At 42.9% G+C, this 72089-nt stretch overlaps 2 protein-coding genes and 1 long non-coding RNA gene across 5 annotated transcripts in view; 1 reads left to right on the top strand and 2 right to left on the bottom strand.

The window, feature by feature from the left end:
• The window catches only part of PM20D1 (peptidase M20 domain containing 1), a 21514-nt gene extending 10834 nt beyond the window's left edge, over positions 1 to 10680 (bottom strand). The window contains exons 1-5 of one of the 2 annotated variants that reach the window (XM_083444458.1): positions 10072 to 10680; positions 4372 to 4458; positions 3275 to 3510; positions 2198 to 2284; positions 604 to 737 (exon numbers count right to left, since the gene is read on the bottom strand). In XM_083444458.1, the coding sequence (XP_083300584.1) occupies positions 604 to 737; positions 2198 to 2284; positions 3275 to 3510; positions 4372 to 4458; positions 10072 to 10354 (827 nt within the window). In that variant the 5' untranslated portion in view covers positions 10355 to 10680. The remainder of the gene's footprint in view (positions 1 to 603; positions 738 to 2197; positions 2285 to 3274; positions 3511 to 4371; positions 4459 to 10071) is intronic. The other variant, XM_083444457.1, reaches the window with a different exon arrangement.
• A 2789-nt stretch (positions 10681 to 13469) lies between these two features.
• SLC26A9 (solute carrier family 26 member 9) lies at positions 13470 to 70434 on the bottom strand. Of its 2 annotated transcripts, XM_083444324.1 has the most exons (21): positions 70318 to 70434; positions 47494 to 47635; positions 42525 to 42664; positions 41697 to 41807; positions 40656 to 40831; positions 39440 to 39604; positions 38418 to 38570; positions 36415 to 36497; positions 35371 to 35518; positions 33105 to 33218; positions 31283 to 31360; positions 29997 to 30092; positions 27246 to 27352; positions 25111 to 25180; positions 23811 to 23903; positions 22643 to 22762; positions 20378 to 20674; positions 19749 to 19803; positions 17968 to 18113; positions 15086 to 15163; positions 13470 to 14956 (listed from the first exon to the last, which is right to left on the bottom strand). In XM_083444324.1, exons 2-21 carry the CDS (start codon positions 47616 to 47618, stop codon positions 14909 to 14911), a joined length of 2403 nt encoding a protein of 800 aa, XP_083300450.1. In that variant the 5' UTR covers positions 47619 to 47635; positions 70318 to 70434; the 3' UTR covers positions 13470 to 14908. The 2 variants fall into 2 exon arrangements, with proteins under 2 accessions (XP_083300450.1, XP_083300449.1); XM_083444323.1 differs by lacking the exon at positions 70318 to 70434 and having other exon boundaries at positions 47494 to 47734.
• LOC310679437 lies at positions 33989 to 39189 on the top strand. The gene is made up of 3 exons (XR_014512261.1): positions 33989 to 34208; positions 35272 to 35329; positions 38992 to 39189. It is a non-coding gene; the product is annotated as an uncharacterized lncRNA (long non-coding RNA).
• Positions 70435 to 72089: the final 1655 nt, after the last annotated feature.

Here is a 72089-nt window from a genome sequence, read left to right as displayed (position 1 = left end):
CAGGCAGGTGGCGTGAGATCAATCGTGTCAAAGGTGCCACTGACCCCGCTGCTGCATAGCAGCTCAATACAATACGTAACAGAATATTTTGATGTAAGAGTTAATTTTGCGTGCACGGTGCCATTGAGAATGACAAGTGCTGTCATTGAGTTTGACGAGCGCCGCGGTTGTGAATGACAAGCGCCATTGAATCTGACAAGTGCCACTGCTGGCGCGGCGCATCTTTGGTAAATGAGTGCACACAGTCGAAAGTCCTTTAGTGAAACAGTAGGTATACATTTCGGTAATATCTAGGTATATATTATATGTATTTTGTTTTTCTAGCTTGATCAAAATTATTTATTATTTCATAGCTGGTAGATAATTAAAGCTTAGGCAGCTTCAGCGGTGGGCACCTGGTGCCCCCCAGAATTCAGCGCCCGGGTGCCCCGTACCCCTTGCACCCCCAGGTAAAGATGGCCCTGCTCAACAGCACGGATAGGCATAGATAGATTGTTGATTCCACACACTCCAAGTAGATCAGGAACAATGTTTGACTCCCAATTGTTTAACAAGAGCAGCAACTGCATTTATTGTGGAAAGTTCTCATCATTTCTTACTTACGAAGCTACTGGTTTCTCTACTCCAGTGACAATACCATCAAAGATGAAGCTTCCTTCATCAAGCACGAAAGAAAGTTGAATTCCTCTAGATTCCAATTCAGCCACAATCTTCATGGCTCCTTTTCCACCCCCCACCTGAAAAGCCCACAACAAAGTCATCTCACCAAATGTCATCTCATTCTGTCTCAGGCAGCAATAAGCATCCAGTGCTTATACAGCTATACAGGTTTTAAACACACACACACACACACACACACACACACACTTCTACTGGAGAGAGCAATTGATGTGTGGTGCTCCAAACCATTTAACCTTGCACCTAATGAACTAATTTCATTCCAATATATTACTTGCTGAATCTTGCTGTAGGTCTGCACTCAAGAGGTAAATTGTGGCACATAGTTCCTCAAGTGTAGCAGCCATTAGGCTAACACAAGGTTAGGGAACCTCCAGCTTCCAGGCCAATCATGGCTCACCAGGGTTGTTTCACCAAACAATGTCTACCCAGCCATTAGCTGACATTACTGGTGATGTCAACTGATGGGCGGAAGGCCAGGGTTTAATGCTGTATTGCCTGTGTGATCTTTTATCCAGCAGGGGAAATATTCTCTGTTAAAGATATTAAAGATGGGACTGAGTTCAGCACAGGACTGGGCATTTAAAAGAGAAGGAGAACTTGCAAGTCTTTTGCTAGTCTTCCCAGTCTCAAGCAAAGGCAGAGAACTGGAGTAATCCCCTCCTTTGCTTGCAAAACCCACCTCTTTTTCTGACAAGTGACAGGAAGGGGGGGGGGGAGAGAGAGGTATGTCTTGCAGGCAAAAACATCTTAAAGCACTTGGCAAAAGCACCCTCCAGGCTGCTTCCAAGGGCACTGTGCAAGTCTTCCCGTGTTTATCTTTTAAACCCTTGACACTAGGTTTAAAGGGGAAGCAAGGGAGACTTACAAAGCCTCAGGAGGGATTTTGACAGGCAAGTGGCCTTGCTCACCTGCCAATATGTGATGTCGTGCTATTGGACAGGTCAGCAACCCCACCCACCTGTCACATTTGGCATATGAAGCCAATCCTGATGAGGAATTGGCACCCAGAGTCAAAAAGGTTCCCCAGCCCGGGCTAGAACATACTCAATTTTATGCAATGCAAGTAGTACAAGTAACATAATCCAACAAACTCTAATAACAAATCCATATTTGTTTATGGATAGCTTCTATAATAGCTTCTATTATTACATCAAATTGTAAACGCAGTGAAGACAAGCTCCTAACCCTCAAAACTTTTTTCTTTTTAAATTGGGGGCAGTGTAGGGCTGGATACAGAATTGTAATGCTAAACAACACAAAAAATACACATTCTTCCGCCTATGCAAAGCAAAATCCATATTCCTATGCTGTCGACAGTTGACTAGTCAATAGGCACCTACCACTGCAGTGCATGGAAAACCTTTTATCAGGACAGCACAACACCGTTAAGGAGTCTCCATGTAAAAAGAGCAGCAGGCTGACGCACTCAAGTTCAGTATCTACTGTTTCAGCCTTTGGCATGAGCTATAAATCTAAAATAAATAAATACGGGGGAAATTAAAGACACATAGAATACCTCTTCATCATGCCCAAGGCCAATATAGAAAGACCTGTGAGGTCTGTAATTTCGTCTCAGTAAGAATTCTAGAGCATGCAGAATCCCCTGAGGAATAAAAAATAAAATGTTAAACACTGTCTATTTTGCACCTTGGTTACAGAACCTGTTCCATATTAACAGCAACTGTTGTGGGGAAGCATGAAGGACTGGTTTTGCCCCAGATTAGAGGGTGGGATTTGAGAATCCAATGGCATTGTACTAACCTCTGATTGAACCAAAACACCATTTAATTGTATGAAATTTAACTTTGTCAGTTGACTGGGACGGGATTATAGATCAAGGTGGGAAAGTCCAAATCACGGAGCTAAACAAATAAATAACGCTTTCAAAAAATTATATGTAGAAGCTTTGGAGCATCTATTTAGCCTGTTCTTTGGAAGAAAATGGAGGAAACTGTCTTGTGGAAATGCCTGTGCCTTGGAAAGTGGTTTACTGGATGAAAGTAGTGCACACTGAACTTTCTGTATGAGCTCTGGTAGTCAGTTCTTGCTTTGCTTGTTGACTTTCAGGCTGCAGCACTTTATCCAGCTGGCTGCTCCCTCTGGAACCAGTTGCCAGGTTCCTATCATCTTCTTGATTTCCAATTGTCAGGGGCAGCAGCCCACTGGCCTTCTGTGCCTCCTTCCTTCTCTCCCTACTTTCAGGACAACCTTTGGCCCAATGGTGTCCACAGAAATAGTATACTAAGTCATCAATTTAAAGCAAAGCAAAATATACTCATATGGCTAAAAGGTTCTTTTTAAAGTGCACTGATTTATGTTTAGCTTGCAAAATAATAATAATAATAATAATAATAATAATAGGAATAATGGGAATGCTTCTCCTCACACTGTGAACAGATAATAATAATAATTTATTATTTATACCCCGCCCATTTGGCTGAGTCTCCCCAGCCACTCTGGGCGGCTCCCAATCAAATGTTAAAAACAGTACAGCATTAAACCATCATTAATGTGGCATGCCAAACTTTGTGGGACAAACACTTTGCACCCCACCCACCCTGCAAAGGGAGGTACATTTACAAAATACATATACCATAACAGAGTTTTTGTTATCAAGTGTTCCTCTTCCATATATAAACCCATCACGTTCCTCAGCAGAGAAAGGGTCACTGACGTCCCACCCGTCTGGAGAAGCTGGAACAACATCTATATGTGCAAGCAGCATGTAGGGCTGCAGCTGAGCGTTAGACCCCTGGATGGTGAATAGGTGGCTATATTCCCCAATAACTTCATGTTTAATGAATGCTGCAGAAAACACTGCAGGGAAGGCTTCAGGGAAGAAAAACAGAAGGGAAAGAAAATTAGCAAGGGTTCCTCCAAAGTTTGAGGTTAAGGATTGGACAAATCAATGGGGACATATTAACCTTTGGTATTCAGTGCAACAGCTGGTATATTATAATGGCTGATATATTTCAGAAAATGGGTAACTGAAGGATGAGGAAAGGCATAGCACACATCTCTTGCTGGTCCCACCACCCTATGTGGTGGAGGAACAGAGTTTAAAGCAAACAAAAGGATAAACTAAATTATAACAACAACAACACTGTATTCAAATGGTTAAATAAAGAAACAAACAACAGAAACAATGAAAGCCACTCTTCATATAATTTCAATCTTTTCTGAGAACCCAGTAATTTTACCTGTTTGACTGGTATTGACCATGAAACGTATAAGGCCAAAATCATACTACATTAATCTACTCTTGCATAACAACTGTAGCTCCTGCATTTATTACCACACTAAGAGTATATGTCAAGTGCTCAAAGGTCTTCACATGGGGACAGAGGTCTTTCCCAGGCCTACACAGAGATACTAGGGTTTGTACTGGCATGTTCCGTAAGCAAAGCACACTCTGCCATTTAGATGCAATCCTTTTGTGTAATTTATCACAAAGATATAAATACTTTTTTTAAAAAAGGATTTATTTACAATTGTAGAAACCTGTATTTAAAAGTTCCACAGTTGCTTCGGTTCATTAACTTGCATTCTACTCAATAATAAATCACATTTTTGTCAGCTTAGTACTTTAGTTTTGTCGATAAAGGCTCTTCTTTTACGACACAAAGATTAGATACTCTATTAAGTTAATGCCCATTTGCTAGTTAAAAGAAGGAATTTAAGTTCAAATACCTTTACGAATATATGGCTCAAATTCTGCCAGGGCTGTTGTATTTTGATCATTTGCTGAGAAGGAAACTGTTTGCATTCTGATGGCACCTTACATAAAACATAAAAGAAGAGATTTCGTGACTTTCTCAGACAGGCAATTATTAAAACAACAGTGCAATGCGATAAACTCTCCTTCCCTGCAAAATAATGTAAAGGCTGTCAAGATGCCTATTCAAAGGATTAGAAGTGCCACTACCAGTCGGCTGACAGAGCCTGCAAATGTCATTCCCAGTTACAATATTTCTGAGAATATTGTGAATGGCAACTGGGTCTGGAGTCTGCTGCATTGCTGAATGAGTGCATTGCACACATTTAGATGTGCAAATGGTGCCCCTGATCAAGTGGCTGAGTGAGATCCCCAGACTCCATTAAGCAAGAAGATGTCTGTACCTCTTGTATCACATTTCATTTTCATATAGACAGTAATACGAATGAATGAAGTGGAGTCTGCACCCTATCCCCACCCCCAATCCACATGATTTCATTGGCAGGGTCCTGGATTATATGTAAGGTAAAGGTAAAGGTACCCCTGCCCGAACGGGCCAGTCTTGACAGACTCTAGGGTTGTGCGCCCATCTCACTCAAGAGGCCGGGGGCCAGCGCTGTCTGGAGACACTTCCGGGTCACGTGGCCAGCGTGACATCACTGCTCTGGCGAGCCAGAGCCGCACACGGAATGCCGTTTACCTTCCCGCTAATAAGCGGTCCCTATTTATCTACTTGCACCCGGGAGTGCTTTCGAACTGCTAGGTTGGCAGGTGCTGGGACTGAACAACGGGAGCTCACCCCGCCGCGGGGATTTGAACCGCCGACCTTTCGATCGGCAAGCCCTAGGCGCTGAGGCTTTTACCCACAGCGCCACCTGCGTCCCTATCATATGTACCTGGATCATATGTACCTATATATGATATCTACATGAAACCACTGAGTGGAGTTATCCAGAGTTTTGGAGTACGTTGTCACCTGTATGCCAATGACACAGTTTTACTTCTCATTTACATCTGCAGGTGAGGCAGTGGACATGATGAACTGATGTCTTGCCTTGGCAATGGACTGAACAAGAGCCAACAAACTGAAGTTCAATCCAGATAAACTAAGGCACAGTTAGTGAGTGGTTACTTAGACCAGATGGATGGGAGGCTGCTTGTCCTTGATGGGGTCACACTTCCTCTGAAGGAGTGGGTATGCAGCTTGCGGGTACTTCTGGATCCTTTGCTGTTGCTTGAGACTCAGGTGGCCTCAGTGGCACAGAGTATCTTCCATCAGTTTTGGCTGATGGCCCAGCTGCACCCCTATCTGGACAGGGATACCCTAACTTATGTTGTCTATGCTCTGGTATCCTCTAGGTTTGATTACTGCAATGTGTTATAAATGGGGCTGCCTCTGAAGAAGGTTCAGAAACTTCAGCTGGTGCAGAACTTAGCAGCCAGGTTGCTCACTGGGGCAAGATGGTTTGAGCATTTAATGCCAACTAATAGGCTACCTATAAAGCCCTAAACAGCTCAGAACTGCAATATCCCAAGGACCCCATGTGAACTGACTCATATGCAAGGTTTCCCCAGTGTGTAAATAAATTTGAAAGCCTTGCTTACTGGGAAAGGCAAGCTGAGTGTGCTGGCTCAAGAAGGCTGGAGATGTCTGTGGGTGGTTCCAAGGGATTGAGTAAACACGTTTTTGCGTATACGCAGAACTCTTGGAACCGAACCCCTGCATTAGATGCAATCGTACTGTAATTGGTTTTAATGTTTATATCTTGTTGTAAGTTGCTTTGGCTCACCTCTGTGAATAAAGTGACTGATAAATAATAACAACAACAATAAAGATACATTATATATTAACTGATTGATGCGAACAAAATTAATATGTTTTTGGTAGACATTCAAAGAGCAAATAAACGGAGAACAGCGCTGTATGACAGGCAGCCAGAAAAGTAGAAGCACCAAATTTCAGTGAGCAACAAAGAAAAAGGCTAAAGGCTAAAGTCACAAAATGCAGACAGGCTATAATTTTGCTCTCCAGAATTACCATCGGTGACTCTATGAAGAAGCCTGAGACAGAAACGTTTACTTTGAGGAAATGAATACCTTTTCCACCTGATTTCATCATTGCATTTGTGACTTCAGAAACTAACTTGTTTTCCCACAATTACATGGTATAAATTCTACATCAACGGCTCAACAAATCAACATTCTTCAAAGGTACTTAAATACAGGAAGATCAGGAACTATAAAATGCCATCTTATTATTTATTGTGTGTTTAAAATTCCACTGACTACTTCACAATAAATAAAATAGACAGAGAGCTGCCAGAAAGGTTTATAATCTAGTAGACATACTGACGCTGCACAAATTGAAGTCAGTTTGATGGAGAGAGAGAAAAGGCGGGACCTTTAATGCTTAAACAGCTGGGGGACAGAGTACCCAAAGAAATGATTTTTCTTATATGAAAATGCCCACATGAACTTGCCCAAATCTGCATTGGAGTCCAAGCTCCAGGTGCCTTCACATTCAGAAGCTAGTTAGATGGTGACTTGGAAAATGACTTTTCAGTGGCTGTATCATGTGTGTAGGACGCGGGTGGCGCTGTGGGTTAAAGCCTCAGCGCCTAGGGCTTGCTGATCGTAAGGTCGGCGGTTCGAATCCCCGTGGCGGGGTGCGCTCCCGCTGTTCGGTCCCAGCGCCTGCCAACCTAGCAGTTCGAAAGCACTCCCGGGTGCAAGTAGATAAATAGGGACCGCTTACCAGCGGGAAGGTAAACGGCGTTTCCGTGTGCGGCTCTGGCTCGCCAGAGCAGCGATGTCACGCTGGCCACATGACCCGGAAGTGTCTTCGGACAGCGCTGGCCCCCGGCCTCTTTGAGTGAGATGGGCGCACAACCCTAGAGTCTGTCAAGACTGGCCTGTACGGGCAGGGGTACCTTTACCTTTACCTTTTATCATGTGTGTAAGACATCCTTGTCATACAGATCCATGAGGCACCAACATCATCACCATCATTTAGATAGCACATTTGCAACTAAAAAAGCTCCAATGTTTTTAATATGCAATCTGTAGTTCTGACTTTTTGTCTGATTTTGATCTGATCTGTATTTCATTCTGCTTCTACCAACTGTGGTTGATTATTTAAATTGTACATATTTATTCTTTTAGCTAGTTGGATTTTTAGTACGTGACTCTGGATTTGCAAAATTCTTAAATAGCATATGAATATTCAAAATAAATAAAACCTCCAGAGTTCTGGTATATTCATAGCATAATGACCAGATTGAACTTATTGACATTGGCAGTAGATAATAAATGTACCTTGACTAAAAAGATAAGCTTATCATTAAGAACAAGATAACTAGAAATATCAAGGGTTGGCTAAACAGAAAAGACACACGTCCTCACTATCAGGCTCCTCCCACATGGCTATTTCCCGTACAGAAACCGTATGTACAGTATACTGCAAACAAGCCTCCTAAGTTGTTTTCTTGTAACCGTAAGATACAAGCATGGGTAGACTGAAGGATAACATATTGTTTACACAATCCAATGCCATTGCAACAAACTATATGTAGATAAAATCAAGCCTTTAAAAGAAACATATTGGGAAACAAAATAAATGCAAAACCACCTTGTCTTCAAGCAGCTCACTTCTCAGACATGAACCACAAATCTGTTGATTTTATGTTATAGACACTAGAAATACTCAATATGCCCAATGATCATGTACTGCTGTGCAAGAAAGCACAAAGGATGGTCCAACTAAGGATTCGTCCACAGTTCTGTGCCTAGAAAGCACAAGTCTGAGAAGTTTTCTGCTTGTCCAGTGTTTTCTACACACAAGTCCAAGCGGTTTTTAGTTTTCCCTATTTTCCCTGGGGAAACCTGCTGCTTAGCACTGGATTGGAACAAATGTCAATTTGCAGAAAAACCGATTGATGTTTGTTCCAATCCAGCAGTAAACAGTTTATTTTCCTGGGGGAAATGCCTTAAGTAGCATCCCACAACTGGGTATAATGGAATGCATTATTGCAGAAAGTGATGGATGCACAATTTTTACAGTTCACTGCACTGCACTGGCTTGTAGCTCATGATAATCCTACCCAGAGCAGTCTCACTGAAATTAAAAAACCTAAATTAGCCATGTCTATTAATTTCAATGGGTCTACTTTATACAACCCTATGATCTAATGGTGTATTTGGGGGGAATCTGTAAGAAATATGAGCATCCAGGTTTTTGCACTGTGGTGGTGCTGAAAACCACTGAGTCTGTGAATCCTATTGTTCACTCTGCAGAGTAGAATGCAAGCTGTGATTCCATAGTTTTGTGTGTAATACAGTGGTACCTCGGGTTACTTTGCTTCGTTCCGGAGGTCTGTTCTTAACCTGAAGCACCACTTTAGCTAATTGGGCCTCCCGCTGCTACTGCGCTGCCGGAGCACGATTTCTGTTCTCATCCTGAAGCAAAGTTCTTAACCCGAGGTAATATTTCTGGGTTAGTGGAGTCTGCAACCTGAAGCGTATGTAACCCGAGGTAGCACTGTATAAAGAACAGTAAATATTCAGCTACTATAATGTTAATATGGGGGCTGTTCCAGTACAGCAAATTGACGGCTGGCTGAAAAATCATGACCATGACCAAATCTTTTGATTCCCACATTAACTCGGAAACTATGGCAAGTCCATGCTCTGCCTTTTCACAAGTGCTTTGCTTTCTCACACACACTAGGTTGGTTGAAACTAGGGCAAATAAAGGATCTCAAAAGAAAGACATTGTAGATTACCCTACAATGGTATGCAAACCTTCGTATGTATATTCAGAAGTTTGTCCCACTGAGTTTAATGGGACTTACTCTCAGATAAGTGTATAGAATTGCAGGCATAGCTGAAGGTGGAGGGGGGAAGACTCACAGAACCGTAGAGCTGGAAGAGAAGTCATCTAGTCCAACCCCCTACAATGCAGTCATTATGAACTCCTACGAGTATAGCACGAGAGGGTAACCCGCCCCCCTCGAAATAACAATGAACACACACAAACCCTTCTTGGACCCTCTTAGTAACTTGAAGAAAAGGCTGTTTCCCCATAAACATGATAACCGAATCATAAACCGGAAGCTAAAACGAGGCTGCAATTCTAAACGTGCTTTACTTGGAAGGGTTACTCCCATCAAAACGAGCAAAGAGAAAATAAGTTGAGAATGAGGTGTCCATGTGAAACATGCCGTCATTCCTCTTTCAGAAATATCACAAAAACTTGCCCCACCCTGACACGCCGTTTTGGCTCCAGCGGTGCAACCGAGGTTCAGATCTGATAGGGAACAATGGGCCTGACCCACTGAACTCCAACTCCCAGCAGCCCCGGCCAGCGCGAAAAGCTGGTCAGCAATGATGGGAACCGCAGCGACCCCTGGAGCCCCAGGCTCCCATGTTTGACTTGTATTATGCACTTTACTTCAAAATGAGGCAGTGTGCAGCCCAGCTACGTTTGGCGACCCTTCTTCTTATTCTGCCGAACTGTGCCCCCAAGTCCTACCCAAACGGCAACGCTGCTTTGCCCCTCCTGCACCCTCTTCCTTGGGAGACCGTGCAACTTTTACTCTGAGGGAAGCAGCTCCCGCCGTCATCACTGCTGCGTCTTCGGCCCCTCGACCCATTTTATTGACTTGTGTTGAGTTTACCTTGCAGCGCCTCTTTGAGCTCCCGCCGCTCTTGGGGACTAAACGAGGGCTCCAGGCGCTGCTGCCGGCTCCTCCGCGCCCAGAGCTCCGGAGCCGGCGCGGGGCTTCGCGGGGCGTAGGTCCGGACCAGGACGACGGCCAGCAGGACCAGCACAGTCCCGCACAGCGCCAGTAAAGCCACCCAGAGAGCCCCTCGCGCCCGGCCGCTCAGCGCCGCCATCTTGGCGCCTTCTGGCCGCCGCTCGGGGTCCCTCGGAGATCGGCGCGTCCCCCTGCGAATCATTAATGGAGCTGGTTACTCATCACTAGACTCCCCGGCGGTGTGGGCTCGAAGCGTTTACCGAGTTCCTCGAGATTTCAATGGGACTCGGCTTCCTCCTAAAATAATAAAAAAAAATGGCTAGGCAACACAAGCGTGTGCCTGCGTAATATCGGCCGCGTTTGGGACTGCAGCAGCTCTTCTTGCTGTTAAAAACAAATGGGGAAGGAGAGCAGTATGTTGCAATCCTAAGGCTGCTGCCATTCACGGTTACCTGGGAATAAGTCCTATTGAACACATTGGGGCAGGGCAAGGCAGGGCCTCTCATGTGGGAAGGGAAGCTGACTGCGGGGAGGGGGGGAGAGACACGGGACGGGATGGACAGTATTGCCAGGAGGAGCAGATCCCAAGGAATGCATCACATGGAGATCTTCACTTGCTGCCTGCTCCTGATGTAGAGCTCAGTATTCCTCTTCCAGGCAGGGGACACATGACTATGGTTTGCATCAGGTGCCAAAATGTCTTGGGCTGGCCCTGCTGTGGTGCTTGCTTCTGAGTAAACGTGGCATGCATAGGATTGTGCTGCCCCCTAAAGAGTGAAAATAGCTGTGTGGGTCCTTGGGGGGGATTTCAAAGAAACAAAGTTGTTAATATCTTTATGAGGACCATCAAAAATACTAGAGAGTAGCAAACAAGATTTCTAGAACCCCAGAAGTTCTGGAACTAGGGGGTGGTTGTGGGGCGGAGGTGTTCCTGGAGATGAAAAACCAGGTCTGCACATTGTTTGGAATAGATGAGGTATTCAATATAGAAGCCAGTCTTTATCAGCAAGGTTGGAGATTATTTTCAGGCAATGCTGTAGGTAAAGAGCTGGTATTAACCTACTACTTGGAGGGATTGTATCCCTAATATTCAGAGTCCTACCTATGCCCAAATAATTGGGCAAAAGAGAAGTACAGTAAATTCAACTAGGGCTTACTTTCAAGAACCAACGCATACATCCAGACTACTGAGGTGCTAGCTGGGATAGAAGCAAGAATGTACATTTCAAGTGCAAATATTTCTTGTACCATGACAACAGATCGGGCTGTTAATGACTGCATAGATTGGGTAAACATTGTTTTCCCCTAAATGGATATGATCTAATATGGGGTGGGGACAGGTATGCTCCTAATGATTCCTAGCATGCAATTTGCCTTTTTAACAGCTGTTGCACACTGGGTTGACATCTTCATAAGCTATCCACTATGATTCCAAGGTCTTGTTCCTGGTCAGTCACTGCCAATTCAGATTCCATATGTGAAATTAAAATTTATTTATTTATTGTCCCAATGTGTTACACTTGTCCATACTGAACTGCATTTGCCATTCCCCCCCCCCCCCCATCATTTAGTTTGTATAGATACTTTTGGAGCTCTTCACAATCTATTTTAACCACCCTTAACAATTTGATAACATTCACTAACTTGGCTACCTTACTGCTCGCCCTGAACTCTAACCTATTTATGAATAAGTTAAAATGCCCATATCCCAATACTGACCCTTAGGGGCCTCCACTTTCTTCATTCCCAGCCACTCTGGGCAGCTTCCAACAAAATATTAAAAATACAAACATTAAAAACTTCCCTAAACAGGGCTGCCTTCAGATGTCTTCTAAAAGTCAGGAAGTTGTTTATTTCCTTGACATCTGATGGGATGGCGTTCCACAGGGTGGGTGCCACTATTGAGAAGGCCCTCTGCCTGGTTCTCTGCAACTTCGCTTCTCACAGTGAGGCAACCACCAGAAGGCCCTCGACACTGGATCTCAGTGTCCGGGCAGAACAATGGGGGTTGAGATGTTCCTTCAGGTATACAGGACTGAGGCTGTTTAGGGCTTTAAAGGTCAGCACCAACACTTTGAATTGTGCTCAGAAACTTACTGGGTGCCAATGTAGGTCTTTCAGGACCGGTGTTATGTGGTCTCAAACAGGATGCTGGACTAGATGGGCCGTTGACCTATCCCAGCAGACTTTTATGTTTTTATGTAGACAGTATTGCATCATTATTATCCTCTGCAGTACACTTTTGTTTCGTTGGTGGCACAACAGATGCAGGAGAGGAGCTTTCACTGTAGTTTGTTTTAAACTGGTTTAATGTGGCATGCATGCTGGGCCTTTGACTGGACCTGGCTTCAAAAAAACAACAAAAACAAACAAACCCCACCGCCTCTGTTTATACGTGGCTCTGGGGATGAGTTACGCAGAACGAAACTAAGGAAACTTGGATGTTGTAATCCAAGATATTTTTGCCCACAGTAGATGATTCATCTGTTTTCTTTGCAAGCTGGGCACCATTTATCTGGAAGCTATAATGCAGCTGCATTATCTTATTCAGATTACATCTCAATGTTTTTTTTTCTTATTGTTTAAGACAATTATAAGAATTAAACAAACACTTGGATGCAGCTTTAAAACAATATATTTTTAAAGTTCCAAAATCATCTACATTAAGCATGCATTTGAAATCTCTGTGATTTTCCACTAGTTAGAACAATGTAGATTTGGGGGGGGGGAGATAATTTTATTTCTGTTTCAAGTTATTTCCATTTCTTATTTTTTATTTTCTTTGGAAACTCCTAGAGTGGTTTGATTGCACCCCACCCCTCACCTGGTTCACATGTCACACTAAGCCAAACCACATCTCAGTGTGCATGCCCAAGTGTGTGTGTGGCCTTTGGAAGAGAAGACTGCAGCTGCTTTACTCCTCTCTTGTTGTTTTGCTGCTGTGCTGCGCTGAGTTAAGCCATAGTTTGACTTAGTGTATTGTCTTAAGCTGGGCTTGTGATTTAGCTATGGCAGACAAAACACAAGCAGTAAACCATAGGACAAGCTTTGAATGCAAATGATGGTTATTCTGGAGAGGGCTAAACTGTGAGTCTGGGTTCAGAAGACATGATGAACCAAACTATGGCTTATTTCCGCACAGTGCCGCATCAGAATGGCCAACCTTCTATTTGGTTTGTTTTTTCATGTTCTTTGGCTTGTGATGTATATTTTAGGCTTAGCATTTACTTTAGAACATTTAACCTTAAGTCATAGGCATTACATATTCAACACCTTGGGGCTGCAAGAAGGAATTACAACAGAAAACGAAAACATCATTTGCATTATTCACATTTTTATATAAAAATTAATTCGCATTTACAAAATAAAATTTTAAAAGACAACTTCTTCTAGGTTAACTAGTCAGGCAGTTCTGCCTGAGAGGTAGATTCTCCCCGTCTGTGACACACGTTAAAGAAAATCCACGAGAATGTTTGCATAGATTAAAACAGCTTGAGAGGGATCAAATAATAAACCAAACGCTGCCCTTGAACTTTGTCCTGTAAATCTAGTTAGAGTCCTCCAACCAAAATTGCATCTGAGGTGAAGTCTAAGCAGTGAGTAGACTGCAATCTGAGTATTTTCAATATAGTATTTAAGAGGTACAATTTATCTTTTTATCCCTTACAGAATATGTATGAGATTGGCAAACAGGTCCAGGAAAATTGGCCCCTTCAGAAGCTTTGTTTATTTCTCAATAAGAACGTAAGCTGGATGTTTTCTAAATGTTTAGTTATTGAGAACAGGAAACTAAAGCACCAAAATACTGTGCAAGTAGCTATTATCTTGCAATTTCTAGACACAAGGTAGAAGCAGCAGTCAAAAGACGGTTGCAGTTTTTGGATTCAAAGCACTCTGAAAGGTCTCTCTATGCATGTAGTTCCTATGGAAAGTAATTTACACACACACCAACACACACACACACCTACCCCTGAACAGAACTGTTCTTTAAAAATAGGGAGTTGTAATAGAGAATACAACATTACTTCTAGGCAGTAGTTTGATAAGGCTCAGTACCGCAGCAAATACAGCACATGTTTCAAGAAATGATGGATGGTCACTAAACATACTGGTGGTGCATTTAGACCATAGAAACAAAGAGTGCTGTATTAGGCTGTAGTGATGAAAGCAGAGGAATAATTGGGCAACATCTTCAGAGGCATGCTTAATTTTAGTGTGAACTCTATAAAATCAGTTTACACTTTGGAAGCAAATGTCCCCTTACAAACCCCAAATAACTACACCTCATGAGAGTTATGTCTGTTGATCAATCATATATTCTCTGTGTTTCCTCATATTTCTCTTAATAAAAACAAGGGTGATGACTGAGAGTTCCTGGGTATGTGTATATGCTAGATACACCCTTAAGGGTTCAGAAGAATTGCTTGAAGTGTGGGATGAGGCCTAGAGAGAAGTCATTATAGCCTTGCTATTCTTCTGCTTCTTCTAGATAGATGAAGAATAATCCCTGAGTTTCTCCGTCTGTTGCCCATGCCAACTGCTTCAAGAACTGCTTGCTCTGCATTTCAATAACCAGAGATGAATGGAGGCAGAAGAGATCATCAGGTCAGAAGCCTCTGGGATGCAAAAGCACCAATGGTCCCACTCCAAAAATGCACAAAGGCTATTTTCCTTGCTATTCAGACACAGGGACATCTCTTCATAAAGTAATGTCTTGGTCAAGAAGTTTGCCATCATATGAGTGTTTCTCATGAGCTCACAGTGCTGTCTGTGCATCCGAATGAAAAATGCTTCCAAACATTTCCTAGGAGAGAAAAAAAAGATTTGGGTTAGAGTAACTGATGCTGAGAATACTAGTAACAGGCCAGAAATGTACTAAGAAGAATGAGCGCTCAGACATTTCACTTATTACCATTTTTTTCTTTTAACTTACCTCTTCTAAGTTTTGAAATTCAGCGCTGCTGTCTTCCAATGATTCATCAGAGATGGAGACTTCTATCTGACTTGACCTCTGTATGGAAGCATGACAAATCACCAGTTATTGTTTGCAAGCTAAAAAACGTGATAATGTTGCTAGTCAGCCATTTATTTGTTTAAAACCAAAGGTCAGCACAAGACTCTAAAAGATTTAATTACCAATACAAATACTAGCAAGGGGACAGCTCAGTATATATTTATTTAAGATGATCTCCCCAATGTGATGCAGTAATAGACAGTATATACAGCAACTGATGTGTACTTTTTCAGCTGCTGCTGCAAACATTGTGGTCATGAGCATAAGAAGAGGCTGTGGATCAGGCCAATGACCCATCTAGTCCAGCATCCTGTTCTCACAGTGGTCAACCAGATGCCTGTGGGAAGCATGCAAGCAGGACCCAAGCTCAAGAGCTCTCTCCCTTCCTTGAGTTTCCAGTTGTACTCTCCCCTCTTTGCAATGGCCTATGGCTACAAGTAATAAATATTTATTGTATTGTAAAGAGGGGTAGAATTATTATTTGTAGGCACTGTAACATGTTTGTAGTGCTTTGTTACACTGTTCTGGCATGTACCTACATGTCAGCAAGCTCCACAACCATTTTCTAGATTGTATAAGGAACAGTTTATTCTATGCAAATTCATTAAACAGTGGCTGACATATACCACACATGTATTTCGTTGTGTTAATGTATTCATTCCCAAGTATTAAACGTCTTGTAAGAATGAGACAACAGTTCTGTGAATAGTTTGGTTTCAGTGGAGTTTGGATGATGTGATGGCACTTCAAGTTGTTCTTGGAAGGGTCAATGCATTCAAATAGCATTTGTTAAGGGTGTGAGTGGAGTGGCAATCGGAAGTTTGAAAAATAGAATGTACACAAGCATCTTTCATGAACGTTGTAGACACAAATATCTGTGTGTGGTTCAGGACAGGCTTCTAAAAATATTGCCCAGCCCCCACGTATCTGCCTCCTATCATGCCTCAGGAACTAGACCCAGCCTCACGGTGGAACAAGGACTTAGTCCTTTGCCCCATATCCAAATGATAACCAGACGATTTCACCTTCAACAAATCTCTTAGGCGCAAATAGCAGTTGCCATACAGCAATGATTAGGTGTTCCATCATGTCAGCTGAAGGCTGGGTCAACAAGTCCTTTATCAGGCAAAGAAATGCAAATAAGGAAACCAAGACCATGACTACCCCATGAGCTTAGCAGCTAGATATAAAATGATGGGGTGTTTTTTATTTTTTTATAAAATGTCTGTGTGCTAGTTTGTTGCATGCAACACAGGTTTGCTTTGCAGACTGACTCACACATGCATGATTATAACTTGATAAGTGCAGCATCGAGTGGCAATTTGCAAGTCTGAATGAGCCATTTTGCCACCGATCAAAACCATAGTATTCATCTTTCCTCTCTTCATGTACAATGTTTTTGTAGAATCAGTTCATACATTCAGCTGCAAGTTAACAGAGTGAGGTGTCATCAATATGCTTGTGACACCCGGCTCTATTTCTCCTTTTAACCAGATACACTGAGGTGGCAGGCATGCTGAATCAGTGTTTGAGATTAATAATGACCAATAAGCTAAAGCTCAGTCCATATGAGATAAAGTTAATGGTTGGTAGTGAGTTTATTTGATCTGGGAGGCCAGTTAATACTTTTATCTCCACAAGAGTTAGCAGAATCAATTGCTGATCTTCATTTGGAGCTCTTCCCCACAATTCCATAGGCATTTTTAAAAAGCCAACCTGTGAAGGCTTCTAGAGAGAAAGAAGCACAAAACCAGAATGACCTCTGCAACTTGCCTGTCTGCCCAGGCAGCATTCCATTTAGACGAACCACTGAACTGTATAGATTTGCTGTCTATATCTGTGCATGAACACACGGAACTGAGATATGGGGCGATTTAACATGCCACCATGTCTAGTCCTTGCTTTCTGCCACCCACCATACTTAATATTTCTTTATTTGCACCTATCCAAATCCAAACAGATTTTGCCCATTACATTTAGACTGGACCGCTAACAACTTCATGTTTTGTTTTGTTTTTCATTTTTCAAACTTAGTCATCTGTGACAGGTTTCCAGGAAGAGCAGACCACTATCTTCTCTCAAGACTCAGGCTGGATAAAATGAGTCCAGAATGGAAAAGTAGTCAGGGCAGCTTGCAGCCCTTGTCCCCAAATCTAGCACACCAACACACACCCATTGACCAGACACTCAGCTATGTCTTTCTAATGACTAAAAGGAGCCTGTTATCTCATTCCCCTCAAGCTTCCTCTTCAGAGTCTGTTGTGGCAGAAAGAATATTAGCATTTTTCTTTTTTTAAAAAAAGTTGCTAACAGGTGCAAAGCTAGGCTTGAAAATAGGTGTACAGTATCTGATGATCGGAGGAGCAATTGATTATAGGATCTCCAGTGGCGGGGTGTAGGGCTGTGAGTCTGTTAGTGGTGGTGAACAATAGGAAGAGGGCAGAAGGTTTGGTTGCATTCATACATACTATACTGGTTACAGTGAAGGGCTAAAACTGCAGAGACACAAGTTCAAATCTCTCCTCAGCCATGAAACTCACTAGGTGACTGGGCCAGTCAACAGCCCTCAGCCTAACCTACTTAACAGGGTTGTTACAAAGAGTGGAGGACTGTGTACGCTGTCTTGAGCTTCTTGGAGAAAGGGCAGGATCAAAGTGTCAGAAAAGAAAAAGCCTATTAGCCAATCTGATTCATAACCACTAAGGCAATGTCCGAAAGGAAAGCAGAAGAGTATGAAACACACATGCACAGAGCTGCAGGTAAGTGGCTACAAGAGTGAAGAGACAGTGAATCATCTTTACCTGCTCTAAGTCAGGACGCTGTGTGGCTCTGTTTCCATTCATTGTTGCAAACAAAACAGCATCATGGATGGTCACGAAGAGATGACTGGGCTCAAGACCTCCTTCTTCAAAGACTCCCCCCGTGCGGATATCATCATACACTTGGGCTAACGAAGGAGACAAAGTTACATAGACTAAACTGTAAGCAGGAGCTGTGTGCTGGAAAATTATTTGACAGGGCATTTCCTATACACTAGATTTGTGAGCAAGAATAATAGGTAGAAGGCCTATGTTATGCAAAATGATAATATTTAAAGCCCATAGGGCCTGTTGCAATTGTTAAGTATCAGACACAAGTATATGGAACTAGGATGACGCCCTATTGCTGTTTGAATTTGAAGCTCAAAATGTTAATGGATTGAGCAAGAGGACTAAGGCAGACTGCAGGATCTTTGTTGGGAAATGTTTTTTCCCCCCCAGCTGTACACTTGGAAGCAGCTGGCTCATGTAATGTGTTGGCAAAATATTTTTTCTGGGACAAGAAGTGGTATAGAAAGAGTCACTGTGTCATTAAACCCCTAAGATCTGGAGACACACATTATTTAGAACCCTGTCCCAAGCTCCAATATGTAGAGTAATTCATTAATTTCGCCACCATTATCATAACACTCTTAAGGAAATCTCATAATTTTTGGATCATTGTGGGATAACAAGGTTGTTTTAGGGTAGTCTGTGGGTGAGACACCCCTATTCCACATGAAAGCCCACATGATTTCATATGTTTATTAAGTTGAAATGTGGGTTGAATTGCAATCATGTAAAAAATACCCTATACTTTTGCCTCGGTAGAAGTGCCATCCCTCCTCTGTGTTTCCATCTTCCAGCTTTAAGCTGCTTTGGCATATCAATTGCATGCCATTTCCAAGAACAATCAAGTTCAAGAAATCTGAGGTATAATCGTACCTCTTATGGTTAAGTAAAGTCACACATTTACAACCATTAGCAATGTCTAATGATTTCAGGAAAACACAACCCTGAATCTAAAATTAATGCAGCGAAGCAGAAGAAAACACCAACCCTTAATCATGTAAGTCTCTTATAATTGCCTCTTCATATGCTGTTGTGTGATTTATTTATTTTTTAAGCATTGTGCGTCTTTTCTGCTGGCTACAAACAGGCTTTGTTATGAATTGTCATGCCCTGAACCCTTTAGCTGGCTAAAGCAGCCACAATGGAATAAGGAGTTTACACCTGGAAACTGATACAAAACCAATTCACATTGGATATTTAATACTACTAGAGGGACAGAAACTACATGCAACAATCAGTTTCAGATGTGTGATTCTTCCCCTGATTTGTAGAGCCTGTTTAACCCTTCCACTTATGGCCACCCCTCCAGCTGTTTTGCCAACCATGGGGGAGATGGGGTTCACAAGTATCTTTCCACCCACAGGAAGAAAAGCAGATTGGTGAAAGCAAATTTCGAAGTGACAAATAGCCTGGCAGCCTCCAAGGCTACTTTGCATATATATATATATATAACGTCGGAGGGCGTTGCTCAGTGATGTTTGAACTTGATTTGTGTTATTGCTGCATTATTAAATACCTACTCAGTCCCCACGCTACACTACAGAACAGGACTTGTAAATTTGTATAGTACCTAGATTTTTGCAATTAATATGAAAATGGTAGTGTGTTTTACATGCAATATATTTATTTGCTTCCAGCAGTTACTCTGCCCATTTTCAAGGCCCTCAAAATGGAAGATAGAGAAAATATGGTACAAAGAGCAATAGACCTACCTTGTACATTTGCCAGAAATACTTGAATCCCAATCCTCTGATAGTTGGTGCACAGCTATATGAGGAGACCGGGGGTGGGGGAGGGAAAGAGAGTACATTATTAGCTTTTACAACACGAAATCTGAGAGTCTATGAATTTAGGATGCACTACAAATTCAAGACATGGTACATTAGCATAATAACACTTCCAGTGTTATGTGGGGGGACGGACACCAAACTAGCACTGCATTTTCAAAAGTGCTTAGCTCAGGTGATACGGATGCAATGTGTAACCCTGGAACAGCAATGGGAATCACCAAGTGTTCAGGCTCAGTAAACAACGGCTGAGCTTTGAATAGTGCAGCAGAAGGAGATCTGTAGGAGGAGTGCAAGGGTCACAGTCTGTTTCTGGGAACTGACCTGTGTTCCTTGGATTCAGCATCTTGTTCTGATTGCTTATCTGGCAGCGTTTACAACTAGCTGAAACGAGCCTAATGCTACCCTGTGCCTGCCAGCTTTTTTAAAAAATAAAACTGTTGCAGCTCTTGGTATTAAAACTTAAGAGAGCTCAACGGGAAGTTTTAAAGAGAATGAATTCAGTAGGCAGTGCAGCATCACAAAAATAAACCGGAAACAAGAGGAAAACTGACCTTTCCCAAAGCTTTTGTGCCCATCAGGTCCACAAAGCAAACGCCGCTCATATCCAGGATAATTGTGTGGAAGTTGACAAATGGGGGCGCTGTGGTCATGGGGTCAATGTTTGATTCTGGGATAGCACTGCAGGTGCTGCTGCGATGACTGGCAATTGTTCCCTGTTCAGCCTGCTTTTCAGATGGGTTGAAGTTAATGTAGGAGACGCTTTTACCATTTGGGGAGGTCTGGTTATTGTTGGTATCTGTCGGAGACATGCTTGCAAAATCCTTCTGGAGCTCTTGCAGAGACATAGTCTGTAGTAAAGGAAGGGGGAACCACATTCAAGTTCATATTTATTCTAACTTATTTTCATTGCTGTTGATCTTATTTATTGTGAGTTGCTTTGGGTTGCATTGGCAAAGAAACAAACAAACCGTGACTAATGAATTTAATAAATAAATAAAATCTTTGTTTCATATGTTGATTATATACGCATAGACTCATAGAATTGTAGAGTCGGAAGGGTCCCTGAGAATTATCTAGCAGCTATGGGGGTCGAACCTGCGACATGCATGCGTGCTTATTATGCACATACATCACATTTCTACCATGGTTGGTATCTGAAGTGGTTAGCAAAATATCAGAAAATGCCATTAAAACAAAACAAAACCAGCCGTCAAATACATTAATACAGTACAAACTTTTATATGATATCATTTAAATATTGGCTTGAAATACTGAAAAAGGCTCTCCGGAGAGTCAGAGTACTCTCTTGAATGAGGTGAGACTGAGGGATTTCAGCATTAATCATAAGCAGCACTGCTAGCTGTTGGTTGTTTATCTACTAATTCTTTTTGTAAAAAGCTTTGAGGGTTGTTGGTTGTTGTTTTTTACAATCAAGTGGTATATAAATTTTATGAAATAAACTAAATAATTTCAATGAAAGACAGTAATAGATTATTAAAAAAATACAAGTGGCGCATGAAGGGCAAAGGAAGGAATGGCCCAACAATTCCCAATTTTAGCAAGTTCATACATTTTCTTCACATTTTTCACTGTAGAATTCAGTAGCTTGCACTGGATTTGCAATAAATAACTGATGAATATTCTTTGCCTTATAATGATAAAGCTAATAGGAAAAAATCCAGTCTGGTCCAACATTTATTGGACCAGTTTGGCCCAATTTTACAACAACAACAACAACAACAACAACAACAATTTGCATGCTAGTACCATTATCTAGTCCCTGGTCTAACCTGCAGCTTCCTGTGGTCTATAGGTCTGCATTGTAAGGCAGGCTTGTTTGTTTCCATACACTCTGTGTTTGTGGCAAAATCAACTTGCAAACATCTTCTTGCTAATCAAGTAATTCCTGTTTCATATGTGGCAATTAGCTGTGTATTTTTTTAAAAAAATCTTGTCCTTCCAGTTGGCAAGGAATTAGGCCAGAGTTTTCAAAACAGCAACACTTGGGATAAATAGAGATTTTTAAATTATGCATCTCATTTTCATTTAATTATGGGCAGGGCCACTGTATGGAAATTGATGTGTGCGGTGGTGGTGTTGGGGAGATCAGTATTCCCTAAGTTCTGCCAGGTGAAGAAAGGAGTGTGGGGGTTTTTCTTTTCCTTTTCCTACTGAGATAAGTTTTTGTTTTAAATCCCTCCCATTGACCACACTACACTTTGCATTATCTATTCTGACCAGCAACAGCTCTCCACAGTGACCCAAAGCAATTTACAAAAAATGTTACACTTGTTTTCAGTATTTTTGGGAAAGGAATTTATTTCCCTTCCCCCTAGTTAGTGCATTAGTTGCAGTAGTGGGTGCAGGAAAAAAAAGTGGTACATGAAAGTTACGGGCATCTATTGGATAGTGCCTATGAAGTCACACATGATGAATGACTTACCCACATCATTATGTGAACTTTTTTTTAAAAAAAAAGTTTATTTAATTTAAAAAAAATTTATATGGAGGCTGACTGCTCCTCCACTGTCCCAGTCAGGTTCAGGAGTGGCCATGAAGACTGGTGAAATCTCTCTCCAAAGTGGCAAACAAATGCTACCCCATAATCTAGCAGCAACAACAGTTCTTTTTAGGCTGTTGATAGCCTCTTTCCACTGTTACAGCACACAGATCAACTTTTTTTTTTAAAGGCCAGAATAAGTAGGGCTCTCTTCCTGTCCCCAACAAAGCTGCCTTCTATCACTCCAACAAGGTTAACCCTTTCATGTATCACACATAGAAAGGATCTCTCACAACTAGGAAAATTGCTAAATTACCTTGTTTTTCCTGAAGAGAGATTTTAGTTTGCTTGTTTTCTCTGATGTTGCCCTTGCCTTTTCTTGATTCTTCACATACTTTTTCCTCGCCAAGTAGACTTTGATGGGATCCACACCAGTCTGTTCAAATAAAAGACAGTAAGCCAGGTTGTTCTCAACTCCTACGTGTAACAAACAGGCCGCCATGTTCAACGACCCTGTCCTGCAAGTGAAAGCCAGTTCCAGGACCCCCAGGGCTTTCCCCTCTCTCTACCCTTGAGCCCCACCCCAATTGGCGGAGTTGTGGTGGTGGTCCTGGAGACTCCCCAGGAGAGTGCGCAGGAGGAAGGAAAGGCAAGATCGTTGCATCAGGCAAGCAGAATGGAATGATCTCCTTAGTGGCATGTTGGATTCTACCCAGGGAATCCACAGGTCCTACCGTAAGTGGTGGAGCTGAAAAGCGAGAGGTGGACCCGCTTACATTTAAAAATGTGTCTTCCTAACTTGAGCAAGAGTTATATTCATTGGGAAGCAATGGGTAGGGCTGTGATATTGGCTGCAATCTGAGATTCAAACAAAATATTTCAGTGCAAGTGTGAGTACAGTACACTGGTTTGCCCAGTGACTGCTTCTGCCTCCTAAGATGTCGGTGGTGACAATGATACATACACTTGTTTTAAAAATAAAATAACAAAATACAGAGAAAAGTGGGGAAACCACAATGAAATCTGAGAGGAAATCAACAGAGAGAGAGAGAGAGAGAGAGAAGCCCAGGGAAATAAATAATATATTCACTTGGTCCTGAAAAGGCATCAGAGTAGGTGCCAGACAAGCCTTTCGAAAAATTTCCCTACCAAGCTTATTCATCTCTCCACAACTTTTGGTGTTCCAGGCTTGTCACTGCAAGGTAGACTGAGCTCTGAAAACTGATGGTGCAGAAAGCCGAGTGGTACGACTTCTTGTTTTTTTTATTTACTCATTTATTTACTCCCAATGTTTGCCAGTGAGCTAAGTGAGACTAAACTAAACAGGTCCAATATACGCCTTTGTTTGCAAGACATTTACTGTTGCTTAGTGAGGAAAATCGTACATCGCGATGAAGAAATGGTTTTGGCATGAGGTAAATATCTGTTCCTGTACTGTGAAAAATGGTTAATCATCGCCTACACAATAGATTTTTATTTTTTACCTTGGCAATAACTTTCTCCCTGAATATTTCTGAATTCGCGAAGTAAAGAGGGGAGCAGTAGGTAACAATTTTAATTCCTTCAATTTCTCGGACCTGCAAAGAAAGAGAAAAGTTCTCAGGGTTCAAATGGTACTTGCAGTTCTTTGAGATGTTTAAAAGAAGGAAGAAGATTTAGTAAAGAACCCTTTTCTCATACTCATCTAAGGAGAAATGAATGCAGGCGGTAATGGCTACACTGTGGCAGCAGGCTCCCTCTCCAGATCTACACATTTTTGGTGGGTACGGTAAGTGCATCTCAGATGGGGGAGACCATTCAATCCAGCACAAACTTTCACCTAAACAGCTGGCTGGCAGAATCCTAGGCTGCGTGTGCCCTGTTGCAGTACTCAATATGTAGCACCTGTTAACATGTGGATTCCCCTCAATTTGGTAGTCTGCTTCCTGAAAGTAGTGTCACTTTGGTAAGAGTTACTACTTTCCATTAACTCTTTCATCTCTGTTCTTGCTAGGGAACAGAACATAGCGAGAAAGTACATTTTCCTAATCTTGCACACTTTTCACCCTTTGCAAAAGTTAAATTAAAGTGAAATTCCTTCCCAGATAGTATTGACTCTTCAATTTAGCCAAACAGGCTCCAAAGTAGAGCCTTAGTGCAGATGTCAGCAAACTTTTCCAGCAAGCGGCTGGTCCACTGTCCCTCAGACCTTATGGGGGATGGACTATATTTTTTTGGGGGGGGGGGATGAATGAATTCCTATGCCCCACAAATAACCCAGAGATGCATTTTAAATAAAAGCACACATTCTACTCATGTAAAAACATGCTGATTTCCGGACCATCTGCGGGCCGGATTTAGAAGGTGACTGGGCTGGATCCAGCTCCCAGGCCTTAGTTTGCCTACCCATGCCTTAGTGATTAGGTCGCTGAGCCTGTTCCATGTGTTTGGCTTGCGTAAGATTCCCTATGGCACAGAACATAATTGGACATTCATACTAGAGCCAGTGTCATACACATTCCTATTTACTCTGCAAGCAGTGAGCTCCCACTGCTGGTTTGGGAAGTGGTGCACAAACAATGTTAGCCATGGAAATGGTTACAAAAGAAAAGAGCAATGCTGCCAGTCAATTTCAAACTCTACTGAACAATAATGGCCAACTTTGGCCATCAATACTATGAGGTAAATTTGCACAACAAATAGATGTTCAGACTCAAATCACATCTGATGAGAGAGCAAACATCTCACTTGTGTATTGATGGCAAAAACAGGAGGAAGCAGAGGGTTATTTTCTGACCCATTTACCTTGCTGTAGACTTTGGGATTTTTGTATATATCAGTAGCAGCTACAGGACCAATGACACAACCATTGCGACTGTGAAGAAAAATGGAAAGAAACAATTGTCAAAATATAGACAGCCTTAAAAAAAACCAAAACAGTTTCACTGAAGTTCCTGTTAATACAGTTCAATGATGCAAGTGAAATAGAAAACAAAGGATTGTGTGCTTAACTTCATTATAAGTCATTATATAGCTTTAGGCGCCAGGCAAAATTTTTCCTTTTTAACTACCTGTGGCTGTCACTGCTATGTTCCAAAACATCTGAAGGCAGCCCTGTTTAGGGAAGTTCTTAATGTTTAATGCTGTATTGTGTTTTTAATATTCGGTTGGGAGCCACCCAGAGTGGCTGGGGAAACCCAGCCAGATGTGCAGGGTATATATGTATTATAAATAAATAAATAAATAAATAAATTATTATTATTATTATTATTATTATTCCAGATCCATCCAAATTGGGGGAGAGATTATGAAACCAATCTACACTCTTCATCCCAATAAGAGAGATGTTGGGAGGGGAGAAAATCACTCTAGAAGTAGTGATGTCCACAGTTGGAGGAAATAAAATAAAAGGGGCAGGCTATTCTCCTTCACCACCATCCTAAACTGATGACAGAAGGTGTGAAGAAAGGAAGAGTTTGTCTTCTGGATCAATTGTGTCATATATACATTAAAAAGCTGATTGAGTTTCTTCTTTTTCCTGAATGTGTTTCACAATGTTCAAAAGAGCGGAAAACTGCTGTGTTGTGAACATGGTAGACATTTAAGTTTTCCACAGGTTTTTTTTTTTGTCATGAATGTGCCCCCATGTGGTGACAATTGGCAGCACACCAAGGAGCAGTCTTGACCATTGAAAAAACGAATGGGGGAATGAGACTAAGGGTGTGCCTTTACAAGTGGTTCCTCAAGATCCCTTACAAGATCAGAATTATACCACGGGGAAATAAATGCTGGTTCACTCATGGCATGGAGTTCTCTGTGGCCTGAATTTGCAAGGCCGATATGGGCAAGAAAGTCTGGGGATTCCTTCTAGTCCTTACGGGAGAGACTGTCCGTCAACGATAACAGACAGCAGGGGTCCAAAACATTCTGGTTCTACATTCCTATCTACATTGCAGGCATGGGAGGTACCAAGGTGAGTCCTGCAAGCATCTTCTGCAGTCTACACTTATGCAAGGTTATTCCTATGTGAGAAGCATTTCTGCAAAACACCCCCCCCCCATTTTTCTGAGATGGTGAAAGACCTAACCTGGTGGACGCCTTAGTGGCATGAAAAGAGAAACCAAGAAAAGCAGAGGTCCTTGTGCTTAGTCCTTTCCTATCGTCTACCATGATGAAACAGTTGCATCCAAAGATGCTCCCTGAATATAAAGCATTTCTTCCAACTGGTGCTAACGGGGATGGGAGGGAGTTGACTTGGGACTGTGAAGGAGTGGAGGCGGGGGGGGGGGAGCCTTTCACAATTTGTTCCTGCCCCAGTCCCAGTTGGCATTGACCCTGCTGTTCACAAGGAAAGGAAAATGCTCACTGATGCCAACAAGAGCTTCCTTCCCATCGTGAATAGAGGTGGGGTATGTGTGGTTCAAATCAGGATCCCAGCAGGGACAATGGGTTAAAGATTCACTTGGAAATGCCACATTCTTAATCCATTTTAGTTCTCCCCACCAGCTATTTGGTTGTGGTTGTTTTTAAATTAACTGCACAACTACATGATCTGGTTTCACCTTGACTTTCTCTCTGGGCCAAGCTACCACAGGAAATATCAGAATAGACCAGCATCACATTTATCTCTTATACTGAGAGTTTAGTAAGTGGGAGTTCCCTTGTATCTATAATGGATTTGAGAGGAGGATACGTGCCACAGGTGTTTTTAAGCCTGACGTAAATACTTTCATATTTATACCAGCCTTGGAATATATTTATGGGAATGGCAGATTAGCTAGCAGTTATCTGACACTGACATCATTGTTTACTAACAGGGACTGGTGCTTTCATGTTCCACGTGCTGGGAGTAGCACCTGCCTTTGAAATTTTGACCCAAATGATGGAAAATGTCCCTCCTTGGGCATTTCTATCACAGGCCACACCAGGAAAATACTTACAACTGGGTATGGAAAACCACCACAAGGATGGAAAAACCCACTCCCACAGCGAGTCCAAAGGGCAAGCCCAGGAAGAAAGCTGACAGGAAGCTCACCACCCAAACCACCTGTGGAAAGACATAAAACACAGCCGGTCACTTCAGTGCACTGAGAATGGGGAGGGGAATGGGGATACTTGGATGAAGTGGACGGGCCTGGGATTTTAAATATATCTGCAAAGATAAGGTTGGGATATTGTAGCCCGTAGTTAAGTTGTTGCCTCCTTAGACCCTTCCATTCAAGTGAATGTGGACAAGTGTGCTTTGCTCAACTCAAATTACCATTAAGACACTTGGTTTATTGTTGCTTATTAAATTTCTTGTTCTGTTTGGAAAAAAACTGAGGATCTCAGCTAAGATACTGGAGTATCTACAGCAAGCATTGGGCCAAGGTGGACAATTATATATCTGGTTCAGTAGTTTCCCATACAGTTCTTCCGAGAGTGTTTAAACTGATGCATTTTTGGAGAAGTGGTTGTGTGCTGACTTTTTGCCAGCACATATCTGCTGGTTCTGTGGGATCTACACCAGTTGGAGCAATCGAGTACAATTGTTTGTGTGACTGTATTCCTAAGGTGTGTTTGCTCAGGTGCTGTGCAAAGCACCCTCTGCCCCAAGGCCCCTGCTTTTCCTATGTCGTCTCTTCTGCCATACCGGGGCAGGGAAAACAAGATGCAGCCTAGATTATCTTGCAGGGGTTGCTATTAGTTGAATATTTGATCTGACATCCCCACCCCAATATGTTTATTGAGCACTCAGACTTGCTTCAGCATGTACTCCTATACACATTTACCTGGGAGTAAGCCCTATTGAGCTCTGTGGGTTTTACTACTGAAAAGAAATGATTTATTGATAAAATTTATATCCCTCCTTTTTGTATACAGTTTACTCAAGGGTATGTGGATGTGAAGCTTTTCCAAACAAACTACTTGTGCAGGTGCGTCACTGAGTCAGGTGTTTTGCCCAGCATATTTCAAGACTGAATTCAAGTCCATTGTTGTGTAATTCCATATTCTGAACTTCAAAGCAATATCTCCCTTGGCTTCTATTTGAACAGCATTTTAAGAAAACTGTTGATGTCTATGACTGAACGATTTGGATTATTCTTTTCGCTGATAAAGCAGTTTCTGGAGAACACACATTGGCACAATTTACACTAATTTAGTTTACTGTTGTAAATCTTGTTCAAATAAAATATCCAACAACCAAACCTTTATAAAGCTCGTTTGCTTTTTCCATGGTACACATGCCAGTAAATTTTACATCAGCTAATGCCTGGAACCCTTATCTCTTTTTTTGTGAAGGACTTTTCTTCCCTGGAGGGCCATTATCTAAGAGTTTCAAGGCACAGTTTCTAGATATTGGATTGCGCCAACAAAGGAAGCTCATTTGTACTAGGCTGAACTAGACTAAAAGGTCCAGTCATGACCGACTCTGGGGTTGTGGCGCTCACCCCGCTTTATTGGCCGAGGTAGCCAGAGTAGAGCTTCCGGGTCATGTGGCCAGCATGACTAAGCTGCTTCTGGCGAACCAGAGCAGCACACGGAAACGCCGTTTACCTTTCCGCCAGAGTGGTACCTATTTATTTACTTGGACTTGGACGTGCTTTCAAACTGCTAGGTTGGCAGGAGCAGGGACCGAGCAACAGAAGTTCACCCCATCACGGGGATTCGAACCCCGACCTTCCGATCGGCAAGTCCTAGGCTCTGTGGTTTAACCCACAGCGCCACCCTGAACTAGACTAGACCAGTATTAATTGTTAAGAGATTTTCAGGGTCTCTTTCGCATATCAGAGATTGAACTTGAGTCATTTTGCATGGGAATCATATGTTCCCCTCCACCAGTATTATTAGTGTTGGCAACAGGCTCTAAAAGGCAGCTTGCATCATAGCAATAGACTTTGGCTGTGCTCTTCCATCAAAATAAATCATGCTGTGAAACCACAGGTTATGAAGATGATTGCTTTCAAACTAGCCATAGTTAAGATTAACAAAACCATAGTTAAATCTAGGACTCAAATGTAATGCAAATCTGCAGTTAATTAGAAAACAGAAACAAAAGCTTCCATAATGGTTGCATTATAAAGGGAGGAAGCAGTACACACGTCCAGGGTTCATTCCCATCATGATAAACAGTGGCATCCAACTGTAGCCTTGGCCATGTTAGCTCAGATCTGTATATTGCATACACTAACCGTCTGAACTTTTAGTTCAGAAGTTATGTTTATTGGGCTCTGTTCATAAACATTCTTTTACAATATATTCCTATGTATTCATAAACTCCGGCAAGAAAATGTAATTATATGCCAAGGAAATAGAAATCTTGTTATCAGAATAAATATGCAATATGACTTATTCAAAGGTGACTCCTGCATTGTTTTATTTGGAATTTAACCCTTGGAGTTCTTATGGAATATTTGTTTATCATTGAGAGACATGACTGAAATATATCTCCATGGCTATGCTGGCTAGATTCTTGCCTTTAGAAAAAAAAGCACCTGATATTCTTAGCAATCCAGATTTTATTAGGAACCTCCAAGGGGGTTTTATTGCATGTGGAAATGCAAAAGCCAATAACCCCTGGTTTCATGTTCTCATTGAATACTCTAGGCTTCATGCTGGTGGTGCTTAACAAAAGAGTGACTTAACCCATACCAAACAATAGGTTCGGACTCCCCTCTTCTCTCACAAGGCATTTAAAAAGGGGCACTCACACAGTCCAGCTTGCTTTTTTTCCAGAGGTAGTAAGGATCAGTCAATTGCTTGAGAGAATTCTTCAGGTTCACAGCTATCAAGGCTCCCAACACAGCCTGCAATAAAGATCACACAACATAGATATAGATAACAAACAGATAACTAAAAGATAACTAAATAGATAACAAAAAGCCTCAATAATATAACATCTTTTGCTGCCCCAGTATGATTCCTGTTTCTGCCACAATGGCTACATTTGCTTGATAGGAGTATGCTGTAAGTCAGATATTGCTGCACATTACCAAAAAATCATTAATATGCTATATAGTGGTTGTCCTTTTCCAACACAATGCCTGCCCAAGTAGGCCCAAACTGTCTTGAAGATAAATTCCTACTAGAACTAGGTCACAGGCAAAAGGAACTATCAGCACATTCCTATACAGTGGTACTTTGGTTTACGAACTTTATCCGTTCCGGAAGTCTATTTTTAAACCAAAACAATTCTTAAACCGAGGCGTGCTTTCAGGTCTTCCGCTGCCGGTGCCCTTCCACCATTTGGCTTCCATTCGTAAACCGAGGTACAGTTCGCAAACCGGAACACTACTTCCAGTTTTGTGGAGTTGGTAAACAGGACTGTCCATAAACCAAGGTAGCACTGTATATGTTTAGTCAGAAGTAAGTCTGTTTTCAATAGTACTTGCTCCTAGGAAAGCATGCATAGGAATGTAGCCTCAGTGGCAAAATTGTGCAGCTTCATAAGAAGTGAGTTCTGCCACTTGTCTGGTTCCTGTCATCATGTTCCCTTTCCTTGCCAGTTGTAACTGAAACAGTGGCCGCAACAGTGCAAATGTGCTCACATGACAAAAAAAGGGGGGGAGGTTGTGACCACTGAGTTAGAGTAACATTCTGCCAAGTACTCTGAATTTAGCCAGTCATTTCCTTCCATCTGAAATCAAAATGGCACCACACTGGAATTTGTTTGACCAAGCCTGTTACAGAAAGGTGTCCCTTAGTTAAAGATGGGGGAACTTAAGACACCAAGCATACAGACATTTCTCATTTATACTGGTTTTATACCAGTTTAACTGTCTACTTCTCCCAAAGAATCCTGGGGTTTGTAAATTGGTGAAGGTATATGCAATTCTCTGATCCCAAGATCACCTCAGAAAATACAATTTCCGGGGTTCTCTGGGGAAAGGGAATGACTATTAAGCCAGTATAACCCTGTGGTGTAAATACAGCAGAAGATAAGTCTGAACTACACAGTCTGGAAGTATGTCTTAATGCTCGGTGGTACAATTTTTACCTTAGGAAGAGGGCCGAGGTAGATTCCCAAGGACAACATGGTTATCATCACGACCACTGCCACACAAAAGCTTGCCATCTGAGGAGAGAAAAGCAACTTATCACAAAAAGGACCTGCAATTTATGTTATGCTATCTGTCAGTAGTAGAAGCAAAAAGCAATATAAGTCAGTAGTCTGGTAGCTGAGGGAGATTAGTGGGATAGAAAGATGGTTTCTCGTCCTGCTCCACACCTTGCTTGCAACAGAGCCTTGAATTATTTGTTGTCTTTATATGAGAGGCCATGTTATCAGTAACTACATTGTTAATCATGGGGAGGGGGGGTTACATATAATAACACTGCTTTTAATTGGAGAAACTGGCCATTTTTATAATTGTGGACTTTCGAATTATGTCAAAGAGCTTCTGGTTAGCCTATAGATCAGGGGTGGGAAATATTTGTCCCTCCAGATGTTGCTGGACTATGAGTGTGATCGTCCAGATTATTGGCCATGTTGTTTGGGAATGATGGGAGAGGCCAACAAAATCAGGAAGGTCACAGGTTCCCTATACCTGAGACAGATCCTTGCTGCGCAATTTTTCATTTGTTGCCTTTTATTTGAAGGACAGGCACCTCTGGACAAGCCTGTGGAGTTCTGGATCCCCTGTGAAAAGTTCAGAATAGCACCAAGCAAGGGCTCTGTTGATTTATAGAGGTAGATAAGGCAGAACAGAATGGATCTGATCCATTTGTTTAATGGAGGATTGCATTTGAGATTCCTTAAAGTGTCTTGTGGCACTTTCAAGACCAAAAGACGTAATATAATGCATTTGATGAAGTGGACTGTGGACCCCAAAATCTTATGCTGTAATAAAGTCATTGGTCTTGAAGATGCCACGAGACTCTTGGATGCAACAAGCAAAGATGGCTACCGTTCTGGAAACTGAGATACAGTGATGCAAAATCCTGTTTGCCCATCATCATGCAAAGTCACATATTAGTACCACATAGCCTGACCAACTATAATGGCTGGGGAACCTGTGGCTCTCCAGATGTTGATGGACTACAATTCTCACCATCCCTGAGTATTGGCTATGCTGGCTAGGGCTGATGGGAGTTGGCATCCAACAATATCTGGAGGGGCCACAGGTTCTTCTCTCAACTACAAGAACTGTCAACATGACTTGAACTGCTGCAGATGAAAAATTGGCATAATCTTAATATCTATTTCGGAATCTGACAAAAATTAAAATGGGTATGATTACAAATTGCAAGTGCTGGGGGGCTGGTGCGCTGTAATGTGGTGGTGAAAATGGAGCTCCAAATCAGGCTGTTCCTGGTCCAAATCTCATTTCAGCCATGAATTCACTAGAGGGCCTTAGACAAGCCACTTTTTCTTTACCTCCACTCTCTGCCCCATAGAGCGGAATTGACCCACCTTTAAAGGGTTGTAAGGATTACAACAAGATGATGTTTCTGAAGTGTTGTAAACATTTGAAAGTACTATATGAATGCCAATGGTTATCATTTGGATCTGCTTTTGGAGATCCACTCATGCAGCCAATTCTGCTCCAATAACAGAACAACAGGTTGACTATCTACCTGCAGTATAAATGACCCATTTGCTTTCATTTGAAAGCCATGTCGCTCTGGGAATTTGCGTTTAGAGACGATGTGGTGTATTAACTGTTTTAGATCCTAAGCCCTCCTCACATTATTTCCCCAAGGAAAAGAATGTTCAACTAGTTCAAGTTAATCCATGATCTAGAAATGCTCAGAGCTCTTCTTACAAAGTCTCCTACTTTGAGAAGAGAGGGGGCTAAACAAACCAAGAAATTAATAACCTGAGATTTCCCTCCAGCTCCATCCACAGCTAAGGTCACAGAAAGAGCACAGCAAATTACGTGGATTTTGAAAAAGGATCCAAAAAAGTTGCTGCAGCCGAGGGCCAGCATTTCCTATGGAAAGAAGGATAATGGACTAATCAGTTTAGGTGGCAGCATTAACAAACAAGATGACGTTTCTCTTACAGTAAGGTTACTTTGGCAGCTATTGCTGGGATGCAAAAAGTAGGTCAAGCGGTCATATAGCTCCAAGATTCTTCCTTCACATGTGAGGGCGGCGTTATTTATACAAAGGACTGCCGTCATAGCTGCAATCGCATCACCCGAGGCTCTTTCACACCCCATGAAAATTGCTTCTTCTCACTCCAGAAGCATCCCAGGATTCTCTGACTCTCTTGCAAACCCTCAGAGCAGGAAAATTATTGCAGGCTTCCCTTAACCGCAACTCTAATCTGAGACTCTCATCCCTGATGAATCATCCAGCAAGCAGTACAGAAAGGTCCTGCAGGAGTCACCTGTAGCACACTTGGCTACAGGTTGTTTTAAAAAGCTGTGGTTGTGCAAGTGTCAGCAAGGGAGGACATGCTCCACAGCCATGTGATGCACACAAGGCATTTTCAGAAGACACAGTTTCTGAGCTGCTCTTTGGAGAAGCCTCTTTAATCTGACTGAAATGTCTTAGGAACTAATTACTTGAACTAATTGCTAAATATCCAGCAAATAGTCTCTCTGTGAGTGTGCGCTCCAGATTCTTCTCTGAGTCAGGGGCCAGTTCTCAGTAGAGGTATCAAGCAGCAACAGACCAGCACAACCTGAAATGTATAGGAGCTATTTAAAACAATGGCACTGAGATTTGCACAAAGTATGCTTACTGCTGGGGTTCATACAGTTGTTGTGAAATATCATATCCTGTTTTGTTTTGCTTATTTGTCAATAGGCACCCAGAGTAGCTTTGACAAAAAACAAGAAAAAATTGTTCTGTTAAAAATAACATTAGAAACAACCAATTATGTCAAGCCGCAGTTGCGATAGCCAATACTGCTGGCAATTGCCTCCTTAAGGAAGAATTAAGGAACCCGTGGCCAGGGCCGGCGCACGCATGAGGTAAGGTGAGCAGATTGCCTTGGGCGGCTGGATCCACCGGGGCAGCAGATCCCAATGCAGACCTTCGTTTCCCCTTGTTCCTGATGCACATCTTCACTCACCCCTTCTTCCCTTGTGGGGAGGGGGACACCATTTGTGGTTTGCCTCAGGTGCCAAAATGTTGTGGACCAGTCCTGCTCAAGGCAGCACCAACTTAGGAAGGCTACAAACAGAGGGGCGTCCCGGGGGGGGGGAGGGTTCTGCATCTCCCCCACATGGCCATTAGGCAGAGTGAGGCAGTTGCCTTAGGTGTGGAATCCAAGGGGTGCCACCGCTTGAGAAATGACTTCCGGCAAGATGTCAGAATCTGTCACCGTTGTGACACCAGTGAGCAAACTGTGGCAGGGGTGCCATTTTCCTGTTTTGCCTCAGGTGGTGAAACAGAACAGGCCTTCCCTGCCTGTGGTCCTCCAGATATTATTGGATTCCAACCCACCAGCCTCAGCCAGTAGGTCAGGGATGAGTCTATTAATACCTGCTGGGCCACAATTTCCCCACTGCTCCCATAAGGCAAACTCTTCATGTGGAGCAGATGTTATCTCCTTTTCGTGTGATTCATGCTCTGCCTGGGATTGGACTAGATGACCCATTTGGTTCTTCCAACTCTATGACTCTATTATTTTCTCTCCCTATTTTTATTATTAATTATTATTATTATTATTATTATTATTATTATTATTATTATGTGTTGAGAAAATTGCCCAGCCTGCTAAGGCAAGCAGTTGCACACCCAATGCCTCACTGCTTGGAGACAATTGTAACTCGGCGTCCATTGGATCCTCTTTGATAGCAACTTTGATAATCCGTCCATGGTGTGTGTTGCAGTTACTAAGAGGAGTCTAAAGGGGAACTCTCCATAGCAGTGTTTGAATTACAAGGAGGTCCTTTTACTTGTTGTGATGGCTCTCTTAGATACTATTGTTAGAAGAGTAAGGGGAGTGATCTGACTAAAACTGAGGGGAGTCAGGGGGCTGGGATTGGAAATATAATTAAGAGTCCCCTACTTTTCCTCCTATAAATCTAGCACTGTCTCTTTGAGGACAAGTCACTAGACTCCAACCCTGGAAATGGCCAACTTTGGGGTGAGTTATTTTTCCTCTCTCTGTAAAGAGCCACTGGTTACCTGGTTAGGGTCCACATCATAGCCATGCTTGGTTCCAAGAGTTCTGCCCATGGCCAGGTTGATCACATAGCCCACGATGGCAAGTGAGAAAGCTGTGCCAATCATGTCCTTCCACTTGCCCACCTCGGGAAGAGTAGCAGATGGAAATCTGACATCAAAGGAACAAAATCAAGCAGACAGGATAAGAAAACAAGTAGCTGGAGATGAAACCAATGGACCAGAGAGATGGTGGTGATGGTGGTGGTGGTGGTGGTGGTGTGGGTGTGGGTGTGTGATGTAGAAGCAAGATTCAGTTCTGCCCAGTCCCAGTTTCCCCCCCCAAAAAGTAATGCATGAGTTGGTCTTAATATATAATGGATTCAAGTCATTTCACACAAACATAGTAATAGCCTAGAAGGCAGTCCTGTCCCCCACAAAAAAACCCTTGTTTATTCCTTCAGCGCAGGAATGTTGACATGTGCAGACCTTATAATAGTCACGGCAGCATAGAATGAATGGTACAGTTTTATACCGCAATGGTTATTATCCACTTTGCAATTATACTGTGCTTGTAATTCATTAAAGGACTGACTCATATAAATCAAGGCTTGCAGACACTGTCCACTTTAAGCTTGCCCTACTTTCCATTCCATTTAGAGATGCTGAAACACATCCAGCCACTGCAAGCTCTGTTTCAACTTGTTTTCAGAAGGGCCCACAATTTTATCTATTCTTGCCCTCACCTTCAACAGGGCTGGTTGTTAATTCTGGGAGCTGGTGAGAAAGGGGGTGGGGGGCAGATTGCAGCAGAGTGGGAGTAAAAATGCCTTCTCTTCTTCTTTTTTAAAAAACCCTCTTTCCACTGCTCACCTTGCTGCAAATTTTCCAAGTTTTCTTATTTTTAGTTCATGAATCTTCCTTATCATACCTGGCTCAGCCCTTATTCCAGAATATATTCATTATTAAATACAGTGGGTGGGATTCATGGATTGGCATCATTAGGATATCCCTGTTTTGGAAGAGAAGGAACTCTTGGAAAGAGAATAATCTAGTGCATTGACTCACCCCATATTAATATGGCCAACAATGGGCATGTCATATTTATCAGGCATATCAAAGCTTCCAGAAATTGCAGTAGCTACAATGACCTGAAATCAAAGCATAAAAAAGGCTTTAGGCTAGCAGCACATTTTTCGGTTTAATACAAGCTAAATTTGTTGACATATTCCTTCAGCAGAGAACTGGACTCAGTTTGTATAAATTTTGATTTGATTTAAGTGGGGAGAGTAGTTTTCCTGTAGATAGTGAATAAATGAATGCATGAATGAATGAATGAATGAATGTAGAAGTTAGTCCTGCATTATCATATCTACCAGCTATGTTTAAATTTGTGGATGCATTGGACTGCTCCATTTATTGTCAGGACACTCCATTTAAAGTCTCCTTTGTATCAAGAAGATGGTGGCTGCTGGGTAGATCAAAGTATATAATTGAGAATTCTCAGAGTCTGGGAGAAGAGTTCTTTCTGGTCACAGGTCTGTCTTAGAGCTAACCGCTATAATAAAGCTGATAAGTCAGAGAAAGTTTTATTCGGGCATTTTGCCATGGTTCACATGGATTCCTGTTCTCACGGCATCTCTCCTGCACATTTCAGTTTTTGAAACTTGAGTAAATTCTGCTTTTTCTGCTATCCGGCCTCCACCAATACTATTCAAAACCAGAGTAAAGTGGATGTAACACATTCCTATATTAGAACAGCAAGCTTCATTTCACACTGCTGCAATAGCAAACTTTGGAGTGATTGCAAATTGAAACCAAAGACAAGGTCTGCCCAAATCTTTGCATTTCCCACAGCTCTAATTACACAAGTGCTCCCTGGGTGTCAGCACGTACATTGGCCTCCTGCCTCCCTGATCACCTGAGGCATGTAAGCATCTTACTACAGCTTCCTGTCTTATCACGTTTCAATACTTTGGAATACAACTACATTATCTGCATGGACATTTCCTGCTGTATAGGCCAAGGATGTTTTCACCCAGACTCATTGAAGCACGAGTCAAGGTTAAGCTGGCCATATCAGCACATTTTTCTTCAGTGACCTTGGCTGACCAAACACCTGAGAGCACAAGTTTGCACTGTTGTTTAAATTGGTGGGATATATAGGCTAATGGTGCAGTTAGTATCAGCAACAGCTTTGTGAGCCTGCAGATGAATAATACCCTAACGTTTTTAATATCTGACTTCTGCATGGACCAGTCTGCCACAGCAGGTGTGCAAAAGGGGCACAGACTAAGGACTGGTTTGAAGCTGCCTTGCTTAGCAAATAACTGTTGCTATAATCCACGACTCCCAGTTCATAAGTAATGCTAAAAAGAGCTTTGTTGAAAGTGAAACCAAACTTGGCATAAGTCCTCCTTCTAAGAAAGTGGAGGGAGAAAGTCTGCTTCACGAAGACTTGTGGCCCCTCATCCATATAGTACCAAGCTGTAGCTTAGCATGGCTTATGAAGCAGGAAATTGCCCAAGAATTGAGAAAGCATGTTATTATTAAAACAACAGAAGCATTATCTTGAATGAAGATGGTTGAATTCCCTGCATCAAATTGCAGAGGGGTAGTTGTGTTAGTTTGTGGCAATAAAAACAGCCAAGAGTCTTGCAAAACCTTAACAAATTCATTGGGGAAGGATTTCATCCAGTTCATCAGATATGGTAGACTCTTGTGCACAAATAACTGGACATTTATTGTGCAAAGGGCAGGGGGAAGAGAATCGAAACATTTGGAAAGGACTCAGAAGACCTCTAGTGCAACCAGAAACATGCCAGCTTCCTTATCTCAAATCAGAAAACTTGAGTGTAATACTTCCCCCAGAAGTGAATTATTGCATCAATTTCCTCCTTGGGTGTATTTTTGACCACTCTGTTAGCTGAATAGTCAACAGCTCTTTTATAAATTTATCTCTGCATCTGAAGAGAAGGGAGGGCAGGCCCTGACTACAATGGAGGTTCTAATGCCCTCTAACCTCTTTGATAAAAGGAGGGGAAAGAAAGAACTCAGGATCTACTACTTACTATAACAATCTCCATGGGAATGGGGACTCGAATCTTCTTCATGTATTTCATATTCAGCTCCTTCACGATAATCAGAAGCACAGTGCTGATCAATGCAAAGACGAGGGAGGCTATATTGGTCTTGGGCAAATTTTTGCAAATATCGATAAAGGTCTAGAAAAAAGAAAAGAAGGATGAAACAAGAAAAGGACAACATGTGCATTTTTCAGCATGACTGGGAGATATGCCATGGTGTTTGCTTTCCAAGACATGAAGATGGTCCATTAGTGGCCATTATTTAGCCTTGTAGTCTGCTGTTGAGACTTGCTAGCACTCAAAGCAGCACAGTCCCTGCAGTAGCCAGCCTGGATTAATTATAGGGTCAGTAAGCAGGGCCTGACCAGACAGGATGCATTTAATCTGATTTGTTGTTTCCAACAACGGCATCCAGCTGGGAATTCAGAGAAAGGTTCAAGAGGCTCACAGCAGGTCCCTGCAGCCTCCATAACTCCACAAACGCTTTCTTTCTAATCCCTTATAATTAAAATGTGGAAGAATTAATGGTAACTCTGACACTTATGTGCACATTTCCTAGAATTACAGGACCCTAAGAGTACTCCTGTACCTTTGAAGAGTTATCTAGAAGGGAAAATTTACCAGGTGGAGCTTTTCCTGCCATGCAGCACCATGTCAAGCAAAATCCTGCCTTCTGTGCAAGATCTGGGAGACTCTGCAAGCCTGCCATTCTCTCTTGAAATATCTCTCCTTTCCTGACCTCATGCTTTCTTCAATCCAGTTGATCACATTTCCTTTCATAAATATATGGTTTAATAATCTATTTTACTTTATTATTTTCATTTGTTCTTGCATTTTAAGGCAAAGAAAAGAAAAGCATCTCAGCCATTCATTATTGCATTTGTACAGCAAGCCAACTCTTCCAGGGCCCAGTCAGTTGACTAGAGAAATTAATCATTAATATCATTTGTCACAATCAGGCAGTTTAGGGCAATAACCATCATCTCATCTTCTGGTAACCAACTTACATAAACAATGGCAAGGGGTCCTGTGTAAGAGTCAATCTTCAGGCCAAAGATATACTTGAGCACAGAGATGAGGATCTGCAGGCCAGCTGCTGTCATGAACCCCCTGATGAAGGATTCTGAGAGGTAGATCGCAACGAAGCCAAACTGCACAAATCCTAGGCATATCTATGGACAGACAGACAGACAGGCATGCCAGATGGCATAGTGAGCACAACTTCTCAGAAGGATATCCCATAGTTCAAACTATAGTCCACAGGAATCTTGGATAGGGAAGAAATTCAGTTCAGTTTGCAAATGAAGCTGAGTGTATATAATTTGCTCTTTCCAAATCAACATGGGAACCAAAGTATAGCCATCCTTCAAAGTTCACACTTATATGAGTTTTGCAACGCAGTTCCCCAACCAACCACTGTTTATAAAAATGCATATAACAGGGGGAAATGGGCATAAAAATGATTATAGCAAGCAAACATAACAAACAAAAATGTGTTACATTAGGAGGAATTGCTTGCAAAAATTTATAGCTTAGTCAAAACCTCGCACTGAAATGCTGAAGAACTTTTATGAGGATTTGAAAATAATAATAACCTCACATTGCTGTAGAAAGGTGAAGAACTGAAGATAACCGGAATTGAGAGCTCCTTTCATCCCTAGTCTCTGGTGTGTGGAAATGAATAAGATAACTGTTGCAGGAGGAATCTCCTCCAGTGTAGGAGTATGGCACTGACCCAATATATGTGACCCATCCCTGCCACAGGAGAGATGAGGTAACAGCAGATAAGGCAGGGCACAGATCTTTCTGAGCCACACCAATATTTAGCTGTTGGCTTACTACCTACAAAAAGTATTGCTGCCTCATCTTGGGCATCAGTATAAGGGCAGCTCCACATATGATATGCAAACATGGTATACCAGTGTTTCATGTAGGAAACACTTGACGTATTGATGCCACACACACATAAACATGTGTGGATGAACATCTATGGATGCATGTGATGTCCTGGCACAGTTAGAGTTTCTAGATGTGTATACATGGGTGTTTAAAGGCACATGTTCATCCATACAGCTCAAGCAGCCATCTTTGTTTTCTACATTGGCTTCCAAATGCTAGTATAGTCATGCCTTTGCTTTCCCTTCTGTTCGATACATGAGCAGTTAATGCCAAACTCTATGCACGGCTGCCTTCTGCACAGTTCTGAATACAGGGCATCCTTACCTGGATTATGGCTGTCAGGCAAGCCAAGGTGGCAGAGATCTCCAGTCTGGCTGCTTCCATGGCTGTGTTGTTAATCATCACCTCATTAGCTGTGTGGTTAAAGTACTGGAAGTCGGAATCAGGAGCCAGTTCATGACAGACATTCCCCACAATAATACTGATGACTGCAAAAGTGCCTGTGGGACACACACACAAAGGTTGGCTTACACTCGTGCAGAGTATCTCTCATGTATGTAGTGACAGTTAATGCTTAAGAAGGCTGAAGACTGCAAAAATATATAGACCAATGGGCCAGGCTGGGCTACCCTTCTGCTTAATTTCATCTACGTAACTGGCAGTAGCGTAAGGAGGCTGAATGGTGCATGACTGATAATGGCATAAAATGAATTATGGATCTCTTTTCCCCAGCCTTGCAACTAGTTTATGAAACAGGTTGAATGGCATGGCATCCCCCCTACTCTTTGGTCCTCCCAGTGGCAGAGCATATGCCCGCGCTGCACAGGGTGGGCGCATTCCCAAGGGGCGCGGGGGCGTGCTCCCGAGGGGCATGGAGGGTGCCCTCCCAGGCGCAGGATAGCCATGCATGCACCCACCGATCCCGCTTCCTTCCACTCCACTTCCCTTCTCAGGCAGGCAGGGGAGAGGATGGGAAGGAGGCAGGTGAGCAGGAAGGGGAGAGGAAGGAACTGGCAAAGCGGCGCAGCAGCTCCCCCCTTCCCCCGACGGCTCATGGTAGGTGTGGGAGTCCAAGTCGCGGGTTGGCGGCGCACCGGATGTCACCCCCGCTCAGGGATGACACCCAGAGCGGTGCACACCCACCTTCCTCCGCCAGTGGTCCCCCCCCCCATTACCAAGAATAAGAGACATGTCAACAAATATTTGAGTGAGATCAGGCCACAATTTTATTGACAATAGATGTTCCCCACCTCTGCCCTTCAGCAATTTCTTCAATGCATTAGTGCAAACTTCCAGTTTATGTACTCAAGCTTGAGGAGGTATGTGCACTCAATTCAGTCACTATAGTGGAATAGAAGACCTCACCTGGGACCATTTGATGAACACCTCCTAGCAAGAAATAGGCTATCAGAGGGAAGAAGGATGAGTAGAGCCCATTGATCGGAGGTAGGTTGGCCAACAGAGCAAAGGCCATACCTAAAAAACACAAGTGAAAAGCAGATCAGACCTTCCATCCTAACTATGCTCAAGTCTGCCTTATGAAAACAAGATGCCACACACCATAGCAGATTCTACAGCAGGTATGCCAACCTTTTGGCATGGCACCATCAGAAAGGTTAGGCAACAAAGACGACAGTAGATGTTTGGGGTGTTCAGCAAGCAGGCTAAGGGTGACATTAAGGTTCTGTCATTATTGCTGAGGTTTACACAACCAAGATGCCAATGCAGATCCATGTTCCAGTTCAAAATTCCCCACATTGTGCAGTCCTTATAAATGCATTGGGGTAGTAATGTTTGATATAGGGCACACATACAGATATCCAATCCCAATAAGAGCCTGCTTACATGATTTATTCTCACTTTTGGAGAAAATGAACTTTGTGACAGATTTCAAGAGTATTGTGTCAATGTTGACACCCTGGTTCTTCATATGCTACTTCCCCCTATGGCTGTGGTGTGAGGTGCCTACACATTAGGGAGGGGCTGATTTTTAAAAGTATGAACCAGAGCAGAGTAAATAGACATCTTCATTTCACTGATCATAACTAAAGTGGGCCATAAGCTGAAATCTATTACCTGCCATAGTTTAGCTAATGTGTTACAGCAAGATATATATACACATTTCCTCATTTTTTCCCATTGGTAAAACTACTCATGCTTGGTAGTGATATAGAAAGGGCAAAGTTCTCTCACCTTGAGGCACCTGAATAGTCCCAGCACTGATTCCACCAAGGACATCGGGCACAATATAATCTTTGATTTTATATTTTGGAAGCCATACAAGAATAGGAAACAGGCTGTACAGGATGAGTTTGAATCTGGATGGTGAACATCTAGTGAGAAAGGAGAAAGACGGCACTGAATTTAATAGGAGACTTTTCCACTGTTAGATATTTTGTGAATTATTATAAGAAGACTGACTGAACCCAGCACTTTATGCAGGCAGGGCAAAGAGCTGCTGTTTTGGTCTCGTGGTTAGAAACGCCCACACAGTGCTGGCATGAAGGACACAATGGAAAAAATGTTCCATTCCTATTATTCATAATTAGCCTTTCATTGTGTTTAATGCAGTAATGGGTCAGCTCCCCATTATCCCAGCCTCCATCAAGCTCTGGAGAACAAGATGCCCAGCTGAATTCTGTGGTGGGTGTTTGCTCAGGCTAATGACACGTCAAAATCAAGATCCTTTGTCAAACCGAACAAAATTTCAGCAAAATCAATGTGGGTTGTTACTGGGTGGCTAAACACAATGAGGGTAATAAGCCATCACATTATTAGTTCAAGCAGCCCTGATACAGCCTGCTCAGTGGATTACCGTATTTTTCTGTGAACAAGACAATGCTTCCCGCCCCCCAGATGGTCTTGGGTGAGCTAGCAGCTCTGCCAGCTAGAGAGGCGAGGCAGGAGTTTGGCTCGGGGATCAAGAGGAGAATTGCTCAGAAAAAGTTCAACACCTTTTTTGGGCGATTTCCCCCAAAAGCTGAACAACTTAAAAATACTGATTTATTGATTTTGGGCTCCCAGAAGTAGGGGTCATCTTATACATGGAAAAATATGGTAGTTAGCAGAACAAAGTATGTGACCTGCTTCAGCAATGGGACATGAGAAATCAACAGGATACAACTGCACAGTTAAGCACTGACTTAGAACCTATGAATGTTTTCTCCAAAGATAGTCCTACTGCTTTGGTGGAACTTCCTCCCAGAGCTGCTTTGTATTGAATCAGGTCATTGGCCCATCTAGCTTGGTGCTGCCTTTTCCTGGCTGCAGCTGCCCAGAGAGACTCAGGCAGAGGCGCCAACTTAAATAAAATATTGGTGGGGGGCATTGATGCATGCTGTAACACATGGGGGCTGGGAGGAGCCAGGGAGTGGAGCCAAGCCCAGAGGTGGTAGCTGGAAGGGCTTCAGGCTTCAGTGGTGGCTCCTCCATTCTTTTATATGCTGCCCTCTGTTTCCACCTCCACCCTCAGCCCCTTTGGTCCTAATCACATGCAGGACTCTGTGGGATTGGCACAGCCTTTGTCCTCTAGATCCACTTTTAATTGTTCTCTGACACATGGAGGGGAGGAAATGAGAAGATAGAGGATGCAATGAAGATGCCAGAGGGCTGGTGACACAAGTCTCAAGGTAAAATCGACCCAACACATGTAAGCGTTTATAAGCATGTCTACCATTTGGTGGTGGCAGGGAAGCCAGCCTACTTCTTCACCACTGTTGTGTCCTCTGTGAGCTGTCTTGTGAGCATTGTTTTATTTATAAAGGAGTGAGTGGTAAAGTCAGAGACAGTTAACCACTCAGAAGTTTGCTGTAAGCATTTTGTGGCTTCAAGTTGCTTGCATTCCCTCTGAACTTGATGCCACAGTTGATATCAGTCCAGTGGAAATGTCTAGGGCATTGTTATTGCACCCTAAGATCAGGCTGACCACGTGTTCTGTTTACCCTTGCCTATAATGGCTTGCAAGATCTATCGGAGAAGGCTTGGCTGGGTAGGTCCAGGGAACAGATTGCGGCTTCTTGCTATGTCTTTTCTTCCTACCATTACTATTGCACTTTTGACACTGCAGCTGAGAGTCACCGCTCACATAACCACTACGCCAAATGCAGAAAAACACAGGCAAAAGGCAGTCCAAGCTGAAAAACATTGACAGCACACCAGCTACGGCAAAGAAGAGGCAAGAATCAGCTCTCAGTTGCAGTGACACCTTGTAGCAGACTGCTCAGTTCAATGTGAAAAGCCTCAAGCCCAGTTTAATTTGCAATTTTCAAGTTAAAGTGACTGGCTTTAACATCAGCTCCACTTTTGTTACACTTGAGCTTATGCCCTGACCGAAAGAAAAAAGACCTATACTTTTGTAATAAGTGGCAACGGGTTATGATATTGCTACTCTTCATCAAGCATTAATGTGTCCCATGTAAGATGAATGTGCTGCATTTGCAACTGAACCAAATTGCTTTGAATTAGGTATCTAAAATAGCCATGTCTGTACTTATTTTTTCTCCCCTAGGTGGCACTCTTCTGAGCATCTGTGAAGTCACTCAGAGAGCAGCTATTCCTTTGGCATGATTCCACAGCTCTGTCTACTTAAGAGACCATTCAGTCATGCTGGGTGCCACCCAAATCTAAAGTCAACATCATTGTGTAATCCAAAGTAATGCATCCAGTTTACTTAATTAATGCATGCTTGGCAATGCCTTCACCCAGTCGACATCTAGAGAATATATACATCAAATGGCCATCCACCCAAAGTCCTGCAGTGCAGTACAAACACATCCTGTGGAGAAAACTAATGTTCTGGATCCAAGACCTGGTTGCAAGTTGCTTATTTCCTGCTCATGGCTTGTGCTTTTAGATGTATTTATTCACACACCTTATTCTGCTAATGCTGAGTGGTCTCTGTGCTCCTTTTGTCTGCATCTAAGCAAGTCCCTTAAGTACAGTGGTTAGGGGTTTATGGACCTGTCAGTTTTGATTCTTTCAGTTATTCATTTTCACAGTCTTAAATCCAGTTCTCCACATTTCCTCAGAAATTTGCAACTTTTTTTTTTTAATAGATCCAAAATTCTCATGAAAATTCATTAGCATTTCAGTTCAAATTTCTCCTAATAAAACACATTTTTGCCTGCAATTTTGCTGTATGCACACATTTCTGCAGAGCCATTTCCCCATATATAATGCATCTTTGTATGTTATCTTCACTAATATGTGCATTTCTATGCATTTCTATAATTTTTTGGCTGAACCACTGCAATACAAAATTCAGAAAAGGGTGAATTTCAAAGGAGCAGTGTGTTTCAGTTTGCATATTGATTTGGAAAGTGGCAGTTTGGTGGGCTTATCTTTAAATGTGAACTCATTAAAAAAAGCACAACTCCATCCCTAAGCATGGGGTCTGCATTTCAAGCAAAGCACTGACTGATGTGGGTGACATTATCTGGGAACTGTTTGGATGGGCGGGGTATAAATAAAGTGTTGTTGTTGTTGTTGTTGTTGTTGTTAAGAATGTGGCCCATCATATGACAAAGGAGGTTCAACCATTTCCTCAAGAAATGACCAAAGAGAGGTGCACCATGCCAAATGACTGTGTGAACTGCTTCTATGTGTGGGTGCTTCTCCATTAATCTCTCTGTGAGAAAGGGGGGGAGGATGTGTGACATGAAAATTGCTGAGCAGCATAAGACCCCAGAAATCATTTCAACTCTCCCCGCCACCTGCAACCTCCTACCAAACACACACACACACACACACACACACACACACCCCTCTGTTAAGGGCACACCAGCTCACTCTGCTGAGGGACTGATCAAAGCTCACTTCTCCCTCTGACATTTTCTAACTGACCTCAGACCTCTGTTTTCCCCTTGACTCCTCCCTTTCTGATGTGTGTCTAGTCTGTTAGACTGTAAGCCTCAGGGCAGGGCCTGTCATTCATTTAATTTTATGTACCACACCTTGTTTCTTTAGCTGAACAAGAAATAATCCATGTAATACTAAGAAGGAATAATACGGTATCTAGGAAACACTGTTGCATAAACCAAGTCTTCACTGTTATTTTGACCTCTTTTTGAAACAGGGTGATCTCCCACCTAGAGCCCCAATGCATCACTGTATATAGTGAACTTAAATTTGCTTTAAAGCGATAAAGGACCAACAATGTAGTTTTAAAAAAAATGAATGACAGGATGGAGAAACCATGGCCTTTTAGATGTTGTGGCACTCTTGGTTGTGCTGGCAGAGGCTAATGAAAACTGAGTCCAATAACAACTGAAGTGCCACAAATGCACTCTCACTGGGACAAAACTAGGAAGATGGCTGGCACAAATGTCTTCTTCACAGTTGTTTTATTCTTTTCAAATACTCCTAATATGTATTGGGGTTGGGTGGGTTTCTTAGAGGATGGGTATCAATATTATTGCTCTCTCCTTCCTGGAAAAAATATATTTATTCAAGGGTGAGTAAAGCCAACAAGCCAGCAATGGTGGCAATGAATCAGTACAAGTTCCCTTATCTACATAATTATGTTTCTCTGATGGTTAGTGTCAGAAAAGTTGTTTGACCTTCTACAATTTGTACAGTTTGCTTACTCTAATCTCTCTTGGCTGTGGCAGTGGAAGCAAATTTGTCTGCTATTAAACAATTAGCAACAATCTTTAACACTGAAAAAGAGAAAAACTGAGAATGAGGTGTTTATTATTCTCCGCTTCATTTTGATGCCTGATATGGCACTGACTTAACCAACTCTGCATCACTGCTTGGGTTACAAATTCTGTAGGAGAATTTGTTGGAAAATCACAAAAGTGAATCATAAAGATGGAAAGTACCTGAAAGATAATCTGGTCCAGCCCCACAACACATAGCATTTCTGATGGGTGAACATCCAGCTTCTGCTTTAAAACCTCACTTCAGTTTTGTGGGAATGCTTGGATTAAGATTGCCTCTTTGCTCCTGGTTTGTGCAAAACTCCCTCAATAATGGAATCAGCAATCTCTCATTCAAAGTTTCAATTGGACTGCCCACCACCACAAATCTAGACAGCATGTGGACATTTTTATTTTATTTATTTTTCTTTCATAAAATGTATATAGGGCTTGATTGTTAAAAAACAAACAAACAAAAAACACCTCAAAGTGGTTACAACACTAATGTATGGCTTTCAACATACCTGAAAAGATTCTTTATTTTCTCCCCAAGTGGGTAACTTCTAGTTTTTCTCTCAAACTCTTCATCAAAGTAGTTGCTAGAATAAGCTGGACGGTTGATGATGTAACGTGGCCGTGCTTCGTTCATCTTTGCGCCACTAAACCCTTCACCCAGAAATGAAATGTAAGGAAGCTGGAGTGAGAAGTGAGCATCACCAATGGAAGGTCCTTTAATAAGGCAGGCAGTTCCTCTTATCCTCATCCCAATAAGCCTGCCTTTCAAATTTCCTTCCCAAGTCCCGCCCCTTTCCCCTCCCCTTCCTGCAGAAGGAAAGATGGTGCTCTTCTGGAGGCATCAATGCCTCGTGGCAGGCTGCGTGAGATTTTAGTAATCAGCTACTTTATAATGATGCAGGAGTTGGCACAAGTTCAGGAAACCTACATGTGGCCAAGTGTCAGGCAGTTGCAGGCTGTGATCACAGCTCTTGCCTCTGTATTGTTATTTAGCCTTGGGCCGGTCACTTAGGAATTGTCTGCCATGAAGAAAATGAGGTTAGGAATTTCTGAATCAGCACCCTCATTCAAAGATGCATTGTGTTGTGGTAAAAGTTCACCCACATTCTAGAAATCTCTTGAAGTTTCTGCTACAGTGCCTTGTGGATCCTTGACCTCTTTAGCATCTTGTAGTTTCACCTATGTTATGTATACATTTGGAACTTTTGCCCCGAGTGCTTCTATAGCTGTGATCTATAGCTCAGCAAATACACTGTAGAACGAAGGACAACTCAGAAATGTAACAATTTGACCTATTTTAATTATAATAATGCCAACCATTCCTGTTCAACCAGTCCTACGCAGTATCAAGGTGTTTCTAGAGGCAGGTAATAAATAAACTCCTTGAGGTGCAGGCCTTAGTATAAACAAAACTATCAAAGGAAGGGGAAAGAGCACTTTTGCAAGATGATAAGTCTGGGGGTGGGGTGGAAGAATATGAAGAAATAGAACAAGGATGTGGATCATTATTTTAGTACTGTATTGCACTTAAGCACTTAGCTGTTGATCAAGTGTGCAAATGAACAGAAAATGAATCATCATAAAAGACAGACAGAGATTATGAAGCAATTGCGGGTGTTGTTACATGGTTCTTTTATTTAGAGCGCATTAAGCCCAGGAGGAAAATCCATCAAGATAGTGATAATGCATCAGGTTATAATTGTTTTGATCTGATAACTAAATACGAGCAAAAAAACAAATTCAAATAATGCCATTTCAGACTTGAAAATGTTGTTAATTTTTGGAACTGAAATGTACCACATTTTAAAATAACCCTCAGTTATTTTGCTGCTTGCATTGTAAAACTTTTTAAAACACTGCATTCATTGATCTCAGCGAAACAGCAACACAAAAACAAAACATGGCCAATTTTCCCCCAAGTAAAATAAATATTAAAGAACATAACGTAAAAATAGCTGAAAAGGAAATATATAATTTATAATAATAATAATTTATTATTTATACCCCACCCATCTGGCTGGGTTTCCCCAGCCACTCTGGGCGGCTTCCTACAAGAGATTAAAAATACATGGGATTGCTCATCATTTCAGAGTCCCCAAAAAGGTGTCAGATCAACTTAGAATATTTACGTGAGTTAACCAGTTTGACATATATCTTTGAAGATCTACATGTATTCAAGGTCCATCTGGGCAATTGTAAAAAGAAATAGTAACTTAAGTGAATCTTGTGAAACTCCATTTCAGTGAGATGATCTGAGTGTGAGAGAACCAAACCGCATATATGATTCTATCTGGTTCCAGCCTCATGATAATGGATTTCTACTCTGTGTGGGCAGGAGGGAGGAAATATGTGGCTTTGGAGTGATCCATCATAGGAATAGGCAATCTAGTTGACTTTGGTACTGTGAGCCTGCATCCCAGGCTCACAATGGCATTTATTTTTCAGCATTCATGCTTAGGGTCTCACTGCATGACTCTCATTGATGGAGAACATTTTTTTTTTTGTCTATCCAAAACTCTGGGCTCACTTGGATGAAAGACTTCACCTTATGACCCTTTTCTAAATTGTTTTTTTTAAAAAACTAGCTGCCAGGTATATGTAAAGTTCCTCATATAAGCTGGTAGTTAATAGCAGGTGGCCTCTTGCACCCCACCCTGAGACCGCCTAAGGGAAGCAGAGGGTGAGAAAGGGGCAGCAGAGGTTGCCAGGGGGGGAGACAAGTTTCTGCTAAAACTTTATAAAATGGGTAAGTAATCATTTCTGTCAATAGAGGAATTTTGCCCTTGTCACTCATTTCAGAATTCACACCGCAGATCCTTTCTCATGAGAATGTAACAAAGGGTTACTCATGGATCAGGCCCACTTGCTGGGCTCCACGTCTCCGCCTGGAGCATGCGTAAAAGGCTCCTGGATTTAGAAGAGGCTGCAGCTGCCCTGGAATGCAGAGGTCCAAAGGGAGGACAAAAATCAGATCAAGCTGGTCCTCTACTTAGAAACATAGGAGACTCAATCAGACCATTGGCTCATCTAGCTCAGAACTGTCTACACTGACTAACAATAGCTCTCTAGGGGTCCAGATACAAAGTATTTCCCAATCTTTACTGGATATGCTGGGGACTGAACCCAGGAACTTCCACATGCAGAGCATGTGCTCTTTCCATTGAGCTACTGTGCTTGACCACTATGTCTTCCAGTCCAGACACAATTCAAGATGCTCGTTTTAAATTGCAGGTCCTTCAATACTTTTGGGTCCCATATACAGTGGTACCTCAGGTTACATACGCTTCAGGTTACATACGCTTCAGGTTACAGACCCCGCTAACCTAGAAATATTACCTCGGGTTAAGAACTTTTGCTTCAGGATGAGAACAGAAATCGTGCGGTGGCAGAGGGAGGCCCCATTAGCTAAAGTGGTGCTTCAGGTTAAGAACAGTTTCAGGTTAAGAACAGACCTTCAGAACAAATTAAGTACTTAACCTGAGGTACCACTGTATCTAAAAGTGAACTTGCCAGATAGGTCGTGGGTGCATTTTAAAAGTGTGGTATTGTGCTCTTTTAAAGCACAGAAGTTGCCTAACCCTGTTTGATAACCCAGATTGTTAACTATCATCTGTGCAAGCTACAAGGTGCTCTGGGCTATGCAAATGTTACACAAACCTGTCTTGCGGTTCTATGCTTTGAGCCTTCCAACTTTATTTGCTGGACCAGTGGCCTTAAGTCGGAGGGAAAAGGAAGTGGAGTGGTTAGGCCTGACTCTGTTATGTTCGCGTGAAAAGAATGATGTTAGGTCTGCCAGAAAAGGAGTCCCTCCCCACTTCAAGCATTGCCCTACTAATATGCTTTCTGAAGTTGAGAAGGAACTATTGGCTGGTTATATAATGGAGAGGCAAAGCAATGAAATGGATAGTGCTTTTGGTTTGGGTCAGAGGCAACTGGGTTCAGATCTCTGATCATCTGTGATGTTTCATGGGTGGTCTTGAGCAAATCACTATCTCTTAACCCAGGGTTAGGCCCATGTGGGCCTATCCAGATGTTGTTAGACTATAACTCCCAGCATCTCTGACTATGGGTCATGCTGGGGAGGACTGATATGAGTCACTGCTTTAACATCAGATGGGTGCCATGTTGTCCAACCCTAATCTCACAGGGTGGTGGGGATGTAAAATGCAGTAGCCTCCATGTGCACCATACTGAGCTCCCCAGGCAAAGGGTCGGGTGGAAACGCAATAAACAAATCGGCCCCAGCTTGGGAAATTTTATTTGATTTCCATTTGAATATTTGCTACAGCTTCAAGGAGTGATAGTTTCCGCACTTGATCAATCCTCGTTCCCTCCCCTGGAGTCATGATGCGAACCTCCCAAATTGCAACTGTCTTGTTTGAGTGCAATACACTCTTTGCTGGCGCTCTAGCTGGGTAATTTGCACATATGCCCTGAGAGATAGATGTTGAACCTTTAGCGCAAATATATGCATTGCCTCACGAGAGGAGATGTGCTATTTCCCACTTCAAGGTATTATGTATTTATTTAATGCATTTATATCCCACGCTTTTCTCCGAGGAGCTCAAAGGTGGCATGTGTGGTTCTTCCATTCCTCAATCCACCCCCACAACAACCCTGAGAGGTAGGTTAAGAAACCAAAGTATTTTGTTAGGAAAATGCCATACTTCCCTCCTCACTCCCACGTAACACACCAAGTCCAGCAGTGAATGCAGTGGCACTTGGTTGTTGAACGGCTTGGCTCCCCAAAAAATTGGCTCCTGAATGCCGCAAACCTGGAAGTAAGTGTTCTGGTTTGCAAACTTTTTTGGAAGCCAAACATCAGACGCAGCTTACGCAGCTTCTGATTGAGTGCAGGAAGCTCCTCCAGCCAATCGGAAGCCACGCCTTGGTTTTCAAACGGTTCCGAGAGTCGAACAGACTCCCAAAATGGATTAAGTTTGACAACCAAGGGACCACTGTACAGTGTGAAATGTAAGCCTGCATGTGTCAATGGGATAACTCGTCTCCATCATGCTCTCACTGTTTGTAACTTTTAAACATGTGCTACATGGACTTACCCAGGATATTTTGCTGCCTGAGGCCCTAACAAATGAAAGTTGCTTCTACCCTGGGGATGGGATAGTACCCTCTACTCACACCTGAGCAGTAGGTTAGCTCACAGGGTGCAGGGTGGGCTGAATGATACACACAGCTCTATCCTCCAACAGAAAGCAACAGCCAGGGGAGTTAAGGAGGAATGGTCAGCACTGTCCCCAGCAACCACTGCCTCAGTCTGCCAGATACTGGGGTTCTGAGCCATAGAAGGCTTTGTAAAGGTAAAGGTAAAGGTACCCGTGCCCGTACGGGCCAGTCTTGACAGACTCTAGGGTTGTGCGCCCATCTCACTCAAAGAGGCCGGGGGCCAGCGCTGTCCGAAGACACTTCCGGGTCACGTGGCCAGCGTGACATCGCTGCTCTGGCGAGCCAGAGCCGCACACGGAAACACCGTTTACCTTCCCACTAGTAAGCGGTCCCTATTTATCTACTTGTACCCAGGGGTGCTTTCGAACTGCTAGGTTGGCAGGCGCTGGGACCGAACAGTGGGAGCGCACCCCACCGCGGGGATTCGAACCGCCGACCTTTCGATCGGCAAGCCCTAGGCACTGAGGCTTTAACCCACAGCGCCACCCGCGTTTATAGGTTATAGGCTTTATAGGTTAAAACAATACTTTGAATTGTGCCTGAAAACATTTAGCCAGTGCAATTGTGCCAAGACTGGTGTTATGTGTCCAGACTGTTCATTCCCAAGGTCAGATGCTTGCCAGTGGCATTGCACACCAGTTTCAAAACTGTCCTCAAAGGCACCCCCACACAGAGCCGTCTTTCCCATAGGGCTTAGTGGTTCGTTGCGCCAGGGCGCTGGCCTCTCAGGGGCACCCCAGCGAGTGGGGGAGCTGCGTGGCTTTGCTATGAGCTTGCATGTTCAAGTGGAGTGCAGTCCCATGTAGAACAGGCTGTAAATGACTTATCCAGTCAGAGAAACCATTCACCAACAACACCTCACTCTTGTTTAGACTGAGCTTCAATTTATTGGCTCCCATAGCAATAGTAGGTGAGGACTGCCCTGAAAAAAATGTTTTATGTGTTCCTTTTCCAAGCAGTTACCAGGATGGTGGCCTATACTTGTTCCCTCTTAAGATGTAACCTTGCCTGGGGATGAAGCTTTGATTATTGTAACAGTGCCTGGTAGAGCAGAGCAGGAAGTAATGGATGCCTCAGAGAGGTGACTCTGCTGAGGAATATAGGTCAGCTAGCTAAATAATTATCCCAATGGAAACAGAGTCAGGAAATCAGCACAACAATCAAATCCAACATGTCATGGAAACTTTAATGATCCCAAGCAGGTTGGAGATGCCAGTTTTTTAAAGGCCAATTCCTAGCCACACTGACTGGAAAGCTGGGCTGAAAAATTCCTGAACATCCTAGACACTAACCAGTAGGAATGAGTCATTTAAGTACTAGTTAAATATGACAATCACTACCAACATTTCCTGTGAGGTGATATTACTATTATGGTTTTCTTCACCTTTGTTATCCTACCTATGGAGCTCATGGAGGTCACTGCTGAGGATCTAATAGTATATTGCGGGGGGGGGGGGGAGAGATAGTACATATGATAGAACACAAGGTTTGTGAGGCCCAAGATCCAATCCCTAACATCACCGATTAAGGTATCTTAAGTAGTAAAGCCAGTTAAGATCTCAGCTTTAGACCCTGGGGAACATCAATCAGAGTCGACAACAGTGGTGCCTTCTGAGGCATTTTGCTAGAGACTACTTCTGTCAATCACAGAACACTACTGCCTGGTGGAAGGATAAAAGAAGCAGTAGCAGAGCCACTATTCAGATACCAAGTGGGTAGCAGGGTTCAGCATAGATGTTGGCCCATGCTGGATGCAGCTACCAATCAGCAGTTGTGCATCTGCATGATGCTGAGTTAACACTCCTTCTATTTCTCCTCTGGCTCTTTCTGGTGTTCACTGGAAAGGGTTCCAGGTCCCAGAACCATATGGTGGTGCTTGGCAGCATAAAATGGTAGTCTCCACTGAACTACCCCATTCCATTGAGCTGTCCTCATTCCATTGAGCCATCACTGACAAAAATAACTTGGCTAGATAGACCAGTGGTCTAAATCAAGTATACCAACAAGCACAAAACAATCCCACCACAGCGGCACAAATCCAACTCAATGGTGTAACGTTGGAAAGTGTCAATCACTTCTCCTACCTGGACAGTTATCTTTCGACAAGGACCAACACTGATGCCGAAATCGAGCATTGCCTGAGCTCTGCGAGTACAGCTTTCTCTCAATTGAAGCGCAGAGTATTTGAGCACCAGGACATTCGAGGGAAACCAAAATGCTTGTTTACAAAGCTATTGTACTATGAACCTTACTGTATGCTTGTGAAACATGGACCACTTATAAATGCCATCTCCAACTCCTCAAAAGATTCCATCAACAGTGTCTCCGAAAAGTTTTAGATATCACTTGGGAAGATGGACGAACTAATGCCAGTGTACTGGAAGAAGCAAAGATCACCAGTGTCAAAGCAATGATTCTTCAACATCAACTTCACTGGATGTTGCTCGGATGCCTGATCATCTTCCAAAGCAACTACTCTATTCCAAACTTAAAAATGGAAAGTGTAATGCTGGTAGTCAACAAAAGAGATATAAAGCAGGTGTCAGCAAGGTTTATCTTGCCTGGGCTGGATCGGTCCCACAGAGATCCCTCTGTGGGCCGGATTGTGCATGTGTGTCAGCACACGCACCCATGATTTTTGGCATCTGCGCGTGTGCAGATGAGATTTCCGGCCGTGGAAGCAAGTGCCTGCGCTGCGCCAGTTTAATGCAGCGTGCGAGCGGGCAGCTTGGTTCGGAGGCGGCTTGTGGGCCGGTCAAACGATCTCCATGGGCCGCTTCTGGCCCATGGGCCTTAGGTTGCTGACCCCTGGTATAAAGACTCTCTCAAGACAAATCTTTAAAAAGTAGTATAAACATTGACAATTGGGAGACACTGGCCTGCAAATGCTCCAATTGGAGAACAGCATTTACTGAAGGTGTCATGGCCTTTGAAGACACTCGAACGCAGGACAAAAGGGAAAAATGTTTTAAGAGGAAAGCATGCTTGGCAAACCCTCACCATGATCAACTCCCGCCCGGAAACCAATGTCCCCACTGTGGAAGGATGTGTGGATCCAGAATTGGCCTCCACAGTCACTTACAGACTCACTGTTAAGACCGTGTTCATGGAAGACAATCTTACTCGGCAATGAGCGATCGCCAAAGATTCATTGATAGCGTGATAAAAGATATCTGATGTCATGTCATTACATGGCAAGTTTCTCCTTAGTAGGGATGGGAGAGAAATTGGATTCAGTTCATATTTAAAGGTAAATCTACTTCAAATGTACTTCCTGAAACAATACACAAGCAATGTAATTCTCCAGTCAAGTAATGTGTACGAAAATGCACATACAGGAGTAAAATGTGCAAAACAATCCAATATTAGTGAAAATGACATACAGAAATGCATTATATTAGGGTACATTGGGTAAATTTAACAGTTCCACTAGTGTAAGGAATTTGAGCTGCGCTTGGACAAATGCAGTTTCTCCATCCTTTCTTTACAGCTTGATCCCTGCTACACCAAAGAAAATGTGACTAAACTCAGTGTGACTTCTTCCCAAGTTGGTGCACATGAATTTGCAGCCTTAGATTCCCAGATTTTCAAAGCTTGATTCAGAAACTTCATCAAGGATATGGTCAGGAATTGAACTCTGATGAAAGTGTATTTCTCCCCTCTCCATCTGACACACAGGCACCCTCTCCGGTTTCTTATTCCAGTATTTATTTCAACTTTCTGAACAGCATGCTGTGGTTTTATTGTTACAGGCTTGGGTGTGTTGAGCCTTTTCTCTTTATATCTTTCCTGCTGAGCGAAAGTGCTAGCAGACACTCTCACAAATCAGGAACAAAGCAAGGAGGGTTGAGGGAAGGCAAGAGTCAGAAGGACAAAAGAAGTCCCATGATTAAAATTCCACCTAAAACAAACAGGCCAATGATGTCAACATCAGCAAGAGTCAAGTTTTTGAGATGGCGTTATCGATGGCCTTGCCCTAGATCAAACACAAGTGGAAACTTTTCTGATTTCAGAACTCAAGAGCTGAGAGCCTTAGAAAAGAAGGCACGAGGCAGAAGGCAAAAGCAACTCTTGAGACCTTTTCAGGTGTGGAGACGTGTAACACATAGCGGGGAGGTGGCATCGCGGTGGCAGCCTTCTGCCCCAGCTACTACACTTTCATTTCAGATTTCAAAATGAATGTGCACAGGTAGGAGGCAGAATTGTTTGCCATGTTGCTGCCTCTCTGCCTATGTGTGTCCATTTCTCCATAGTGCCATCTGAAAAGGGCTCTGGTTGTGAGCCGAAGAAGTCCAACAGAGACTCTGAACATTAGAATGAAAGGTTTTTGTGGCACAAGCAGGGAAACTCAGGCCTGGGGGCCAAATGTGGCCTTCAAGGCCTGTCTCCCCAGACGGTATCCTCTCATTGGCCACATCCCTTACTGGCGCTGCTTCACACACTCCCTGAGTGTTAATGCCTCATACTGGACAAGCTAGTCTAGTGTACAAAGGGAAGATTTACGTTCATTGCTCTGCCCATTCTTGCCTCTGGCTCTCCTCACCACTTGCACGCGAGCCTTGGAAGGTTGCCCAGAATGGAATGTGGCTGAAAAGGGGTCAATCACCTTTGCACCATGGTGACAAAGAACTATGCAATTATTTCTCAGAAATGGGCCATAACAAAAGAGATAAGCCTTTCCTATTGTGCCAGGGACACTGCGGGAAATTAATATGGTTGTGTTTTGCACATGGCCATCAATGTACCTGCACAGGCCTTCCCTGGTGCCAACAGGCTCCCTTCTGCTGAAATTAGTCTTGAAGTAAGCATTCTAGTGTAGCCAACAGAACACATCGCAATTCTTGCTTTATTGTGGAGTGTGTGGGGTGCCCACCGCAGTTTCTCAGGCTTGCAAATGTGGCCATGGGCCAAGAGAGGTGGGTGACCCCTGCTTTAAGAGGAAAGCCAGAATGCCTTAGCACAGGGGTTGCCAGCCATAATAGTAACAACAGCAACAACAACATAATATTAATTTGATAGTAAAATAACATTGCTCAATTTCAACAAAATCTGTAGAGCTGCATTCTTATACCAGTCATATATAAGAAGAAAGTTGAGCAAGGACACTGTCAAATAATTGAATCATTGAATACAGTGCCAAGACTTCAACTACCCATGACATAGCCTTTCCATAAGTAAGCATGAGTGGCTAGAGGTCTAACATTAACGTCACTTCCATTTACATAGCTGATATGTGGAGACCATACCTTATCAAAACGACTGTGCTTAGTTTTGCCTCTAACAACCCTTCTGCGTTGTGTTATATCCTGTGGTGAGTTTGAGAATGAAATCTGATATTTGGAAAGAGACAGATCCCAGACTTTCCCTTTCCATCCCATCAGAGATGGACCTTTGAGGTCTTTCCAAGGGAAGGTGGTCTCTAAATGGACAGAGGTAAACAACATGGCACTTAGGTCCTTATGTATAAGGGTGCCAGTGAGGGAGAGGGTTAGAATGTCATCTAGTGACAGTAGGGCGTGGGCAGGGTTTGGGTCCAATGATTTAACTATAATATTAGAAACAACATCAAAAATGCTTTGCCAAAACCTAGTAGGCTCATCACATGCATGAGGCTCCCTCTCTTGTTACAGCTTCACCAACACTGGAAAGAGAGCTTTGAGTAAATAAACTGTAGGGCAGTACATCAACCCATCAGCTTCTCAGCCAGGATCTGTGTCATCAATACTTTTAAGCATTTGGAATTGAGGGGGGGGGGGGGAGAGAGAGGTGATGTAGGCACCAGCCCTTCTGGTCACTGCCCTCCCAACACTCCCAAGATCAGCCCCTATCGCTGGTGCCAATAGAAGCACTTGGGCCTGCAAAATTTCCCCAGAGGTTGGAACAATCCTGGCCCAATAAGAAGGGACAAATTTCAGTAACATTGCACAAGTTATTACCCTTATAATGTAAGTTAGCTGCCCTGACATTTTCCTGTGTATTGTAAAAACAAATAGTTTAGTTTGGGAATGAGACCTGGTTTGTGCTTATGGTCTCAACCTATACAGACTCAGCCAGCCAGTGCTCTGAACGGAGTTTTGACTGCTGTTGCTCCCCATTGCTGGTCTATGGATGGAGGAAATGGACCATCAAGGGCACTTTACTCCATGGTCTGCTCAAAACTAGAACCGGCCCTGAATAGCAGACTCCTCCTATATCCAGGTGAGGCTCATAGATGCTCATGCAGGACCTACCGACTTGATTGGATGTATATTTGCTGCAGATGGGGATGCACAGCTAGGACAACTAGTTGTTGTGTGCAACTCATTGTCTGTAATTAGAGCTCAACTTTCATAGAGTTTAGGATCAGATCATGAAAGCTGAGCTATCTGGAAAACCAAGTCTTGAGAAGAGCAAGGGAATAACTTGTAAAGCATTAAGAGAGAGTATAGAGATAACAGGTAAAAGATGGTCCCTCATCTCTGCTAGTAATAAGGAGCAGGAAGAGGGTAGGATTTCTAGGAAACTTGGTACTATTTCTCCTGGAGAAAACTTTGATTAAACATGGAGGTCCTTGATCTCAAACTGGGATTATGCTTAAAAATACATACTAACTAAATGGAAGTGAAATGTGAGCCTCTCTTTCAGTTATTACTTAAAAGTGGGGGAAAGAGGCTTTGTGTTTGACCATGAATGAGGCACTTCATACGCAAAATTCAGGGGGGAAAGATCAGGTGAGTGTAAACTGGAGATTAAACAGACTCAAATACAGCATATTGGACATATTACGATCATGAAGGACAGTGTACCTCACCACAGCATGTGCATTTGTTCTGGGGCTCATAGTGGGGGGAAAGCAGTGACCTTTGATAGTGTCAAATATTGTTGCACAGAATTTGAAGAAATGACCCTATGATGATGTTCCTCACAAGGCAACCTTTTAGTCCTCTGCTTTTCTACCTTGATTCCCATGGAGAGCCCTTTCTAGCTCTATGTGCTGAGTTGCAATAATTACTGCATGCTGATTTCTAGGTTAAGCAACGTGGTTAAGGGATCACTACTTAGTTTTAGGGAATCTTGGGAATTGTGCCCAGAATTGTTTGGAATGAAAGAACAGCAAAACTCAAGTTAAATGACAGCAGACAGCAGTTATCAACTGTCACCTTCCTGAATGCCAGCAAGGGGTTACAGGCTAGGAAAGATGATGATGATGATTTATGGAATTTATATACTGTCCTATACCCCGGGGGTCTCAGGGTGGTTCACAGAATAAAATCAAGATATAAAACCACAAAATACCTAATAAAAATAAAAACAACCCATTACCCCCCCCCGCAAACAAAAACAAAAAACACATTTTAAAATGGCATAGGATGTAAATCAGATCACCGCCCAAAGGCGTGGTTGAAAAGGAACATTTTTGCCTGGTGCCTAAAGGTGTATAATGAAGGCGCCAGGCGAACTTCCCTGGGGAGAGCATTCCACAGATGGGGAGCCACTGCAGAGAAGGCCCGTTCTCGTGTGCCTCCCTCCGGACCTCTCGAGGAGGAGGCACACGAAGGAGGGCCTCAGAAGATGATCTCAGGGTTCGGGTAGGTTCATATGGAAAGGGACGGTCCTTGAGGCATTGTGGTCCTGAGCTGTTTAAGGGTGTATAGGTCAAAACCAGCACTTTGAATTGGGCCTGGTAACTAATTGGTCAGACCAGGATTGGTGTAATATGCTCAAATCGTCTTGCCCTGGTGAGCAACCTGGCTCCTGAATTGAGCACCAGCTGAAGTTTCCAAGGGGAAGGGTTAGGTAAGAAAGGAGATCAAAGTTCAAATTTTCAGAATTGCACATCACAGTTAGGCAGGACACTCTATGGCTGCAAGATGTTCAATTCAGCCTCAAAAGAGGGTGAGGCAGAGGTAGTTAAATTGATTCTGCAGTCTGTCACAGTGCCCATAAAACTCTATGAGAATAAATTAGCTAGTATAGACAACAGGAGAATGTAGAGATACACAAGTTAATAGCTGAAGTGTTTTACTTCAGGAGGATAGAACAGGTGAAGTACTATTAATGTCATACGCCTTCAGAATGCAAAACTTATGCAGCACTGCAGAACCATATAATCGTATGTGTGATGTAAATGAATCATGAGCATTTTGAAAGAAGCATGTTGGGAGGCAGGAGAAGTATTTGCATTCTAGATCTTGTGCCTCAGGAGACAATGGCTGCAATCCTAGGCAGATTTAATGCCCCAATTAACGCAGTGGGACTCATTGTAAGTAAACATTCACAGGACCAATCTGTCTGTACTCAAGCTTTTCTCTGAAACTAGGAGGCAAATCAATCCATAATTTCAGATCTACAATCCTTTAACAATCCCCAGCACTAAAAGTCATCTGAGACAAAGGGCATTTTCACACAAGATCATTCAGTCCTGTTTTGCATTTTCTGGGACCATTATGCAACTCTAAGATCTACACTGAACATTTGATTTCTCAATGGCATTCTTCTACAGTCTGCTCTACTTTCCATTCCAATCATGTTCATGTACACAAGAAACTCAGGGGCGCTTTTAGTGTCTTGTACAGCTACATCCTGCAGGGTAAGGCTACATGCCTGCTCAAATTTCCCACTGCCTTGCTAGTATAATTGTTGAACCCTCCACATCCTGTACAGGCGCGAGCCACATTTTACGGGGGGGAAATGAAAGTCACATTGACGTTCCTGGCTGGTACTGACTAATCATAACTTTGGCAGGCCATAATTTGACCTGTTCAGATAACTTGGCGCACACAGTCTGCTGAGCAGGCAGTTGATGGGCAACTTCCAGTCCCCTGCTGTCCCTTCTTAGGATTATTTAATATATACTTGGCCCAGGCAGCCCTTCAGATAGAGGACTGCATTCCGCAAAACAGAACACATGGCCACCCGTTCCCACCCCTTCACTTTTACTTCATGGACCTGGGTCTGAATGAGTGCAGATTCTTGACCATCTCTTTCATGCTTTAGGCAAGAACTGGGATATTTTTTTAAATAACAAACACCTGGCATTCTTAACAAGCCAATTGCTTATTTGATGCCTTTGATTGAGCCCTTTTAGTAAATAAATAACTCTAATAATTTGCTGCAGGCAATACTATAGGTATGTGGGTTTCTTTGAGGCATCTTGTTGGTCACAGAGGACGCTGGACTAGATGGGCCTTTGATCTGATCCTGTGGAGTTCCCCATCCCTCTTGTAAAGGTGACTGACACGGCACACATACTTTGAGCATATAAGAAAAACACCATACAAATGCCTAAACAACAACAACTATAGTGTGTCATGTCAGTTGTTCAAATGTTAGGGTTTTGCCAGCTTCCATGTATGTAATAACAGACCATGCCTTTTTGTCCCTGATTTATGGACTATGGATTAAGCTATCACGAGCTCTGAATGAACAATCACTAATGGGAATTTCAGTCCCCACTCCAATTATAAGCACACACTCCAGGGGCCCCCAAGCCCCCATCCCTCTGCTACTCATTAGGATCCATTTTGTTCAGGAGCAATTAATTGGTATTGGATGCTCTTGAGTGCAAGAAGTAATTCTCTTGTATCTCCCTGGAGCAAGTGGTGTTATTTTAATTAATGACTCTTCCAATGGCAGAATTCGGCAAGATGGAGGCATCAAGCAACATAACCTGATCTGGGCAATCCTACTCAGTTCCTGGAGAAGTGCCAGTCATAAACATGTACTAGCTTCAGAGCCAGAGACCATAAACCCCTGACTGCTAGTTGCTGGGAATCACAAGTGCACAGGGGTGTGTGTGTGTGCTTAGGTCCTGCTTGCAGACTTCACATAGACACCTGGTTGGTCACTTGAGAGAATGGCCAGGATTCTTCAGGGACATTGTTAATATGCTCTGCCCCATGCTGCTGCTTTCTAGTGCCATCTAGAGGTCTCAGTCAGCATCAGGAAGCATTGTGCTAGGCTCTGTACAATATGAGGTAGTTAAGGAGCTTGAAATGTCATGGCCTCTTTTGACAAGCCCATGCCTTTTGTACCAGAGTGCAAGGTGTGGGAGGAAGGAGTAGATGTTCAAATGAGGTGCTAATTGATGGCACACAGATTTCAGGTTGTGATATGTTTAGGTTGACTGGGTGGTAGTGTTTTTCTCGTGGGCCAAAATGGCTACCTTTACTTTTTGTTTGACTTGGAAAACACCACATTTAGCTCGATACAGCAGCAGGATCTTAGCCTAGAGCAGGTTTCCTCAACCTCAGCCCTCCAGATGTTTTTGGCCTACAACTTCCATGATTCCTAGCTAGCAGGACCAGTGGTCAGGGATGATGGGAATTGTAGTCTCAAAACATCTGGAGGGCTGAGGTTGAGGAAGCCTAGCCTAGAGGAAGCGGATCTTCTGTTACCTGAATCTGGGACTTTATTCTCTGAGGGGACATTCCCTCCAACTGCTTGGTAAGCCATTTGGCTTCTATTTACTCTTTTAAAAACAATCTAGCACAACCACCTCAATTTAAGCTCTACCATTGTTAATATAAATACTGCCTAGTTTCTTTTTATTTCTGCTCTTCACCTACCAACAAACCTGTGTGTTTCACCTAAAAATGGAGTCAGACCTGAATAACAGCTGCTTTGTGCATTTCCAGTTATGGGGAATCTGCCATTATGGGTTTCTCCTCCCCAAGGGCCCTGGGTGCATCCTGAGAGCACCTGAAGGAACCTTTGAGAAATGTCCTCTGCCTCCTCTCACACTCCCATCTTAAGACTCTAACCAGATGGAGACACGAATGCCTTGCATGAATATCATCAGCCAACCTTTTTTCACCCTTCCTTGTGTTGCTTACACTCAGTTCTGGAGAATATGATGGATATTTTGTGACATTTTTGTTGACCTCATAAAGGTATATGGATTTTTTTTTTCTTATGGGCCAATAACATTACTTTTTTGGGGTATATACAGATATAGTTAGAAAATATGCAGATAAAACAACAATAGCAATGAAATTTAAAATGGTATTATAAAAAAGCAGCAAGCGACAAAGTAATTCTCCCTCTCTCTCTGAGAGAGTTAGGAAAAAATATATAAAGGTGTGTTTTCCCATTTTAATTTTCCTTTCTCTATCCTCTGCATGCCTTTTAAAATGCTCTTAAATTCCCCTCCCAAAGTAATATACCAAAATAAAGCTCCCTGTTTTTCACCAACCCTCTTGACTCTCTAGCTGAATGTCAATGTTTTCTTTTGCTTAAATTAAATATTTGGGAGCATTTCTAGATGATTTTCATAGGCAGATGGTCCTTTAAAGTGAAAGAAGTAGCCAGCAGCCATTCACAGGCCCTGCACTCTTCACTGCTGCTGAGCCTGTGCCAATGTTTAATGTACCACTTCACATAAGTTTCAAACCAAACTAACTACGCACTTGGCAATCAGAATGAGGACTCTAGGCACCTGGCAGCTACTACAAGCAAAGAGCCTGAAGCAATTGAGTTAAAATAGAGACGCTTATTCCTTCCCACCTTCTGGAGTCCAAGACTATGAACTTCTTCATACAACCTGAGATTTCATTCGTTGTGTAGAAAATTTGCCTGTGCCAAAGTAAAAATTCTTGGGACTTTTCAAATTATTGGATCAGTGGATGCCCTTTATTCCTAACTCTTATCTGGAGAGATTCGTTCCAGCTTTGTATTCTTCCAGATACAGGGTTCAAAAACCATCTTTTCTGCTGAATTTTCAGTGGCTGGTGGGTTAACTCACATTTATGGTGTTTTATGATATTTATGTAATCTGTGATAATTATTTTAAAGATTTTGGTTATTCTGTGTTATGCTTGTATTCTTTGTTTGTTTGTTTGTAAATTGTCCCATGACCATTTTTGGTGAAGGCCGGTATAAAAATCTAATAAATAAACTAGAACACACACACACACACACACACGAATGATGTGGAACCTAGAGAGCATATCTACTTTATATCAAGTCATTCTTTTGGCTTATCTATCCCAATATTATCTATGCTGACTGGCAGAAGAAACTAGCAGGGCTTTTCCACAGCCCCCTTGGGCTGAGATCCTCTGGATCAGGGATGGGGACCCCATCCAGATGCTGCTGGCCTCCAGCTCCAACCAACCCCACCCAGAATAGCCTATGTGATCAGAGACTGTGGGAATTGCAATCCAACAGCAACCTGTAGGGCCCCATGCTCCCCATCCCTGCTTTGAAAGAAGAAGGCAGGTGTTGAACCCGGAACTTTACTCATTTCACTTGACAATATCTCACTTTCCCTCCAAGGAGCTCAGATGAGATCTCCCCCGCATTTTATCGCCAGCCTGAGTGATAGCGCCTGGCCCAAAGTCACACACTGAGCTTCATGGCCAAGCAGAGATTTGAATCTGGGTCTGCCCCGTTCACGTCCATCACTCTTACCACTATGCCACACAGTCTGCCAGTGGTCAATATCAGAGCTAGAAGCCCTTCGAATAAAGGGAACGCCAAGTATTCCCTTCACTTTTGAGTTAAGCACATCCACTCACGCAAAAAGAGAGATGGAAGTCTCAAGGTGCACAGAAAAGCAAAGCGTGTTTTAAAGATATTCTTCATCAGGAACACTTAGATACGCCACACTGTGCCCTCTGCCATGCTTTGTGACCAACTGAAGCTTGCAATTAATTTCTAATTTTGTGTGGGCACCGTCTCATAAGCAATTCCCAATTTTCTGGACTATGTCCAGATAACTGTAATTTAAAAAAACAGGAGACTGTTCCAACAATTGAAGTGGTTTTTTAAAAAATGAGTAAAATAGATTATGTCTAATGAAGGTCCCAAACCAGGAACAAAAGGGAAAAGGAAAGAAAGCACCAATACTGGGTTGAAGGGAAGAGTTAAGAGACTTTGTAACAAAACGAATGGCCATTATTGATGCGACAGTATTGTACACTTGCTTGCTGCTGAGGAAGAATATATTCCAAGCACTTTGGACCATTAAATCCTTATTTTTGTTCACCTTTGAAACACCGGCCATATTCACACCATCCCCTTAAAGCACATTTATACCACTTTCCCTAAAGAATCCTGGGAACCATCATTTACCTCTCAGAGAATTATGATTTGAAGCATCCATAACAAACTACAATTCCCAGGATTGGGGGGTGGGTGCAGCCATGAGATCAAAGTGGTATAAGAGTGCTTTAAATTAACACTACAGATGTAACTGCCGTGTTTCCTTTTTCATATGATGCTGATCCTCTTTTTCTTTTCTTTTTAAAATAAGCACTCAGTGCCGAACTATTCTCAGACCCGAATCAATAGTTTACATCACATCATCCCAATCTAGCAAAAGTCCCAATGAAACCATTGCAAACATTAGTCATGATGTGAGTTCAGGTTCCATCCTAACTTTGTCATTCTTGTGGCACTGAAACCCTGTCAACAACAGTGCATGCATCATAGAGAAAGGGCACAGGAGGCACCCAAGAGAGGTAACAGAAAGGAGACGGGACAGAGAAACCATCCCAGTGCGCCCTGATTGGGTGTCAACAGGGAAGGGGCGTGTACATAGGTGCTGCAATTTACTAGCCAAATAACTGATCACAGGTTTCTAGTTGTTTTCAATGGAACTTAGTCATACAACTAACTTCAGGTGAATCGGGGCTTAGGTACAGTGGATCTTTCAAAATGCTTGCCACCTCTGCTTCCTTATGGACAAAGCCTTTTCATGGTTTTACCTGGGGTGCCAGTTTAGATTTCAACACAGAGAAACAAAGAGGTTCTATGGAAAGAAGATATTCAGTAAGGCTGAATTCATTATTTTTGCATGTTGCGGATTACCTGCCAGGGAAGCAGTGTATTATAAGGGCTTGTGCTTACTTTTTGAGGCTTCATAATAACAAAAATGCCCATTACTTCCTAGGCAAGGGCTGTAGATCAGTGATGGAACACTTGCTTTGTGTTCAGAAGGTCCAGGTTTAATCCCTGGCGTCTCCAGGCTGGGGTGGGAAAGGTCTGGAGGGCAGCTGCCAGTTGGTGGATAACTAGGTGGACCATTGACATGACTCTGTTCAAGGCAGCTTCCTTTTAAAACAGCAACCAAAGCCTTTTTCATTGTTATGCATACTTTGTCTATAAGTTCATTCAACTATAAATAGCTGCCTTAGTCAGGCCTGGCATCAGTTGTTCTGGTGCCAACACCCAGCAGGGCCCACCAACACTGATGCCAACTCTGTGTCAGCCTCAGCACCAGTATTACCAAGCTTCCACCTTAAATTTCCCACAATGCTCCAGAGGGATGCCATGTCAGGTCATTGTGGGTGATTAAAATGGCTGCTGATTTGCAGCCACCTGCCACAGATCAGAGCACTGCCACCACCACCATAGATAAGCTCAGGGTATGGGGGAGGTCAAATCCAGAGGTCAAATCACATATAGTCATAATAAGGTACACGTTTGACAGAAGCAGACAAACAAGCAAGGGGAAACCCTGATCTCCCTAAATGCTATCTCAGAATTTTGGAGGACGAGTGACAAACGAAATAATGTTTTCAGTCCAAGGGATCCTGAATGTATTTGGAAGTAAATCCAGAGACTTCCTTCCTAGTGAATATTTAGAACTGTGGGCTGAAAAGAAAGAGGGCTGGTTGATAACATTTCCTTGAACTAGTTGAACTAGTTATCACTTGCTTGCCAAATGTTTCCCTGACATTCCGACTGCTATTGGCCTTTGAAAAAAAGCACAGGGCCAATGAAACGTCTTAGGGAATTAGAAAGTTTGCAGACTGAGGCATTCCTTTTGCACCTGAGAACACTCTTATGCAGACTGCCTGCTGGGAGCTCTAATGCAAACTCTCCTTCCTGCTCTCCCCCTCCCTCCTCACTGCTGGAGTACGAAGCATTAGAGAACAACAAACATGTTCAGGTCATCTACTCTGTCCGCCCATGAGACTGTTTCGTCACTTGGATAGGCTTAACCCCAGGGCAGGAGTGGGGAACCTCAGTCCCAGGGGCTGAATGGAAACTTCCAGGTCTCTGTAGCTGTCCCTTGCGGCTCCCCTTTGGCCACACTCCCCAGACATCTCCCATCTCCCCAGTACTTTTGCCTGACTGGAAAGTGTCCTTGAACTGGGATAAAACCTCTTGCTTGTCTGGATACAGAGGCGTGGGGACAAAAGCCTCTGACTTTTGCAGAGATGGAACGTAGCCTGTTATGCACAGGTAGGTTTCCCACCTGTTGCTCTGCCCATGTTCGATTCTGGCCACATGCACTACTGCCTTGTGGCCCCTAGAAGCTTTCCTGTGAGGAAATGTGGCCCTCAGGCTGAAAAGGTTCTTTAATCCTGCCCAGGGGCATCGCTATTGCAGCAGCATCTCCTCACATTCCCTGCTTCCTATCAACAACCAAACATCTTATAATGAAATTGTCTCCATCCAAAACTCAATGACAATGTAGACAATCTGAAACTCCCCATGTTTTGCTCAAGTCGGTTAAGACTATATAATTTCAGCCCCAAACATATATTTCCCACCCCCTTCAAGTTATTTTGTTAGAAAATGTAACAATATTTATAATTTAAATGCATGTAAGTATCTGTATGGCAATCATAAACCGTAACACTTAAAAAAAAAATTAAATACAGCAGCCTAATTATCACAGTGCCATATCTGAAGATGCTTTACTTTTCCAGTGTTCGGTAAATTAAAACCAAATTCGCACAAACTTATTGCAAAAGCTTGTGTTGTTTATCGCATTTATATCATGAGATAGTTTAGGCATTACAGCGTATTCACATATTTCATTTTCCTATTCAGAAATAGAGAGAATAGACTGCTGTCCCATAGTTAGCATAACCCGTTGATATAATATGTGTTTCATTCTAGCAGAGATGGAAACTGAATGTGACCTACACAGGCCAAATTAGTGAAAATGCAAAATGTGATTGAGTGGTTTGAGGTATAGTTGCTTTTGAATCCTCTGTGTACATACTGATGGTATCACTGCATGCTTTGATCTCAGTTGACCACACCGCAAAACATGGCTGCGTTACTGCTTTATGCCACCACCACCCTCTTGTCCAGGTCATTCATTCAGCTCCTACATCACTTTTAAACAAACATGCTAATCAGGTAGTGCTTGTTGCGCACATCTCACAGCTTGTGCAAACACTATGTTCTTCTGGCATGTGCATATATATGGTAGTTTGTGCCAGGAGAAGAAAAGTAGTTGAAGAGGAGTTTCCTTGGGGAAATGGTCCTCCACTCCTATGCCGCAGTCCCAAATTTAATTTGCAACTGCTGTTTGTAAGAGTTTCTAGACAGTGGCGTAGCGTGGGTTGTCAGCACCTGGGGCAAGGCAAGTAATTTGCGCCCCCCCCCCCGCTACGCCACTGTCCCTCCCCCAGATAGTCCCTCGCTCTCTCTCTGCACCGCACCGCACGCCTGGCACCCTCCCCTCCACAGTGGGCGGCGACCTGGCGGCTCGGATCGGATTCGCACAGCCAGCACTGCAGTGAGAGAGAGTGAGTGAGCCAGGTAGGGGCAGAGAGCTGCGAGTGCGAGCGCCCCCCCCCCAGATGTTGCGGCCGGTGCGGCCGGCCCCCCCTGCACCCCCCACGCTACGCCACTGTTTCTAGAAGCAGGAATGTATTCACACATCTCTTTCCTACTCACATCTTGCTTGAGTCTTAGGACTTCTTTGGATGTAAAGCATTAGCATATGGGTTGGAATTCCTCCCTTTGGGTTCTGTGTCTTATCTGAAGGTAGGGGGAAAGACACATTCTCTCCCTGTATTAAGAGAATACACACCATGCTCCTTTAGATAAACCCAGAAATGTGGGGTGGCAAAGCCCAAATCACTTGTAGTTCCTCTCTCGCTACTCCTTTTGAGCTCTTTGCTCTTCATTAAAGCCAGGAAAGTAGCAAGCTGCCACTGCAATTACAGCAGAGAGAGGCTACAATTACTCTCCAGTTGAGTAGGAAATTGTTTCTACCTACTTCTTAGGAACAGGCTTGCCACTACCTAGAGATAAATGGCAGAAATTGCCTCCTGGAACAGCAGCCGCAAGATGAAACACCACCAGTGCACAAGCCCTTGGTAAATTAGAAGTAAATTACAGCGACCTATAGGTTGATATTACAAGGGATACAACCCAGTGTCCCCAATCTAGAGAAGAACAAACTCAGCAGAAAGTTGTTGCAGCTGAGAATCCCCCTTCCCAGAAACAGCACTGTACGTTTATTGGTGCCTATCGTGTGTGTGTGTGTGTAGACAAAAAGAGTAACTAGACTTTCTCCACCACTTGCATGCACACATACATTTATTACAACACTCTTTGTGCAAACAGAAAGGTGGTCCAGTTGTGGATCTAAATTGTTGAATCAGAGCAAATGAACAAATGAGACACCAAGGGTTCTGACCAGCTGATAATCTCTTCTCTGCCCTTGCAGTCTGGCACCTGCTAGCACAACAGCCAAGTTTCTGACAACTCCCATTTTCTCCAAACCTAAGAATGTGCAGAGCTACAATATCTCTTTTTCTTTTATGTGGGGAAAAGCAGAAGCACGGGTTCATTTAAAAGTCACACTCAAAACCTACATATCTGCTTATCTGTGGCAGGTAAAAGCTTTGACCTTGGAACTTCCAAGTCTCAAACGGTCACCCTCAAATGAAGAAAGGATCCCTCTTCCTCATTAATATGTGTATGGATATAAAAATTGTTCCCTCTCTGGGGGTTTTCTCCTGACCTCTCTTCCTCTTCAGTGCTCAAGCTGTAAAAGAATTTGGAAGCAAGGACCTGTTATTTGAAATGCTTAGGTATAAAAACCCAGGGCTTTTTGTTGAGCGGAGTTGACTGATCACAATTTAGGAATACACCCCTCTGCCATCAGGCAAATTTTCAGGGTGCTCACTGGATAGAAAGGACTTTGCTTCTATAAGACTGAACTTTCACACACATGCATCTTGCCATATTTTCCTTCCTAAATCATTGCTGAGCAATTCCTGGGTAAATCTGCATTGTAAAAAGAAGGAAACGGTTGTGTGTGTTTTTTTTAAATAAATAAATAAGATCTCATAATATTTAAGTTCACACCCAGTGGTATTTGTAAGCTCAGGAGTGCAAAATCTCCCTCTTCACCCCCCCTCCCTATGCCCACCTTGAACAAAGAGCACAATTGTGTTGGGAATAAGGCTTACCTTCGCTCTGAAGGAGAGGAGAAAGGGACTGATTCTGGGAGGTGAGTGAGCTGCAGAAAGTGACAGGAGGCAGAAAGCTTCTCTCAAGGAAAGAGCTCTGTGCTCAGCAGAGCCCAGTGAGTCATATATATAAGTGACTTCAGTCAAGGGCTGAGCTTCGAGTCTGATTGGCTTGCTGGGAAGCGAATGTTAGCAGGTAGCAAAGCCCATGAGATAGGAAAAGGAGATAAGCAGCTTTTTTGTGCGTATGTTATGTGTATATGCCTCCCCCTCCCCACACTCCCCTCTTTAGAATCAGGTTTGTTTGATCCCTTTGACATAGCTGGCCACTCCTAGACAATACATCACATTCAGTGTCCAGCAGGGACCCCTCCACTCCCAATGTTTGGACTTTTGGAGGGTTGCTTTTGTTGACCTGTTCTATGGTTTCATGATGGACCGGACAGTGTCTCCAGCCTGCCTTTGTGTCTTCTTGATGGCTTCTCCACATCAGCAAAGGACAATGAGACTCATTGTACCAGCTCTTGAACTCCCACAAGTTGGGCTTTGAAGATGGGATGTTCAGGGGAGAGCACTTCCTTTCTTACTTCCAGGTTTAAAAAAGGATGAGATGAAAGAGATGGAAAGAAAACAAAGAGAAGACCTCCTCAAAAGTGGCAATTAATTCTACATCCTCTGCATTGAGCTATGAAAAAGAGATGTAGTCAATTTTTACTGTGATGCACATACACAGATCACTCAAGGCCATCTCTTCTAATGAGCTCACTTGAGCATCAAAATAAAGGCAACTTACATCTTTTAAATATGCAGTTTCTTCTTTGTCTGTTTTGGTCCTTGTGTATGGCCGAAGTGAGAAGTGTTAAGGAATAAGAACTGTCATTTTGAAAAATCTTGCAGAGTGACCACTCAAGCTCCTGCTGCTTATGGAGAAAACCTCTCTGCCTTGTATAGTGATCACTTTACGGCACCATAATGTTGATGGGCCAAATATGTGTCCAATGACAAGTCATGCTTTTATAAAGCTTATTAAAACATTTTGCAATAGATGGTGATAGGCAAGCCACCCAGGACCCTCCAGGCTGGTGTTTTATTGCGAGGGAATCTGCAACGAGTTTTTGCCACAATAACAGTGAATTTGTGGTGGATTTATTCTGCTTTAGTTCGTGCCACAATGTTTGGCCAATGCTACCACATTATTGCTGTCTGGAGAAGTTGTGGCGCAACAAAATCGGAACAAAAACAAACGAGAACATTTGTGGTATAGAAATTTACAGGATAAGCAGGATTTTACAGGATATGCACTGATTGGAAATGAAACAGTGTGGCAGCCCCAAAATCCTTGCAGGTGCAAACAGTACTAAAAGCAGGATTGTGGATGACTCCTCTGATAGTATCGTGAGCCAAAAAAAAAAAAAATCATTATAAATGTACAATAAAAAGAACATTGGGAGGAACACTCCATTTTTGTTTTTGTTTTCCTCTAATTTGAGACCAGTCCACCATAGTTCTTTTCAGGCCATTTGGAAGGGTAATGCTTTTAAATTTTGACTTTTGGAGATGGCCCTTAGGCACACACAAAAAGCATAAGCCATCAATCACCCTTGGTGTAACACATTCTAATGATCATTCAGAAATTCACAGCATTCCTATAGCCATTTGGAAGGAACCAGGGCATTCCAATAGCCATTCCCATTCTTCGTTTTAATCACTCTAAAGACATGTTTTTCTTCATGCAAATGTCAGGGTTTTCATTGGAAGGTGGCCTGTGCCTT

The sequence above is a fragment of the Podarcis tiliguerta genome, assembly GCF_965153285.1.
Source record: "Podarcis tiliguerta genome assembly, chromosome: 6".
NCBI lineage: Eukaryota > Metazoa > Chordata > Lepidosauria > Squamata > Lacertidae > Podarcis > Podarcis tiliguerta.
This window is presented reverse-complemented; position numbering and strand designations above follow the sequence as displayed.

What these genes read in the sequence shown, in the direction of transcription:
- SLC26A9 (XM_083444323.1), bottom strand. Translation starts at nt 47,732, where the DNA reads ATGAGGATAAGAGGAACTGCCTGCCTTATTAAAGGACCTTCCATTGGT. An exon ending in GACTATTCAGGTGCCTCAAG is followed by an intron (nt 41,808 to 42,524) that starts GTGAGAGAACTT and finishes TGTGTTTTTTAG; the next exon opens with GTATGGCCTTTGCTCTGTTG. An exon ending in AGCGTCCTGACTTAGAGCAG is followed by an intron (nt 15,164 to 17,967) that starts GTAAAGATGATT and finishes GCTTCCATACAG; the next exon opens with AGGTCAAGTCAGATAGAAGT.